Genomic DNA, 72,089 nt, shown 5'->3' on the forward strand with positions numbered 1-72,089 from the left:
ACACACTGTAATGCATACTCAGAGCATGAACTTGCCTGTATGTGAATAAAGCCTAGTCTCAAATTATTTCTGAAACCTTTGGTGCCTGTTAAAATATTCTTCCTCAAGCAGTTCTTTTGTCTCAATTTTTAGAACTCTGCAATTTCAGGGAAATCCAAAATACATGCTTCTGATTCATTTACACATAAAATATTCAAATATTTAAATAAAGGCTTCTTTAATAAGCCTTTTAAATCATCTTTTGCTGTTCTTAAAACTAGGCTGATCTGTGTGTGAGTGAGAGTGGGGGACTGCCATTCATTTTCAATGTGCCAGAGTTCTGTGCCTTGGGTCCAAGTAAGCTACACTGTTAGAATTAGGTTCTAAATCTCTGACCAATGAGTGAAAAGCCAGATTCTAAATTTAGTCATGTAACCTCATTCAGGTTTCAGCCTTCCCATTCAGATCACCTTCAGAGTTTGAACTTAGATTCTAAACATACACCTGAGACTTAGGGCTTAAAATGGATCTCCAAGTTCATACATTACACTTCATATATTTATACATATATCACAAAAAGCAAGAATTGCTCTTCCTTGGTGTCCACAGAAAGAGATATTGGGCTTCTATGAAGCAGATAGTATTTAGTCTAGATAAAAATAAATTCTATCTTGGCCTTAGACCAAAGATTCTCTTGTTAGAATGATTTAAGTGTGGTCCTAAAATTGCAAGACTGTAACTGTGTGGATGCTAAAATAACTAGAGCTTTAGAGATAGCTAGTTAACTGGTAAGGCTAAAGTAGTTGAGAAACAGAAGAGAATATCAGAAAGTTTCTGAAAATTGTAATAATGAAAGCTAACACTTTTATAGTGTACCAGGTATTGTTCTAAGGGCTTTACATATATTTACTCTTAATTGTGCAGCAACCCCATAAGGTTTTTACTCTTACCTCCAATTTGCAGATGAGAAAAAAGGAGGCACTGAGAGGTTAAGTAACTTTTCCAAAGTTACACAATTGCAATTGATATATTTAAACACAGGCAACAAGGATCTAGATCATTAATATTAAGTACAATGTTATATGGCCTTGCTCAGAGACTGGTTACTCCTCTCCCCTCCCAAATACCAGCTCTCAGATGCCTGGAACTGTACAATTAGAAAATAGCCCTTTGGTCTTTATCTTTTATGTGTACAGTCTGTTTTCAGAACAAATGAGTTTTGTTTCCAAAGTTTGCTATTAATTTCTTGAGAACTCAGAATGAATTTTCCCATAGAAAGAATGTTATACAACATAGGTTCTCAGGTAAGCCTGTAGAAATCTATTTAACCTTTGTAAAACTGAACCATAGGAGTAAGAAGTAATAAGAGTGATCTGACCCTGTGTCCTAGAAGAAGATTGTCCTGTTTTGCAAGGAGTGGGGTCATAGGGAGAGGAAAGGAATAGAGTTATCACCTCCTTTTTGAATGATGGAGAGTCAGCCCATCAGGAAATATTCATATAGTCTAAGTTTGCTTTTTGTAGGCTCTTTCTTATAGAGCCCCTCTTCCAAGACCCTTGAGTGACAGTGCTCTCAGGCTCATCCTAGGGGATCATATTTATAGTAATTTTTATTTCTGCATAAAAATATCACAAATATATACTTATTATACACCCATTCATTAGCTCAGAGTTTTCATGGGTCAGACTCCGGCACAGCATAGCTGGATCCTATGATTAGGGCTAACAATGCTGAATCAAGATGCCAGCTGGAGCTGTGGGTATCACCTGGGGCTCTGGTTCTCATCTGGGCCTCCAATCTCATTCAGGTTTTTGGAAAAATTCAGGGCCTTCCAAATGTAGAACTAAAGTCCACATTTTCTTGCAAAATGTTAACCAGGGGTCACTCTTGACTCCAAGAGGTTACCCATATTCCTTTCAACTTGGAATACCCCATCTTGATGCCATCAATGGATAACTTCTCATGCACAGAATCTCCCTAGTAATTCAAATCCTGACTTCCTCTTCTATGGCTAGTCAGTTCAACAAAACTCTGCTTTTAAAGGATTTGTGTGATTTGGACAGTCCTATCCAGATAATTTCTCCATCTTAAGGTCAAGTGATTTAGGACCTTTATTTACATCTGCAAAATCCCTTTACAGCACTACTTAAATTAGTGTTTGATTGAATAACTGCAGGAAGGTGTGTACAACAGATACCCAGGAATCTTTGGGAACTATCTTAGAATTCTGCCTACCACACCACTGAAGTCTGCTAAGTCCCACAGAGTAGGCAATGAAATGAATTACCCTCTCTGCCAGAGCCCAACTTCTCAGTCTCAGTGATCCTAGTATACAAGACAACATGGAGGAAAGTAAGAATATTAACCTGCAGGTGGTGGGCCCTCATTTGGTAGAGCAACATTAATAAGTAAAGGTCCAATAATTTCCTTAATACTTATATAGGTGTTTGCATGCACACAAAGCAGGTACTTATTAATTTAAATGCATTTCCACACAGTATATTTACTCTTTATTTGTTCTTTAAATGCTAATGCCACAACACTGATTTCAGCAAACAATGCCACTTCTAAATTAGTAGTGGAAAAAGAATGAAGAGGGGAGAAGATGGGTGGAAAGGGAACTGAATTAGGAACATATATTTATATTTCTTCCTATACTGATCTTTTTCTGAAGAATAGTCAGCTCCTACAGAGGGCCAGAGATGTTGGGATGTACAATGGGAGGAAGTGAGAGAGAAGGAGAGATAAACAGAAGAGAAAAAAGGATTGAGTAAAGATGGTGAGGAATTGGTGAATGTAGTGTTTGGAGGAGGAAAATAAGTAGTAGGCATGGGGTAGGGAATGAGCAGGGGCCAGGTGGCAGAGTGGAATAACAGGAGATAGTCAAGGAGTTGGAGAGGAAATGGACAGCAAGGAGAGAGAAGTGTTAAGGGAGAAGCTATCAGGGTTTTACTCCCACAGAAAGGACTGGGAATTTGAGCCACTGCAGCTCAGAAGTGTGTTCTGTGGTTTGTGTGTGTGTGTATGTGTTTGTGTGCATGTGTGTATGGTTGGGGCAGCAGTTTAATGGCTGTGTTACCATAAGAAAACATGGTCCTAAATAGTCAGGCCTTCCTGATCCTGAATCAAACAGAGAAATAAGTCTCTCTCTTTGGTGAAAGGTGAGTTTGTTGAAGATGCATCAACAAGAAACTGAAGGAAAAAAACTTTCCAAGACAAGTTCAGAGTGAGAAGTGTGGTTGGGCTTTTATAATCCCAACAGACAAAAGAATGGCTAGGATCCAGAAGAAAGCAGATGGGCAAAAATAGAAGAGAAAAATATCTGCTTGGTGATAATCTCCTGTTATCTTGAAGTCCTCCCCTCATTCAGGCTTGTTTTTTAAGAAGAAGACACTGGTTATCAGACTATGTGGTGGTATCCCTTGCATTCTCATGCAGGCAATGCTGGGAAAGTTCCTGGGAACAGAGAGTAATTTTTTGTGTGTGATTAAAGCAACAGCTAGTTATTTTAACAAGTGTTTTTTATGCTTAGAATAACTCAAGGCTGCTTGAGTGGAGGGATCTTAATAAATGGTTGTGTGTTTTTTTTCACTACTGAGGACTATACTAAGCATTTTCCAGCTAAATAATTTTATTGGGTATTTTTATACTTACCCAGCTATCAAATTCCATCTTTTTATGTGATATTATCTTATTCTTAAGAAGTGGTATCTTGTGAGCATTTCTTATAAAGGGAAAGTGGGTAAAGGTCTACCTTGTGTAACATCTTCCTGCTGATCAAGGGTGAAGAGGTTCTTATATTAATTTGGATGATGCTCTGGACATAAACCCACAGATACAATCCTGGCAATAAAAAGACAAATATAAGGCAATCAAAATAAAGCCATGCTAATGAGGGCTACTTTCCATTTCATATGTAAGTTCATTAACCACTTAGAAAATGAGTCCGGTTTGCTATCATCTTTAATTTGATCAATATCATTCTGCATATGATTTAATATTGAAGAGATATTGTTATATTCTTCTGGTATATATGTGCAGCACTTAATGCTAATGAATGCACAAGTTTTTTTCCTGAGCTGCATTGGGTGTTAAACTTACAATACTATACATGGTGTCACCCCATAGGAGCAGGCCTTAGTGGCAAGTATGTTTTTAAATTTTTTAACCACTGGCAATTATAGCCCTGGGAGGTATGTTCTTTGTACAGTTGTTGTAGTGCAGCAGTGTTGGTCCTCTGGAAAACAGGACAGTCAGCTCCAGGGTTCTATTGGACTGATTCACAGTGTCCTCTGGCACCATGCAACAGAGCCAATCTGGAGGCAGTGTCCACTGAAGAGCTAAAGTGACTGAGTCTTTTCTGGCAGGCAGAGCCAAAGATGTCCATAGTAAAAGGTGTTTTCAGTAATAGCATACTCCCATCTTCTTCTGGAGCATGTCCATGTGATATGATTGATACCTTTATAATTTTAGGGACCACAGAAATGGGCCTAGCCAATAACTCAGATGGGGAGACACCATGCACAGTATTAGGAACTTCATTTAAATATGTAAGCACTTCAATTAAAACAGAGGTCTAATTATTTCTTCACATTTTTACTAGGATTATGTTAGTTAATGTGTAGAACTTAGTTTATATACTTTCCTTGCTTCTTTTTAAAAAGCCTTTTTTTGTTGAAGATGAATCTCTAACTTGTAGCTAACTGCAAGCACTTTCAGAGAAGCATGAGAGTGAAACAATGTAACTGACAAGGAAACTTATAATGTTTCCATGAAGTATTACATTTTTAAATTGCCAAAACCATAACTAGCAGCACTGTATTGTTTATATTGCGCAATCAGTAACCAACAGGTTAGAATTTTTTTAATTTTATAACATTGTCTAAATGTTTTTTATGCAACTTACAGCAAATGAACTTAACCCTTTTTGTCACTTCATTTTTTCAAGGTGAAAGAAGAAATTCTTTCTAACTGTTGGGAATAAAATGATATTCTTTAAGGCTTGACCTTGAGAGAGCAAAATGTTAAAAGTTGTCTGGTTTGATGCTTATAATTGTGCCTAAGAGTCTCCCCCTGTGTGCCTCTTTGTTGCTTAGATGTGGCCCTCTCTGTCTAACTAAGCCACCTTTGTGGGTGATCTTGCTGCCTCCCCTCTATGTGGGACCTGACTCCCAGGGGTGTAAATCTCCCTGGCAATGCAGGATATGACTCTAAGGGATGAATCTGGGCCTGGCATCATGGGAATGAGAACATCTTCTTGACCAAAGGGGGGATGTGAAATGATATGAAATAAAGCTTCAGTGGCTGAGAGATTTCAAATGGAGTCATGAGGTCGCTCTGTTGGACATTCTTATGCACTATATAGATAACACTTCTTAGGTTTTAATATATTGGAATAGCTAGAAGTAAATACCCGAAACCATCAAACTCCAATCCAGTAGCCTTGACTCTTGAAGACAATTGTATAACAATGTAGCTTACAAGAGGTGACAATTGTGACTGTGAAAACCTTGTGGATTGCACTGCCTTTATCCAGTGTATCAATGGATGAGTAGAAAAATGGGGACAAAACCTAAATGAAAAATAGGGTGTGATGGGGGGTGATTTGGATGTTCATTTTTTTATTTTTATTTTTCATTCTTATTCTGATTCTTTCTGATGTAAGGAAAATGTTCAAAAAGAGTTTGGGGTGATAAATGCACAACTATAAGATGGTACTGTGAATAGTTGATTGTACACCATGGGTGATTGTATGGTATGTGAATACATCTCAATAAAACTGAATTTAAAAAAAGTTGTCAGGTTTGAAACATTTGGTTTTTTATTTAACTAAAGTTAAGGAAAAGACTTAGATCTTTTAAAAGTGAGGAGATAATATACTTTAACAACCAAGAATATGATGAAGTTAACAAAGTATAAGAAGTTATTTTTATAAAACACAGATTTTCTGCATTTTACACTGATTATTCAGAAAAAAGTTATAACTTCTTACTAAAAGCAATTAATAAGCAATTAATAATCCAAGGAAACTTTTTCACCTTTAAAGAGAGAAAACTAAATTTTTGTTCAACAAAGGCTTAAAAATTTTTTAAGATAGATCAATCATATCTTTCCTGGTAAAAATTACTTTCTTTTTTTCCTTTTAATAAAAACACATTTTTAATATTTTATATTAAAAGTTACCCAAATGATTTTGGAAATTTTTTCAAGCAAACATTTTACAACATACAATTACCATTAAAATCAAATTTGTCAGAATAATGCTAAATATTTAAAACACTTCAGCCAATGCATTTTGAAACTGTAATAAACAATCTTTTGACAAGGATTTATGGAACATACAGGTATTACATTGTTTCTCCCTCTAAAAACACAATGATTTAATTTTGTATGAATTTTGAAATTCATGAAAGTATTCTTTCTTCACAGTTTTGTCAAATTCTTTAGAGGCATACTGGCTTCATGTATATGTCCACTACCATAGGGTACTGAACAAGGGTGAAGCCAGGCATAAGCTTCACAATCTTGTATAACAGTTATTAAATTAGAGTATTTGGGGGGTATTCCTAATGTTCTTGCCATTTGCCATCCCATAGCTGCTCCTTGATGCCCACCTTTTTATGTATCATAAAGCAGCCTCCTCAGCAGGTGTGGGACATATTAGGAGGATATGAGCTAAAGTATTTGCTTCTTGGTTAGTAGGAGGAGAAGTTTTCTCAATTTAATTAATTACCTGGCAGAGTATTCTCTTATATTATAATCTTACTTTTATTTACTGGCTAAATAGGGCTGTTAATGGGACTTTGTGCCTGTGTCATGGATTAATCTGTTTACACCTCAAAACTATGATCTCCATTAGAAAAGTCCTGAGTCTTATGAGGTCATAGTTCAGCCAGTTAGGGCTTCCTCAAGTAACCTCACACTCAAATAAGAGTATAGGGACAGAAAACAGTTTAAAACAAGAATTCAAATTTAACGCATATTCCTGAAGGAGCACTTAAGGTAAAAGGAACAAGTTTAAAATGCAAAAATAAATTGATACATTACTAAGCCTGGGGACTTCTGCCTCTTCCAGAGGTAGTTGGATATGAGATCAGGAGACCCCTACTGTTTAAGTTATAGAGTATTTATAAAGCCTTGATTTACAGTACATTCAATTAAATAATATTCTATTTTTTATATTTGAATCATGGATGATGAACTACAGGTGGTGAACCATGGGTGCACAAAAAATAAAGGAGGGTCTTCACAGTGTTATCAGAGATTCAAATTTAACCTTGAATGTCTGCAAAACTTTACTGAAAATATTTCTACTGATTAAGCTATGACTTCTGTAAAAGCAAAGTGACTCACCTTTTGCATCTAGTGGACATCATTAGAGAGTACCCTTCATGCTCCCTGCATCAACCACAGGGATGCTATCACATCAGATGGGGCACATCAGCTGAATACAAATCCCAGTGACCCAGTGGCATTTGGACTACATCAGTCCCCTTCTTTTCTCATAGGTGGCAAAGTATGCTTTTACTGCCTTGGACATGGCTACAGGAATTTTGTTAGCTTTCCTGGTGGGGAAGGAAAACCAGCAGGCCACCATACACTGTCTAGAAAGAATGAGCACTCTGGTGTACCTAAACAGATAGGTAGTGAACTGGGGACTCCTTTTACTGGGTGTGCTTATTTGAATCAATTATGTCCCCCACAAAAGCCATGCTCTTTAATGCAATCTTGTGGGGGCAGACTATTAGTATTTTGATTAGGGTGGGGCATTTGATTAGGTGGTTTCCATGAAGATGTGACCCACCCAACTGTAGGTGAGATCTTTTGATTAGATCATTTCCATGGAGGTGTGAACCTGGCCATTCTGGGTGGGTCTTGATTAGATCACTGGAGTCCTTTAAGAAAGATGATGGTGAGAAGGAGCTCAGAGAAGCTGAAAGAGACATTTTGGAGACAAGCTAACATATGTAATCCAGATTTGGCCCCTGAGAGAAGCTAAGAGCTGATACGGACACAGAAGCTTGGAAATGCAGGTAGAAAGACATTTGGAGATGCTAAGCTAAGGGAAGAAACCCAGAGTTTGTCACACAGAAGCTGAGAGAAACCCCAGATACTTAGAGAGAAACTCCCCAGTAGAACAAGCAAGGATGCACAGGAGCTGAGAGAGAGAAGCTAAGAGAGACAGAAGCTCAGAGACATTTTGTAGAAAGTCATTTTGAAACAAGAACCCAGGAGAAAAGGACTAGCAGACACCAGCCATATGTCTTCCCAGCTGACAGGGGTATTCTGGATGCCATCAGCCTTTCTCCAGTGAAGGTATCCTTTTGATGCTGTAGTTTGGACATTTTTATGGCCTTAGAACTGTAAACTTGTAAACTAATAAATCCCCTTTACAAAAGCCAACCCATTTCTTGTATTTTGCATAATAGCTGCTTTAGTAAACCAGAACACTGGGTAAATGGCCCAATCCTGGGCCATGGATCAGGACAACATGTGGATGTACAATCTGCACTACAATCTAACAGCTATGGGCCTTCTTGAAAGAATGAATGATTTGTTAAAGGAACAGCTAAAGGATGATAAGAGGTCCTTGCAGCAGTGGACTAAAAGGCTTTATAAGACCCGAACATGCCTAAAGGCTACATCAGGAGCTGCAGCCCCAGCTGCTATTAAAATGCTAACAGTAGGACCCATGCAAGCACTGAGAATACAAATTAAGGGGCTAGCCAGTTTATAGTCTAAAAGAGTGAATGATAATTATTTGTTGTTGCTGTGCCTCAGAACATACGAAATGGGGAAAACAAGGTCAATTAGCCTTCTTGCTGATGTATACAGTCACAATGGTTAGGTCCCTGGGAAATAGGAGTTACTCAAATATTGTAATATATTCAGAGAATACCTGCTAAAACTTTCTTCAACAATCTGGGGACTCCTATTCCCATGGGAACCTTATATATGACTTTGTGGACCCTTCTTATGCCCTGATTAACAATTGATGTAATGGTAGAAGACTCCCAAGATTTGCAGGGGAAGAATATCTGGTATTTAAAACCTCCCCATTATGTTCTTCTCTCTGGTACTTTGTTATCAACCAATGGAAATCTAACATACATAATGTTAGATCAGCAGGAATTACCTCATTGTTTCCCATAAACATCTTTCTTTTCACCCCAGTACCCTAGGGCTACAGCAGTAACTTATGCCCATAATTGAACCCAATATTTTGTTTGCACAGACTTGCCATCTTCAGGTGCTACCAGACTTCCTTGTCCTGTGACCCCTGTGAATTGGACTTTGTGAAATGCCCCACTGGCCTGGCAGAATTCAACACATGATAAAATCTTGAAAAGAGTCTTCTGATTTAGAGTGAAATCCAACTACCATCTTATAATGTGACTGGGGATTACATCTCCTCCCTTGTATGGAAACAGGTGAACTTGTATTGTGGTATGGTGTATATGAAAGTTTAGGGTGGCTGACAGCAGAAGCTGTAACAGTAAACCATATTGCCCTATTTGTATGGAACAACTTGTTAGAATTCATGATGTGGGTTGGCTACACACTGAATTGTGTAATTTTACCATTGAACTACAAAACAATAGTCTTTTCCACTGGCAAAATATCTCCAAACTACATGGGGCATATCCTTCCCCTAAGAGATGGCTATGAACTTGGGGCAATATGATTGGTCCTATTTACCCTACAACTGGACAGGAGATTGTACATAGAGAGAGCCATATGTCCCCACTACCTTATATGACTCTCTGCACCATACCCCTAATAATTGGGAAATGGCTAAAGCTAGATATAGAATAAAACACACTCCTTGGTGGTATTATCCTTTAGCCATTCTTGCACCACTTGGGGCTGCAATAGTTACTGAAAAACATGTGACAATTTTAGCCAATCACACTGCCCATACACTTAATGATTCCAAAAGAGCTATATCCTTCCTAATGAAGAAACCACAAAGCTTAGAAAAGTAGTTTTACAAAATAGAATGGCCTTAGATATCCTCACTGCAGCACAGGGCAGCACCTGTGCCTTAATGTACAGTGCTGTGTATATATTCCTGATTATTTGCACAATATTTCACAAGTTCTAAATCATATGCAAGAGCACATACATGGTATTGAACAACTGCCAGTAGACCCCTTGTGTAAATGGTTTAATTCCCATTCTTGGCCATGGCAGTATCTCTTTGTAGGATTACCTCTGGTGGGTCATCTAGTACTCTATTGTCTCTTATACTGTTGTGGAATACAGATGCAATGCCTGTCCTATCGTCAACATACTGCAGCAAGGTAGTGGATTGTGGGGTCTCAGGGCACAGGCTCTCTATCCACTTTAGGGAAAGTGAGTTATTTCATGTAGCCACCTACTTGACCAGGACATATATTAAAGATCATGTGACCTCCCCAGGGGATGGGGGCAAGAATGTACAAAAGTATTGTAAATGAAGCATTAAAATTCCCCTCCCCAGAGCACTGTTTATAACGAATATCCACACCCCTGTGTCACAAAACCCTGCTGAAACTGTTCTCACTCCCTGTGGGATGTCTTTTCCTAACCACTATAAACTACCCCTGACATTCCCCACTCTTTGTGGAGCACTGACTGACATCTTTCCCAGCTAGCTACCATAGTGGAACCATTTCTCTTGTCCATAAGTCCTATTAAACTCATGTCTAACTCCATGACTGGTATGATCTTTGGTCTTGGGGCTGAGCTTCTTTGAATTTAAGGTATGTCTCCATTAAGCAGCATAAAATTGTGTCATGCATTTATTTTTTGGTTGCTGTTGATTTTTTTATTCAATTTTATTGAGATGTATTCACATACCATGCAGTCATGCAAAGCATACATTCAATTGTTCACAGTATAAGTATCTAGTTGTGCATTCATCATCAAAATCAATTTCTGAACACTTTCATTACCACACACAGAAAAATAACAAAAATAAAAATTAAAGTGAAAAAGAGCGATTAAATTAAAAAAGAACACTGGGTAACTTTTATTTTTCCTTTCTTTTTTTGCCCCCATTTTTCTACTCATCCATCCATACACTGGACAAAGGGGAGTGTGGTCCATATGGCTTTCCCATTCAAATTGTCACCCCTCTTAAGCTACATCTTTGTACAATCATCTTCAAGATTTAAGGGTTCTGGGCTGTAGTTTGATAGTTTCAGGTATTTACTGCTAGCTATTCCAACTCATCAGAACCTAAAAAGGGTTGTCTATATTGTACATAAGAATGTCCACCAGAGTAACCTCTCAGCTCCTTTTGGAATCTCCCTGTCACTGAAGCTTATTTCATTTCCTTTCACATCCCCCTTTTGATCAAGAAGATGTTCTCCATACCACAATGCTGCATTTAGATTCCCCCCCGGGAGTCATATTCTATGTTACCAGGGAGATTTACTACCCTCGGTGTCAGATCCCACATAGAAGGGAGAGCGGTGATTTCACCTGAGAAAGAGGCTCAGCTAGAGAGAGAGGGGCACATCTGAGGAAAATAGGCATTTGGGAGGAGACTCTTAGGCACAATTATAGGCAGGATTAGCCTTTCATTTGCAGCAACAGTCTTCTCAAGGGGAAGTCCCATGGTAGAGGGTTCAGCCCATTGAACCACCAGTCCCCTGTCTGTGAACACATCAGCAGCCATTGAGGTGGGGAGGCCCAACACCCCTGCATTCTCCACCAGCTCCTCAGGGGGTCTCTGCATATTTTTTCATTGGTTTATTTTTTAAATTAGCTCTTTTTTTAAAATTTACTATTAACTATGTCAAAATTTTTAAAAAATACAATAAAAATTATTTCAAACAAACCGTAACAAGGGAGTAAGAAAAAGACAACTAACCTAAAATAACTACTTTACTTCAACATGTTCCTACTCTACCCCAAGAAAATAACTTAATATAGCAACATTTCTGTGAACTTGTTCCTACCATACCCACTAGAAATTAACTAACCATAGTTGTTCTTTGGCATTACCAGAGCATTAAATTTACCCAGGATAGCTTATCTGTTCTTATTGGGTTATCATTCCCCCTTCATTAATTGCTCTCTATTGCTAGTTCCCCTACATTCTACATTATAAACAATTTATTTTACATTTTTCAATGTTCACATTAGTGGTAGCATATAATATTTCTCTTTTCGTACCTGGCTTATTTAACTCAGCATTATGTCTTCAAGATTCATCCATGTTGTCATATATTTAACATCATTCTTTCTTACTGCCATGTAGTATTCCATTGTGTGTATATACATTTTATTTATCCACTCATCTCTTGAAGGACATTCGGGTTGTTTCCATCTCTTGGAAATTGGGAATAATGCTGTCATGAACATTGGCATGCAGATATCTGTTCATATCACTGCTTTCAGATCTTCTGGGTATATACCGAGAAGTGCAGTTGCTGGATCGATGGTTAACACTATATCTAGTTTTCTAGGAACTGCCAGACTGACTTCCAGAGTGGCTGTACATTTACACAGTCCCACCCACCAACAATGAATAAGAGTTCCAATTTCTCCACATCCTCTCCAGGATTTGTAGTTTCCTCTTTGTTTAATGGAAGACAATCTAATTGGTGTGAGATGTTATTTCATTGTGGTCTTAATTTGCATCTCTCCAATAGCTAGTGAAGCTGAACATTTTTTCATGTGTTTCTTTGCCATTTGTAATTCATCTTCAGAGAACTGTTTTTTCATATGTTTTGCCATTTTATAATTGGGCTGTATGTAGTATTGTCCTTGAGTTGAAGGGTTTCTTTATAAATGCAATATATCAGTCTTTTTTTCAGAAACATGGTTTCCAAAATTTTTCTCATTGAGTTGGCTGCCTCTTCACCTTTCTGACAAATTCCTTTGAGGTACAGAAACTTCTAAGCTTGAGGAGTTCCCATTTATCTATTTTATCTCTTGTTGCTTGTGCTTTGGGTGTAAGGCCTAGGAAGTGGCCACTAGTACAAGGTCTTGAAGATGTTTCCCTACATTATCTTCTAGGAGTTTTATGGTACCATCTTTTATATTGAGGTCTTTAATCCACTTTGAGTTAATTTTTCTGTAGGGTGTGAGTTAGGGGTCCTCTTTTATTCTTTTGGATATGGATATCCAACTCTCCCAGCCCCATTTGTTGAAAAGACTGTAATGTCCCAGTTCAGCGGCTTTGGGGGCCTTATCAAATATCAGTTGGCTGTAGATCTGGGGGTCTATCTCTGAATTCTCCATTTGATTGCTTGATCAACATGTCTATCTTTGTGCCAGTACCATGCTGTTTTGACTACTGTGGCTTTATAGTAAGCTTCAAAGTCAGGGAGTGTAAGTCTTCCCACTTTGTTTTTCTTTTTTAGAGTGTTTTTAGCAATTCAAGGCATCTTCTTTTTTCAAATAAATTTGATAACTAGCTTTTCCAAGTCTGCAAAGTAGGTTGTTGAAATTTTGATTGGGATTGCATTGAATCTATAGATGAGTTTTGGTTGAATTGACATCTTAATGACATTTAGCCTTCCAATCCATGAACATGGAATACTTTTCCATCTTTTAAGGTCCCTTTTTATTTCTTTTAGTAGACTTTATGTAGTTTTCTTTGTATAGGTCTTTTACATCTTTGGTTAAATGTATTCCTATGTACTTGAATTTTCTGGTTACTGTTGAAAATGGTATCTTTTTCTTGAGTGTCTCTTCAATTTGTTCATTTCTAGCATATAGAAATATTACTGATTTAGGTGTATTAATCTTGTATCCCACTAATTTGCTAAATTTATTAGCTTTAGTAGCTTTGTCATCAATTTCTCAGGGTTTTCCAGATATAAGATCATATCATCTGCAAACAATGACAGTTTTACTTCTTCTTTTCCAATTTGGATGCCTTTTATTTCTTTGTCTTGCCGGATTGCCCTGGCTAGCACTTCCAGCACAATGTTGAATAACAGTGGTGACAGCGGGCATCCTTGTCTTGTTCCTGATCTTAGAGGGAAGGCTTTCAGTCTCCCACCATTGACTATTATGCTGGCTGTGGGATTTTCAGATATGCCCTTTATCATATTGAGGAAATTTCCTTCAATTCCTAACTTTTGAAGCCTTTTTTTTTCAAAAAGTGTTGTTGGATTTTGTTGAATGCTTTTTCAGCATCTATTGAGATGCTCACTTGATTTTTCTCTTTTGATTTGCTAATGTGCTGTAATACATTGGTTGATTTTCTTATGTTGAACCATCATCGCCTGCCTTGAATGAACCCCACTTGGTCATGGTGTATGAGTTTTTTAATGTGTCTTTGGATTTGATTTGCAAGTATTTTGTTGAGAATGTTTGCATCTATATTCAATAGGGAAATTGGCCTGTTTTCATTTTTTGTAGCATCTTTGCCTGATTTTGGTATTCGATTGATGTTAGCTTCATAAAATGTGTTATGTAGTGTTCCATTTTCTTTGATGTTTTGAAACAGTTTAAGTAAGGATTGGTGTCAATTCCTTTTGATGGATGCCATCTGGCCATGGGCATTTATTTGTGGGAAGTTTTTTGAAGACTGTTTGGATCTCTTTGCTTGTGATTGGTTGGTTGAGGTCTTCTATTTCTTCTCTGGTCAGTCTAGATTGTTCATAAGTTTCCAGGAAATTGTCTATTTCCTCTGTATTATCCAGTTTGTTGGCATACATTTGTTCAAGGTATCCGCTTATAATTTTTTCAATTTCTTCAGGATCCACATGAATTTCACTTTTCTCATTCATTAGTTTATAGGGTCTTCTCTCTTTTTGATTTTGTCAGTCTAGCTAGGGGCTTGTCAATCTTGTTGATCTTCTGAAAGAACCAACTTTTGGTGTTATTTATCCTCTCTGTTGTTTTTATGTTCTCTATGTCATTTATTTCTGCTTTAATCCTTGTTATTTCTTTTCTTCTACTTGGTGTAAGATTGGTTTGCTGTTCATTTCCTAGCTTCTTCAGTTACTCCATTATTTCTTTGATTTTAGCTCTTTCTTTCTTTTTGAGGTATGCATTTAGTGTTATAAATTCCCCCCTTTGTGTTGCTTTTGCTGCATCCCATAGATATTGATATGTTGTGTTCTCAATTTCATTTGTCTCTCTATATTTAGCAATTTCTCTTTGTATTTCTTATTTAACCCACTGATTGTTTAGGAGTGTGTTGTTTAACCTCCATGCATTTGTGAATTTTCTAGATCTCTGATGGTTATTGAGTTCTAATTGTATTCCATTGTGGTCAGAGAATGTGCTTTGAATAATTTCAATTTTTTAAAAATTTATTGAGGCTTGTTTTATGTCCCAGCATATGATCTATTCTGGAGAAACTTCTGTGAGCACTAGAGAAGAATGTGCATCCTGGTGATTTGGGATGTAATGTTTTAATATATGTCTCATAAATCCATTCATTTATCAGTTTGTTTAGATTTTCAATTTCCTTTTTGGTCTTCTGTTTGGTTGATCTATCTACAGGAGAGAGTGATGTGTTGAAGACTCCCACAATTATTGTGGAAACATCAATTAATTCCTTCAATTTTGCCAGTTTGTCTCATGTATTTTGTGGCACCTTGATTGGGTACATAAATATTTATGATTGTTATTTCTTCTTGTTGAATTGCCCCTTTTATTAGTATGTAGTGCCCTTCTTTGGTTCTCATAACATCCTTGCATTTAAAGTCTATTTTATCTGAGATTAATATTGCTACTCCTGCTTTCTTTTGGCTGTAGCTTGCATGAAATATTTTTTCCATCCTTTTACTTTCAATTTCTTTGTGTCCTGGTGTCTAAGAAGAGTCTCTTGTATGCAACATATTGATGGTTCATTTTTTTGACCCATTCTGCCTATCTATATCTATTAATTGGGGAATTTAATGTATTTAAATTATATGTTATTACTGTGAAAGCATTTCTTGAATCAGGCATCCTATCCTTTGGTTTATGTTTGTCAGATATATTTTTTCCCTTGCTCTCTTAATGTCTTTAATGTACCCATACTGAATTTCTTTAGTACTGAACTTTTCTCCATATCTCTCTCTCCTTTCTTTGTTTCTCTGTCTGTAGAGCTCCCTGTAGTATCTCAAGTAGGGCAGGTCTCAGCAAATTCTCTCAACATTTGTTTGTCTGTGAAAAATTTAAGCTCTCCCTCAACTTTAAAGGAGAGTTTTGCTGGATGAATGATTCTTGGTTGCAATTTTTCTCTTTCAGAGTTTTAAATATTTCATGCCACTACCTTCTTGCATCCGTGGTGGCTGCTGTGTAGTCACTACTTAGTCTTATGGTGTTTCCTTTGTGAGTGGTGAATTGCTATACTCTTGCTGCTTTCAGAACTTGCTCCTTCTCTTCAGTGTTTGACAATCTGTTCAGGGTACATCTCAGAGTGTGTTTATTTGGATTTATTCTATTTGGAGTTCACTGAGCATTTATGATTTGTGTATTTATGTTGTTTAGAAGATTTGGGAAGTTTTCCCCAACAATTTCTTTGAATATTGTTCTTAGATCTTTACCTTCTTCTTCCCCTTCTGGATCACCAATGCATCTTATATTTTGATGTTTTATATTATCTATCATATCCCTGAGGTCCATTTTGATTTTTTCAATTTTTTCCCCATTCTTTCTTTTGTTCTTTCATTTTCTGTTCTGTTGTCCTTGAGGTCACTGATTTACTGTTCAGCTTCCTCTAGTCTTGTACTGTGAGTATCCAGAATCTTTTTAATTTGGTTGACAGTTTCTTTTATTTCCATAAGATCATCTTTTTTTCTTTTTTTTTTTTTTTAATCTTGCAATTTCTTCTTTATGCTCTTCTAGGGTCTTCTTCTTATCCTTTGTATCCTGTGCCATACTCTTGCTGTCTGTCTTTAGTCCTTTGATTAATTGCTCCAAGTACTGTGTCTCCTCTCATATTTTCTTTTGAGAGTTTGGGTTGGGTTATCCATATCATCTGGTTTTTACATATGAATTAAAATTTTCTGTTGTTTTTGGCCTCTTGGCATTTGCTTAACTTGATAGGGTTCTTTTAGGATATGTGGACTGATTCACACACTTATCTCTTTGTCAGATCTACAGCTGGGTGGAGTACACTTCCTCTAAACAGCAGGTGGTATCCATGAGCCACCGATTCCCCTCAAGCCAATTCTCCACAACTTTGTCTTTGTAGTGAGTGGGAGTTTGAGTCTTATTGGGTCCAATTGGTGCACCAAATTTGCATGTGTAGTTGGTGCTGTCCACCCTGAATGTGGGACATGTGTCTGAGCAGTTAGGGAGGGAAGGCAGCTTTAATAATCAAATCTCCCAGGTGTTCCTGGAGATTTAAACCTGTTGCAAAACTCTAATCCTTCATTTCAGTCTCACCACAGTTTGTCTTTGCTGCTGACCCACAGGGCCTTGGTATTGGCATGTGGTGTCTGGGACTTGTAAGTGGGTCCCTTTTCCAAGCTGTGCCCTCCTAGGTCCTCTGCTGTGGGAAGACTGTGCTCCATCACAGGTGAGTGCAGTCTCCCAAGGGAAGTTCTGGACTACAGGGTTGTGCAGGGGCATTCCCAGTCTGCTGAAAGTACGGCTGAATGGGGCATGTTAATTTCCTCCTTTCCACACAGCTCTGCCTTCCCACCTCCAGGACAATTATCCATGGATGCACAAAAGGCTATTGTCCATGCTGGATATTGTGATGTGTGCACATATTGTTGGAAATACTTCCCATCTCACTCGGTTGTTTGGGTCAGCTCTGGGCTGTGGTGTTGGTGTGGGGCAGGAGTGTTCCAAGCCCTCTGGGAAGATGGCTGTAAGGTGACACCCCCCTTTTCTTGGGAAGTTGTGGCACTTAGCAAATTTTCTCAGCCACTAGACTTATTGCTTTGCCTCCCAGAGCTATCTTAGCTCTGCTGTTGCCTGGGCCCAAATTGCAATTTATGAGCCTGTCTGTAATGGGCTTCTTAGAGTAATTGTTTTAGAAAAAGGTAAAAAGTTAAAAAAATTTTAGAAAATAAAAAGAGCAAAAGGGCCCTCCTTGCAGATCTAATGGGCTATTGAAATGCTAAGAGACAAGGAGATTAAGGCCACAAAGAAACAATCAAGAAAGCAGAGAGACTGGCTCTTCAGACAAGGGACATTGCCCTCTGGATTTACACATGAGCCTGATTCTGTTTGAGCCCTACCCTTCTCTGTTTTATGTTCACCAGAACTCCAAAAAGTCTCTGTTTTTATTTTTTGGGTTTTTTACATTTTGCTGTTTTTGTAGCACTATCTGCTCTGCACCAGGCTGACTGCTCCTGGATTCTCCAGTCTTGTCTCTATCTATCTAAATTTGGAGTTTTGATCAGCAGTCTGAGCTTTGAATCAGAGCCATAACTGTAGTTATCCCTCCTCATTCCCAGCACCAGTGGCCCCTCCTCCCATGGGATTGAGCCTAGAAGGGAGGGGCACATGTCCCCTGGCTGCAAGAACTCACAGATTTCACTGATCTCATCTGTTCTATGTGTCCATGAGTGTTGTATGAAGTATGCCCCAAGTCAGATTGCTCTGCAGTGTCTGGTCCATGCAGTTCTTGGCTTTCTACCTACTGTCCTGGAAGAGTAACTACAACCTACACCTCATCACTCTGCCATCTTGCCCTGCCTCCCTAATACAAGATCTTGAAGATGTTTCCCTACATTATCTTCTAGGAGTTTTATGGTACTGTCTATTACATTGAGGTCTTTGATCCACTTTGAGTTAATTTTTCTGTAAGGTGTGAGGTAGGGGTCCTCTTATATTCATTTGAATATGGATATCCAAGTCTCCCACCCCATTTGTTGAAAAGACAGTTATGTCCCATTTCAGTGGCTTTGGGGGCCTTATCAAATATCAGTTGGCTGTAGATCTGGGGGTCTATCTCTAAATTCTCTGTTCAATTCCTTGATCAATATGTCTATCTTTGTGCCGGTACCATGCTGTTTTGACTACTGTGGCTTTATAATATGCTTCAAAGTCAGGGAATGTAAGTCCTCCCTCTTCATTTTTCTTTTTTAGAGTGTTTTAACAATTTGAGGCATCTTCTCTTTCCAAATAAATTTGATAACTAGCTTTTCCAAGTCTGCAAAGTAGATTGTTGATATTTTGATTGTGATTGCATTGAATCTATAGATGAGTTTGCATAGAATTGACATCTTAATGACATTTAGCCTTCCTATGCGTGAACATGGAATATTTTTTCCATCTTTTAAGGTTCTTTCTATGTCTTTTAGTAGAGTTATGTAGTTTTATTTGCATAGGTCTTTTACCTCTTTGGATAAATATATTCCTAGGTACTAGAATTTTTTGGTTGCCATTGAAAATGGTATCTTTTCCTTGAGTGTCTCTTCACTTTGTTCATTTCTAGCATACAGAAAGTTTACTGATTTACATGCATTCATCTTTTATTCTGCTACTTTTCTAAATTTGTTTATTAGCTCTATATCTGTTTCATCAATTTCTCAGGGTTTTCCAGATACAGGATCGTATCATCTGCAAATAATGACAGTTGTACTTCTTCCTTTCCAATTTGGATGCCTTCTATTTCTTTGTCTTGCTGGATTACCCTGGCTAGCACTTCTAGCACAATGGTGAATAACAGTGGTGACAGCGGGCATCCTTCTCTCATTCCTGATCTTAGAGGGAAGGCTTTCAGTCTCTCACCATTGACTACTATGCTGGCTGTGGGATTTTCATATATGCTCTTTATCATATTGAGGAAATTTCCTTCAATTCTCAACTTCTGAAGCATTTTTTATCAAAAAAGGATGTTCAATTTTGTTGAATGCTTTTTCAGCATCTATTGAGATGATAATTTGATTCTTTTCTTTTGATTTGTTAATATGTTGTAATATATTGATTGATTTTCTTATGTTGAACCATCCTTGCATGCCTGGAATGAACTCCACTTGGTCATGGTGTATGAGTTTTTTAATGTGTTTTTGGATTTGATTTGCAAGTATTTTGTTGAGAATTTTTGCATCTATATTTATTAGGGAGATTGGCCTGTAGTTTTCCTTTTCTGTAACATCTTTGCCTGATTTTGGTATTAGATTGATGTTAGCTTCATAAAATGTGTTAGGTAGTGTTCCATTTTCTTTGATGTTTTGAAAGAGTTTAAGTAAGATTGGTGGCAGTTCTTTTTGGAAAGTTTGGTAGAATTCCCCTGTGAAGCCATCTGGTCTTGGGCATTTATTTGTGGGAAGTTTTTTGAAGACTGACTGGATCTCTTTGCTTGTGATTTGTTGGTTAAGGTCTTCTATTTCTTCTCTGGTCAGTCTAGATAGATTGTTCATATGTTTCCAGGACATTGTCCATTTACTCTATACTATACAGTTTGTTGGCATACATTTGCTCATAGTATCCACTTATAAATTTTTTAATTTCTTCAGGATCCACAGTAATGTCACCTTTCTCATTCATTATTTTCTTTATATGGGTGTTCTCTCTTTTTGATTTTGTCTGTCTAGCTAGGGGCTTGTCAATCATGTTGATCTTCTCAAAGAACCAACTTTTGGTGTTATTTATTCTCTCTATTGTTTTTATGTTCTCTATGTCATTTATTTCTGCTTTTATCCTTGTTATTTCTTTTCTTCTACTGGGTTTAGCATTGGCTTGCTGTTCATTTTCTAGCTTCTTCAGTTGCTCTATTAGCTCTTTGATTTTAGCTCACTCTTTCTTTTTGATGTATGCATTTAGTGCTATGAATTTCCCCCTCAGTACCACTTTTGCTGTATCCCATAGGTTTTGGTATGTTATGCTCTCATTTTCATTCTTCTCTATATATTTAGAAATTTCTCTTGCTATTTCTTCTTTAACTCACTGATTGTTTAGAAGTTTGTTGTTTAACCTTCAGGTATTTTTGTGTCATGCATTTTAAATCCCATCTGCTAGCCTCTATCTTTTGAACGGAGGGTTTATTCTATTTACATTTAAATTAGTTATTGATAATGTGGTACATTCTCTTACCATTTTACTACATGGTCTTGTTAAGTCTTTTTTCCCAAAAGTTAGTTCTTTATTTGCCATAAGAAAAAATTTATGGACCACTCATAAAGCATTTGGGGAATTTAACTACCAGTGAAAAGAATAGCACTATGAACTTTTCCTTTTCAATATAGAGAGGATCTGCACATACAAATTTTTTCCAGCCTGGTTATTATATTGAGTAACATAAGCTAAGGTGGAGGTACCTAAAAGGATTTCTATCAGGTCTGCCTTACAAATTTATTCTCTTTTTAGGGCACATGTTTTTTAACTTAAAGTTTATACAAATAGAGCAAAATAATTCTTGTATACTCCCATCCGGATTCCCTAATTAACAGCTCACAATTCCTTCTATAGCTAGATTTCTAAAAACTGTTTGAGAGTAAGTGGTGGACATGAGGAACTTTTACCCTTAAACACTTCAAAAACCAAACAAAAAACAAAAAACAAAAATTCAAAAGGACATTTTCTTATATGTCCACAGTATTGTTATCAAAATCTGGAAGATAATATTAATATAACATTATTGTATAATCTATACAGTTAGATTTCAGCAGTTGTTGCATTAATGTACTTTTTTTGGGGGGGGCACTACATCTTTTTTTTTCTCTTGTTTTTCTTTTTTTTTTTAACTTTCCCTTCTGTTTTAAATCAACTGTATGAAAAAAAACTTAAAAAGAAAACAAACATACATAAAAGAACATTTCAAAGAGACCATAACAAGGGAGTAAGAAAAAGACAACTAACCTAAGATAACTGCTTAACTTCCAACATGTTCCTACTTTACCCCAAGAAAGTTACCTAATATAGCAACATTTCTGTGAACTTGCTCCTACTATATCCATCAGAAATTAACAGACCATAGTCATTCCTGGGCATCCCCAGAACATTAAATAGCTTATCTGTTCTTCTTGGATTATTGTTCCCCTTTCCTTAACTGCTCTCTATTGCTAGTTCCCCTACATTCTACATTATAAGCCATTTGTTTTACATTTTTCAAAGTTCACATTAGTGGTAGCATATAATATTTCTCTTTTTGTGCCTGGCTTATTTCGCTCAGCATTATGTCTTCAAGGTTCATCCATGTTGTCATATGTTTCACGAGATCGTTCCTTCTTACTGCCGCGTAGTATTCCATCGTGTGTATATACCACATTTTCTTTATCCACTCATCTGTTGAAGGACATTTGGGTTGTTTCCATCTCTTGGCAATTGTGAATAATGCTGCTATGAACATTGACGTGCAGATATCTGTTCGTGTCACTGCTTTCCGATCTTCCGGGTATATACCGAGAAGTGCAATCGCTGGATCGAATGGTAACTCTATATCTAGTTTTCTAAGGAACTGCCAGACTGACTTCCAGAGTGGCTGAACCATTATACAGTCCCACCAACAATGAATAAGTGTTCCAGTTTCTCCACATCCCCTCCAGCATTTGTAGTTTCCTGTTTGTTTAATGGCAGTCATTCTAACCGGTGTTAGATGGTATCTCATTGGGGTCTTAATTTGAATCTCTCTAATAGCTAGTGAAGCTGAACATTTTTTCATGTGTTTCTTGGCCATTTGTATTTCCTCTTCAGAGAACTGTCTTTTCATATCTTTTTCCCATTTTATAATTGCGCTGTCTGTACTATTGTCATTGAGTTGTAGGATTTCTTTGTATATGCAAGATATCAGTCTTTTGTCAGATACATGGTTTCCAAAAATTTTTCCCATTGAGTTGGCTGCCTCTTTACCTTTTTGAGAAATTCCTTTGAGGTGCAGAAACTTCTAAGCTTGAGGAGTTCCCATTTATCTTTTTCTCTTTTGCTGCTTGTGCTTTGGGTGTAAAGTCAAGGAAGTGGCCTCCTAATACAAGGTCTTGAAGATGTTTTCCTACATTACCTTCTAGGAGTTTTATGGTACTTTCTTTTATATTGAGATCTTTGGTCCATTTTGAGTTAATTTTTGTGTAGGGGGTGAGGTAGGGGTCCTCTTTCATTCTTTTGGATATGGATATCCAACTCTCCCAGCCCCATTTGTTGAAAAGATCATTATGGCTCAGTTCGGTGACTTTGGGGGCCTTATCAAAGATCAGTCGGCCATAGATCTGAGGGTCTATCTCTCAATTCTCAATTCGATTCCGTTGATCTATATGTCTATCTTTGTGCCACTACCATGCTGTTTTGGCAACTGTGGCTTTATAATAACCTTCAAAGTCAGGGAGTGTAAGTCCTCCCACTTCGTTTTTCTTTTTTAGAGTGTCTTTAGCAATTCGAGGCATCTTCCCTTTCCAAATAAATTTGATAACTAGCTTTTCCAAGTCTGCAAAGTAGGTTGTTGGAATTTTGATTGGGATTGCATTGAAACTGTAGATGAGTTTGGGTAGAATTGACATCTTAATGACATTTAGCTTTCCTATCCATGAACATGGAATATTTTCCATCTTTTAAGGTCCCCTTCTATTTCTTTTAGTAGAGTTATGTAGTTTTCTTTGTATAGGTCTTTTACATCTTTGGTTAAGTTTATTCCTAGGTACTTGATTTTTTTAGTTGCTATTGAAAATGGTATCTTTTTCTTGAGTGTCACTTCCGTTTGTTCATTTCTAGCATATAGAAACATTACTGACTTATGTGCATTAATCTTGTATCCCGCTAGTTTGCTAAATTTATTAGCTCTAGTAGGTGTATAGTTGATTTCTCAGGGTTTTCTAGATATAAGATCATATCATCTGCAAACAATGACAGTTTTACTTCTTCTTTTCCAATTTGGATGCCTTTTATTTCTTTGTCTTGCCGGATTGCCCTGGCTAGCACTTCCAGCACAATGTTGAATAACAGTGATGACAGCGGGCATCCTTGTATTGTTCCTGATTTTAAGGGAGGGCTTTCAGTCTCTCACCATTGAGTACTATACTGGCTGTGGGTTTTTCATATATGCTCTTTATCATGTTGAGGAAGTTTCCTTCAATTCCTACCTTTTGAAGTGTTTTTATCAAAAAGGGATGTTGGATTTTGTTAAATGCTTTTTCAGCATCTATTGAGATGATCAATTGATTTTTCCCTTTCAAGTTTTTAATGTGTTGTAATACATTGATTGTTTTTCTTATGTTGAACCATCCTTGCATGCCTGGAATGAACCCCACTTGGTCATGGTGTATGATTTTTTTAATGTGTCTTTGGATTCGATTTGCAAGTATTTTGTTGAGGATTTTTGCATCTATATTCATTAGGGAGATTGGCCGGTAGTTTTCCTTTTTTGTAGCATCTTTGCCTGGTTTTGGTATTAGATTGATGTTAGCTTCATAAAATGAGTTAGGTAGTGTTCCATTTTTTTCAATGTTTTGAAAGAGTTTGAGTAAGATTGGTGTCAGTTCTTTCTGGAAAGTTTGGTAGAATTCCCCTGTGAAGCCATCTGGCCCTGGGCATTTATTTGTGGGAAGATTTTTGATGACTGACTGGATCTCTTTGCTTGTGATGGGTTGGTTGAGGTCTTCCATTTCTTCTCTGGTCAGTCTAGGTTGTTCATATGTTTCCAGGAAATTGTCCATATCTTCTACATTATCCAGTTTGTTGCCATACAGTTGTTCATAATATCCTCTTATAATTTTTTTAATTTCTTCAGGATCTGCAGTTATGTCACCTTTTTCATTCATTATTTTGTTTATATGGGTCTTCTCTCATTTTGATTTTGTCAGTCTAGCTAGGGGCTTGTCAATCTTGTTGATCTTCTCAAAGAACCATCTTTTGGTGATATTTATCTTCTCTATTGTTTTTTTGTTCTCTATGTCCTTTATTTCTGCTATAATCCTTTTTATTTCTTTTCTTGTACTTGGTTTAGGATTGGTTTGCTGTTCATTTTCTAGCTTCTTCAGTTGATCCATTAGTTCTTTGATTTTGGCTCTTTCTTCCTTTTTAATATATGCATTTAGTGCTATAAATTTCCCCCTTAGCAGTGCTTTTGCTGCATCCCATAGGTTTTGGTATGTTGTGTTCTCATTTTCTTCATCTGTATATATTTAGCAATTTCTGTTGCTATTTCTTCTTTAACCCACTGATTGTTTAGGAGTGTGTTGTTTTACTTCCATGTATTTGTGAATTTTCTAAGTCTCTGATGGTTATTGACTTCTAATAGTATTCCATTGTGGTCAGAGAATGTGCTTTGAATAACTTCAATCTTTTTAAATTTATTGAGGCTTGTTTTATGTCCCAGCATATGATCTAATCTGGAGAAAGTTCCGTGAGCACTAGAAAAGTATGTGTATCCTGGTGATTTGGGATGTATTGTCCTGTAGATGTCTGTTAAATCTAATTCATTTATCAGATTGTTTAGGTTTTCAATTTCCTTATTGGTCTTCTGTCTGGTTGATCTATATATAGGAGAGAGTGATGTGTTGAAGTCTCCCACAATTATTGTGGAAACATCAATTGCTTCCTTTAGTTTTGCCAGTGTTTCTCTCATGTATTTTGTGGCACCTTGATTGGGTGCATAGACATTTACGATTGTTATTTCTTCTTGCTGAATTGCCCCTTTTATTAGTGTGTAGTGGCCTTCTTTGTCTCTCAAAACATCCCTGCATTTGAAGTCTATTTTATCTGAGATTAACATTGCTACACCTGCTTTCTTTTGGCTGTAGCTTGCATGAAATATTTTTTCCATCCTTTCACTTTCAGTTTCTTTGTGTCCCTGTGTCTAAGATGAGTCTCTTGTATGCAACATATTGATGGTTCATTTTTTTGGATCTATTCTGCGAATCTATATCTTTTAATTGGGGAGTTTAATCCATTTACATTCAACGTTAAAACCGTGAAGGCATTTCTTGAATCGGCCATCTTATCCTTTGGTTTATGTTTGCCATATTTTTCCCTCTCTCTATTAATATCCTTTATTGTACTCATACCGAATCTCTTTAGTACTGAACCTTTCTCCAAGTCTCTCTGTCCTGTCTTTGTTTCTCTGTCTGTAGGGCTCCCTTTAGTATCTCCAGTAGGGCAGGTCTCTTGTTAGCAAATTCTCTCAGCATTTGTTTGTCTGTGAAAAATTTAAGCTCTCCCTCAAATTTGAAGGAGAGCTTTGCTGGATAAAGTATTCTTGCTTGGAAATTTTTCTCACTCAGATTTTTAAATATATCGTGCCTCTGCCATCTCGCCTCCATGGTGGCTGCTGAGTAGTCACTACTTAGTCTTATGCTTTTTCCTTTCTATGTGGTGAATTGCTTTTCTCTTGCTGCTTTCAGAACTTGCTCCTTCTCTTCTGTGTTTGACAGTGTGATCAGTATATGTCTCGGAGTGGATTTATTTGGATTTATTCTATTTGGAGTTTGCTGAGCATTTATGATTTGTGTATTTATGTTGTTTTGAAGATTTTGGATGTTTTCCCCAACAATTTCTTTGAATACTCTTCCTAGACCGTTACCCTTTTCTTCCCCTTCTGGGACACCAATGAGTCTTATATTTGGACGTTTCATATTATCTATCATATCCCTGTGGTCCATTTCGATTTTTTCAATTTTTGTCCCCATTCTTTCTTTTATGCTTTCATTTTCCATTCTGTCATCGTCCAGGTCACTGATTCGTTGTTCAACTTCCTCTAGTCTTGTACTATGAGTGTCCAGAATCTTTTTAATTTGGTCAACAGTTTCTTTAATTTCCATAAGATCATCCATTTTTTTATTTAGTCTTGCAATGTCTTCTTTATGCTCTTCTAGAGTCTTCTTGATTTCCTTCATATCCCGTACTATGATCTCATTGTTCATCTTTAGTTCTTTGAGTAGCTGCTCTAGGTACTGTGTCTCTTCTGGTCTTTTGATTTGGGTGCTTGGGCTTGGGTTATCCATATCGTCTGGTTTTTTCATATGCTTTATAATTTTCTGTTGTTTTTGGCCTCGTGGCATTTGCTGAACTTGATAGGGTTCTTTTAGGATTTGTAGACCAATTGAAGTCCTTATCTCTAATTTATCAGATCTACAGCTTCGTGGAGTACACTTTCTCTAACTAACCAGCAGGTGGCGTCCACGAGCCACCTGTTCTCCGCAAGCCAGTTCTCCCCTGCTTAGCCTTTTTTGGTGAGTGGGGAAGTGAGTCTTGTGGGGCCCAATTGGTGTACCAAGCTTGCGTGTGTAGTTGGTGTTGCCTGCCCTGTATGTGGGGTGTGTTTCTGGGCAGTCGGGGAGGGGGGGTGGCCCTAACAATCAAATCTCCCTGATGATCCTATTGTTTTAAAGCTGCTGCAATAGTCTAATCCTTCAGTTCAGTCCTGCCACAGTTTGTCTCTGCCACTGACCCACAAGTCTTTGGTATTGGCGTATGGCTCCTGAGACTTGCAAGTGGGCCCCTCTTCCAGGCTGTGCACCCAGGTCCTCTGTTGAGGGATGACTGTGCTATGTCACAGGTGAGTGCCGTCCCCCCAGGGCAGTTCTGAGCTGCTGGGCTGTGTAGGGAGGCTCCCAGTCTGCTCAAATGATGGCTGAATGGGGCTTTGTTAATTCACACTGCTCCACCTTCCCAGTTCTGGGACATTCAGCTGAGGTTGCAGGGAAGGCTAATGTCCACGCCCAGTTTTGTGGTGTGTGCCTGTTATTTGAAGCACTTCCGTCACACTGGGTTGTCTGGGGCAGCTCTGGGCTATGGGGCTGTCGATGGGCAGGAGTGTTGCCTGTCCACCAGGATGGTGGCTGTGAGCGGACACCCCCCTTTTCTTGGGAAGTTGTGGTGTTTCGTGAATTTTCTCAGCCACTGGATTATTGCCTTTTGTCTCAGAGCTCTCTTAGTTCTGTTCTTGACTTGACGTGCCCAAATTGCAATTCTTTGAAGCTTTCTGTATTGGGCTTCTTAGAGTAATTGTTTTAGAAAAAGAAAAAAGGATTTAAAAAAAAAAAAAAAAAGGGCCCTCCTCAGAGATCTAATGGGTTATTGAAATGCTAATAGACAAAGCAACCAGGGCCATTAAGGAAAGGTCCACAGGGCAGAGAGATCAGCTTTTCTTCGGGATTTGCATATGTGCCTCAAGGCCTGAGCTCCGCCCTTCCCCTTTCTGTGTTCACCAGAACTCCAAAAATCCTCTGCTTTTATTTTGGAGTTTTTCGTGTTGTTTTTTTCCTATGCCTGTCTCCTCTCTGCTGGGCTGGCTGCTCTCAGAGTCTCTGGTGTCTGGTCTCAGTCTATCTATGGTTGGATTTTGAATCAGTAGAATGAGTTTCCGATAAGAGCAGCCACTGCAGTTCTCCCTTCTCCTTCCCAGAGCTGACAGCCCCTCCTCCCCCGGGGCTGAGCCTGGCAGGGAGGGGCGCGGGTCCCCTGGCCGCAAAAACTTACAGATTTCGCTGATCTCAGCAGTTCCACGTTTTCATGAGTGTTGTATGAAGTATGCCCAAAGACAGATTGCTCTGTGGTGTCCAGTCCACGCAGTTCCTGGCTTTTTACCTACTTTCCTGGAGGAGTAACTAAAACTTACAGCTCACCAGTCTGCCATCTTGCCCCGCCTCCTTCCATATAAATTTGATTATTTTCTTTTCCTTTTCTGCAAAGAAGGCAGTTGGAATTTTATTTATCTATTAGAAAAGATGTGGGTTCACAGAACAATCATGTATAAAATACAGATTCCAATCTATCAACTTACTATTAACACCTTATATTGTGGAAATTTTCTAACAACTGAAGATACCACATATTTATCCTTGTACTATTAACTATAGTCCATGGTTTAACTTAGTGTTCACTGCTTGTGTAGTTCCATGGAGTTTTCAAAATTTTCATTCTGTTACCATATATACAATCTAACATTTCCATTTTTAATCATATTGAGAGATATATTTCAGTGCCATTAATTATGTTCACAATGTAGTGCTACCCTCACCACCATCCAATACAAGAACATTTCCATTCTTCCTAACCAGAAGCCTGTACATTTTAAGCCTTAACTTCCTATTCCTTACCCTCATCCCAGTCCCTGATAACCTGTATTCTAGATTCTGACTCTATGAGTTTGCTTATTCTAATTATTTCCAATAAGTGAGATCATACAATATTTTTCTTTTTAGGTCTGGCTTATTTCAATAAACATGATGTCTTCAACATTCATGCATGTTGTCACGATTATCAGGACTATGTTCCTTTTTAGGGCTGAATAATATCCCATTGTATGTATATACCACCTTTTATTTAACCATTCATTTGTTGATTGGATTGTGTTACTTCCATCTTTTGGGAATTGTGAACAATGGTGCTATGAACATTGGTGTTCACACATCTCTTTGAGTCTGCTTTCAAATCTTTTGGTTAAATAACTAGTGAAATTGCTGGAACATAAGGTAGTTCTATCCTGAGCACTCTGAGGAACTCCCAAACTGTCTTCTGTAGTGATTGGACCTTTTACATTGTCACCAGCAATCAATGAGTGTTCCGATTTCTCTGCATACCCTCCAACATTTGTTATATTGTTATTTTAATAGTAGCTATGATAATGGGTATTAAATGGTATCTCATTGTGGTTTTGATTCCATTTCCCTGATAGCTAATGATGTGGAGCATCTTTCATGGTTTTTGGGGAATTTGTATATCTTCTTTGGAGAAATGTCTGTTCAAGTCTTCTATGATTTTTTAACTGTGTTGAAAGTTTCTTTGTTGTTAAATTGAATGACTTTTATATATTCTGAATATTAAAATTTATTGGATCTGTGGTTTACAAATACATTCTCTCATTGTGTAGGTTGTCATTTTATTTTCTTGATAAATTCCTTTAAGGCATGAAAGTTTTTAATTTTGATGAGGCTCAATTTACCTATTTTTTCTTTTGTTGTCTGTGCTTTGGGTATGAATTCTAAGAAACCACTGTCTAATGTAAGGTCCTGAGGCTGCTTCCCTATATTTCCTTCTAAGAGTTGGAGAGTTGTGGCTCTTATATTTAGGCCTTTGATCCATTTTGAGTTGATTTTTATATAAAGTGTGAGGTAGGGGACCTCTTTTTAGGCAAACTGAAATCCAGTTTTCCCAGCAACACTTGTAGAAGAGACTACTCATTCCTCACTGAGTGGTCTTTGCTCCCTTGTCAAACAGTTGGCCAAAAATACGAAGGTTAATTTCTGAGCTCTCAATTTGACTCCCTTAGTCTATATGTCTCTCTTTGTGCCAGTTCCACACAGTTTCCATTATTTATTTGTAGAAAGTTTTAAGTCAAGGAAGTGTGAGTATTCCAACTACATTGTTCTTTTTCCAGATGGCTGTGGCTAATCAGAGCCCCTTACCTTACATATAAATTTGATGATTGACTTTTCCATTTCTGCAGAAGAGGTTGTTGGAATTTTGATTGGGATTGCATTGAATATAGAAATTAGGATTGACATCTTAATGATATTTAATCTTCAAATCCATGAACAAAGAATATCATTCCATTTATTTAAATCTTCTTTGATATCTTTTAGCAATGTTTTGTGTTTTTCTATGTATAAGACCTTTACATCCTTGGTTGGACTTATTCCTAGATATTTGATCATTTTAGTTGTTATTGTGAATGGATTTTTTCTTGATTTCTTCTTCTAAATGCTCATTCCTTGTGTATAGAAAGACTACTGATTTGTCGGTGTTGATCTTGTACCCTGTCACTTTGCTGAATTTATATATTTGTTTTAGGAGCTTTTTTGTGTGTGGATTCTTCCAGACTTTCTATATATAGGCTCATGCCATCTGCAAATAGGCAAAGTTTCACTTCTTCCTCTCCAAAATGGATGACTTTATTTTTTTTCTTGCCTAATTGCTCAGGAAAGAACTTCTAATACAATGCTGAATAAGAGTGGTGACGGTGGGCACCCTTGTTTTATTCCAGATCTTAAAGAGAAAGCTTTCAGTCTTTCACTATTAAGTAGGAAGTTAGCTGTGGCATTTTATGTATGCCCTTTACCATTTTGAAGAAGTTTCCTTGTATTCTTACTGTTTCCTTGTATTCTTACTGAAGGGGTGCTGGATTTTGCCAAATGCCTTTTCTGCATCAATTGAGTTGTACTTTTGTTCTTCATTTTGTTAACTGTGGTTTATTCCACTATTTGGTTTTCTTATGTTGAACCCCCCTTTAACATAAGAATAATCCCACTTGATGATGGTGTATAATTCTTTTAATATGCTGTTGGAGTCCACATGCTTGTATTTTGTTGAGGATTTTTACATCTATATTCACAAGTAATATTGGTCTGTCATTTTCTTTTTCATATTATCTTTATCTGGATTTGTTATGAGGGTGATATTAATCTCATAGAATGACTTATGGGGTGTTCCCTCCTCTTCAATATTTTGGAAGAATTTGTGCACAACTGGAGTTAAGACTTCTTGGAAGACCTCAAGCCATCTGATGGTAGGCTTTTCTTTGTTGGGAGATTTTTCAATTCACTTTTCCTAAAATGTATTTTTTTTCTTTAAATGTATTTTTTTTCTTTATTAGAGAAGTTTGGTTTATTTTTGGAAGTTTAAATTAGTGAGTCAATCTCTTTAATGGTAATTGGTTTGTTGAGATCTTTAATTTCTTCTTGAGTCTATGTAGGATGTTGGTGCATTTCTAAAATTTTTCCCAGTTCACGTAGGTTGTCTAATTTATTGTCATACAGTTGTTCATAGTATCCTTTTATACTCCTTTGATTTCAGTGTGGTTAGTAGTAATGATCCCCTTTCCATTTCTGATTTTCATTATTTGTATCTTCTCTCTCTTTTTCTTTGTGAGTCTAGGTGAAGGTTTGTCAATTATATTGATATTTTCAAAGAAGCATCTCTTAGTTTTGTTCATGCTCTCTATTGACCTTCTGTTCTCTATTTTATTTCTATGTGCTCTTATCTTTATTGTTTCCTTCCTTCTCTTCACTTTGGGTATAGTGTGCTCTATTTTATCTAGTTCTTCCAGTTTTGGGGTTAGGTGTCTGATTTGAAGTCTTTCTTCTTTTTTTATTGAGAGGGTTCACATACCATACAATTTTCCAGAGATCCAAAGAGTACATTCAATTAGCCATGGTACCATCATACAGCTGTGCATCCATCACAATTAATTTTTTTTCAATTCTTAGAACATTTTCATTGCTCCAGAAAAGAAATAAAGACAAAAAAAAGGAAACTCAAATCCTCCCATACACCTAACCACCCCCCTCCATTATTGATTCATAGTTTTGGTATAATACATTGTTACCCTTGATGAAAGAATTTTAAAATACTGCTAACTGTAGTATGTAGTTTGCAATAGGTATATATTTTTCCTATATGCCCCTCTATTATTAATTTCTAGTTATAATGTCATACATTTGTTCTAGTTCATGAGAGAGATTTCTAATATTTATGCAGTTAATCATGGATATTGCCCAGCACAATGTAGTGTTAAACTAAAGTAGAATAAAGAGTCAGACAACATTACCAATTCCAGGACTCCCATACCCTTCCCCTATGTCCCCCACTATATGCATTTAGAATTGGTATATTGCCTTTGTTATATTAAAGGAAGCATAATACAAGGTTTCTGTTAATTTTAGTCTCTAGTTTGCATTGATTGTATTCTCCCCCCCAATCTCACCCTATTTTTAACACCTTGCAATGTTGACATTCATTTGTTCTACCTCATGTAAAAACATATTTGTACCTTTCATTACAATAGTTGAGCACCCTAGGTTTCACCGAGTTATACAGTCCCAGTCTTTATTTTTTGCCTTTTGTTCTGGTGTCCCACATGGCCCTAACCTTCCTCTTTCAACCATATTCACAGTCATCTTTGTTCAGTGTATTTACATTGCTGGGCTACTATCTCCCCCAATTTTTTTCCATACCTCTCATTCCTGTCTTTCCCTTTCTGTCTGCAGTGTTTCCTTTAGTATTTCCTGTAGAGCAGATATCTTGTTCACAAACTCTGTAATTGTCTGTTTGTCAGAGAATATTTTAAGCTCTCCCTCATATTTGAATGACAGTTTTGCCAGATATAGGATTCTTGGTTGGTGGTTTTCTCTTTCAGTATCTTAAATATATCACCTCACTTCCTTCTTGCCTCCATGGTTTCTTCTGAGATATCCATGCATAGTCTTATCAACCTACCTTTGTATGTGATAGATCACTATTCTCTTGCTGCATTCAGGATTCTCTCTGTATCTTCGACATTTGATAATATGATTATTAAGTGTCTTGGCATAGGCCTATTAAGATCTATTCTCTTTGGGGTATGCTGTGCTTCCTGGATCCATAATTTTTTGTCTTTCATAAGAGATTGGAAATTTTCATTGATTATTTCCTCTATTATTGTTTCTGCCCCTTTTCCTTCCTCTTCTCCTTCTGGGACACAAATGGCATGTGCATTCTTACATTTCCTTTTGTCCTTAAGTTCCCAGACATGTTGCCCATATTTTTCCATTCTTTCCTCTGTCTGTTCTTTCATGTATAGTCTTTTAGATGCCTTGTTCTCCAGTTCCTGAGTGTTTTCTTCTGCCTCTTGAGATCTGCTATTGTATGTTTCCATTGTGTCTTTCATCTCCTGTGTTGTGCCTTTCATTTCTATAGATTCTGCCAGTTGTTTTTTGAACTTTTGATATCTACCTTATGTTCACCCAGTGTTTTCATTATACCCTTCATCTCTTTTGCTATATCTTCCCTAAACTTTTTAAATTGATTTCATATTAGTTGTTTAAATTCCTGTATCTCAGTTGAAGTGTAAGTTTGTTCCTTTGACTGGGCCATAACTTTATTTTTCTTAGTGTAGTTTGCAGTTTTCTGTTGTCTCAGCATCTGGTTTCCTAGGTTACCCCTATCAGGTTTTCCCAGACCAGGATGAGCTCATCTCTTGGAAGGAGGCAATAATATCACATCTCCCTGAGGGTGTGTCTTGGAAGATTGGTACACCTTGTGAGGCCTCAAATCACTGTGCTTCTCCATGCAGCGTTTGGCACCTGTCAACCAGTAGCTCTAGACTATTGTAAGGAGATGTGGCCTGTGGCAGTTTTCCCCCAGACCCTGGGGTCTGGTTCTGAATGGAAGGTGGATAGTAGAACCTGGCAGCACCTTCTTCTTCTTAGGAAAGATACACCCCCTAGGGAGAGGTCATTTATATTTGAATAATCTCTCTGCCTGTGCTATCTCCACCCTTTTTTTGGGTCAGAGGACTGGGAACTGAAAATGGCTGAAGCTTTCTCCACTGAGCCAAAATAAGGACAGAAAACTCCCTTCAGGGCCAGTCCATGGTCACCCTCCAGCTCTCCAAGGTCAGTTGTCACCAAAAGCCTCTGTCTGCTTGTTGGGGATTCATATCTTGTTTGGACAGTCCATGTTTGTTAATTAAAAGTCCAGTTGGAGCTCAGCTGAGCTATATCCACTTGCTGGGAGAGTGCTGCTCTCTAGCACCAGAAGGCATTGCAGTTCAGGCTGTGGGGGGAGGGGGCTCCCAGCTTGGATCTGCAGTTTTTACTTACAGATTTTATGCTGTGATCTCAGGGATTTCTCCCAATTCATGTTCTTGTATGATGAGTGGACTGTCATGTTTGTCCCCCTGCAGTTATTCCAGATTATTTACTAGTTGTTCCTGTTTATTAGTTGTTCCAGAGAGATAAACTAGCTTCCACTCCTCTCTATGCTGCCATCTTCTTCCATCTCCCTTTCTTCTTTTTTAATGTAACCATTTAGGGCTATAAACTTTCATGTCAGCACTGCCTTCACTGTATCCCATATGTTTTGTTATGTTGTATTTTCATTTTCATTTGCCTCAAGATATTTCCTAATTTCCCTTCTGATTTCCTCTTTTACCAGTTGGCTGTTTAAGAATACGTTGTGTAGTTTCCACCTATTTGTGAATTTTCCATTTCTCTTTCTATTATTGATTTTTAGCTTCATTCCATTGTGTTTGGAGATGATACATTGTATGACTTTAATATTTTTGAATTGATTAAGACTTGCTTTGTGACCTAAGATATGGTCTATCAGGAAGCATGATCCCAGTTCACCTGAGAAGAATGTACATTCTGTTGTTTGGTGAAGTGTTCTATATATTTCTGTTAGCTGCAGTTGGTTTAGAGTAACTTTCAGGTCTTGTATTTCCTTATTGATCTTCTGTCTAGATTTGCTATCCATTATTCAAAGTAGTATATTAAAGTCTCCTAGTTAATATAGAACCATCAATTCCTTCCTTCAAGTCTGTCAGTATTTGCATCATACATTTTTGGACTCTGCTGTTTGATACACATATGTTTATAATTGTTACATCTTCTTTTTGAATTCTCCCCTTCATCCATATATTATGTTCACTTTGTCCCTCATATGTATTTTTGAGTTAAAGTCTATTTTATCTGATACTAGTATATATACCCCAACTCTCTTTTGGTTACTATTGGTATAGTATATGTTTTCCATTCTTTCCTTTTCAACCTGCTTCTTTCATTGAATTTAATGTGAGTCTCTTGCACAGAGTGTATAGCTGGGCGATTCTTTTTATCCATTCTGCCAATCTCTGACTTTTGAATTAAGAGTTTAATCCATTTACATTTAAAGACATTATTGATTTTGCAGGACTTTCTTTTGCCATTTTTCTATTTAGTCTTTGTATGTCTTACACCTTTTCCCCCTCAATTCCTCTTTTAATGCCTAATTTTATTTTTATTTGATTTTTTTGTGTGCTGTACTATATTGAATGACTTCTATTTTCTATATGGATATATTTTTTCCTCTATTTTTCTTGTGGTTACATGGAGTTAAACTTAATATCCTAAATATATAGCAACCATATTTGGTTACATAATAACCTATCCTCAGTAGTATACATGTATACTTTTCCCATACCTGTCTCTTCCCCTACTTTTTTCTCTATTTGTTAGCATTTATGTCTTTGTACATCATATGTCCAAAACCATAGATTTATCATTACTTTTTATGCATTTGCATTTAAGCACCTGTAGGAAGTATGGAGTGGAGTTACATACCCAAAAATACACTACAGATAATACTTTCATTTATAATTAAACAAATTGTTACCTTTACCACAAGTCATTATTTCTCTATTCCACTTTGAATCACTGGCTAGTGTCCTCTCCTTTCAGTCTAAAAACTCCCTTTTGCACTGTTTGTCAGGCAGGTCTAGTGGTGATGAACACCCTCAGCCTTTCTTTGGGAATGTCTGAATCTCTCCCTCATTTTTGAAATAATGTCTCAACAGATATAAAATTTTTGGTTGACAGTTGTTTCCTTTCATCACTTTAAGTATTTCAATCCTTTGCCTTCCTGCCTTCATGGTTTCTGGTGAGAAACTGGCACTTGATGTAATTGGGACTCTTGTACATAGCACATTACTTTTCAACTGCAGCTTTCAGAACTCTCTTCTACTTTGCATTGAAAAGTTTGATCAATTTTCTGTTCTCATTGTATCCTTATCTGGCTTCTGTAATTAGGGTGATGTTGGCCTCATAGAATGAGTTAGGTAGGGTTGCCTCCTCTTCAATTTTTGGGAAGAGTTTGATCAGGATTGGTGCTAATTCTTCTTGCAGTATTTGGTAGAATTCACCTACGAAGCCATCTGGTCTTGGGCTTTTATTTGTTGGGAGTTTGACTACTGACTTAATTTTTTACATATTATTCATCTCTTGAGATCTTCTCTTTCTTCTTTTATTTAGTTGCTCTTTAAATGGCTGGCAGAATTCACCAGTGAAGTCATCTCTCATCTTGTCCTGGAACTTTCTTTGGTGGAATGTTTTTGATTATTGATTCTATCTCTTTACTTGTTAAAGTTTTCTTGATATTTTCTCTTTTTTCTTTTTTTTTTCCTTTCAGTGCTTTAAGTACATTGTCCCACTATCTTCTGTGCATCTGTGGTTTCTAATGAGAATTTATCCGTTAGTCTTATTAGGAATCAGTTGCCTGTGATGTGTTGCTTCTCTCTTGCTGTTTCCAAGATTCTGTCTTTGTCCCTGGCATGTAACAGTTTGATTTTAATGTGTCTTATTGTGGTCTCCTTAGTTTCATCCTACTTGACATTCATGGAGCTTATAGGAGTTATATATTCATATCTTTAATCAAATTTGTGGAGTCTTCAGCCATTATTTCTTTGAATCCTCTCTTTGCCCTTCTATCTCTCTTTTCTTCTTTATAGAATTCTATGATGCATATATTGGTATGCTTGACGGTGTCCCACAGGTTCCACAGGCTCTGTACTTTTTTCATTCTTTTTTCTTTCTAATCCACGGACAGGGCAATATCAATGGTTATTTCTTCAGTTTCACAGATCCTTTCTTCTGCCTCCTCTAATCTGTTGTTTAACCTCTCTATTGAATTTTTCCCTTCAGTTATTCTCATTTTCTGCTTCAGAATTTCCATTTGGTTCTTCTTTATAATTTCTATCTCTTTATTGAAATTCTCATTTTATATATTTATTGATTTGCTTTAGTTCTTTGTAGTTGTATTCCTTTAGTTCATAAATGTGATTTAAGAAAGTTAATCTAAGATATTCAATTAGCAATTTCAGAAACTGAGCTTCCTCCCAAATAGTTTCCATGAATTCTTTTCATCCTGTTACTGGGACATACGTTCCCTTCTTGCATGTTTGGTAATTTATTTTTTAGAACTTGACACTCTGAGTATTATGTTGTGGTAAATCTGGAAAACTATTTCTCCCACTCCTCAGTCTGCAAGACCGAGAATGATAAGAAAATAAAGAAAACCAAAAAAACAGAGAAAGAAAGAAATATAGACAAAAAGAAAAATACTAGCAAAGAGACAAATGCTCTAAATAATTAAAAAAAGTGTGCTGAGTCTCCAAGTCTCTCAGAAAATGCTGGTGGGAAGACAGAAGTTGCTCATATTGAGTCCAAAACTGAGGCCAGTGTTAACAATGGTTCTACAGGGATCTGCAAGACCAAACACACACACACACACACACACACACACACACACACACACACACACACACAAAGAAAAGAAAGAAAACAAACCAAAATAAAAATAGAGCTTTCTGGCTCTATGTCCTAGTGTGAAGTCTGAAGCCAGTGCTTCAGTAGTGTCAGCATTTGTCCCTCATGGATACTTCAGACCAAAGAACACAAACAAAAGAAATAAACCAATAAAAATATGTGCTGGCTCTTTAAGTCCTACAGATGATGCTATGAGGCCAGAGTTGCTACTGTGCAGATCACTGAAGTTTAGGCTTCTAGCCAAGCTGGTCCTTCAGGGATTGGCCAGAATAAGAATTACTCACCCACAAAAAAGAAGAAAACCAATGAGGAATAGTTCACTGGTTCTTACATTCTGTGGGTGGGGGATGCAGATATGAAGCCAAAAGTCACTAGTGTCAGAGGACCAAAACCAAGACTAGCATTACACTGGAGCTTCAGGGATTGACAAGACCAAGAAACACCCATGCAAAAAAGATAGCAAATCAACAACAAAAGGAGCACTGGCTTTTTATATCCTGGTGAATGCTGGGAGAGGCAAGAAGCCAGTGCAGCTCAGAAGGCTGAAACCAGAGCCAGTGTCTACCTGGTACATCAGGGATCCTACCAAACAACATTGACCTTCAACCCCACCCTTTAGAGGACAAGTTTTCCCAGTCAGTTTCTCCTGGAAACCAGACAGCTTTTCCTCAGCCATGGCATTTTCCATAGTCACAGCCACAGGGCTGAGGAATGAGGGCTACTCAATGATTCATGCTTTCACTTACAGAAGCCTAACTCCTGGTAGTCTCTCACTTTTTCCAGTACCCCCAAAGTTCTTCTGATTCCACTGTGTTCTTCTGTGCACTCTGGTTCTAAGGTTAACATCTAGTCCATTCCACTTCCCTTTTCTACTCATTAATTTATCTGGTGTAATGAGAGATCTGTTAAACTTCCTACTCTGCCAATTTGCATGTGTATAATCATTTTTTAAACTTTTTACTGTAGTAATATATTTATGACACAAAATATATCATTATAACCACTGTCTTAAAAATTAGAAAGAATTTCTGTCACATATACCACACCACTTATATTACAATATAGTTATTCATATTATTTACAGCTTCCCTAAACATTAAGTTCATTTAGGGCATGGACAAGGTATATTAATCTCTCTAATGTCAGCTATTAAGGACACAGACAGGAACAAATGAGGAGAATAGATTTTTCATGATTTATTGCATGTCTTTAGGTAGGTGTGTGAAAAAGGCATTTCTGCTGAGAAAGAATGGTTATATGAGATCAATCATTGGCAAGTTTGAGGTGGAAATACAACTACACCAGGGTTCTGACACTGGAGACTGATGGTGTGTTTATTACTGTGCTAACCCTTGCAAGAATGGATTGGTAATTCTTTACAGACAAGAACATGAAGTCTCTTGGGAGAGTGGCTTTGTGACATTTCAGACTCACATGAGCTCTGGGATGGGTGCCCTAAAGAAATCATTGTTTTTGTTGTCATTAAACTTTGGTCTTATTTGCTGGTTCCATAGAAATTAAACATAGAGAAAAGGATTGTAGGGAGGTGACAGAATAAGAAGTTTCATAAATCAGTCCCTCCACTGGAACAAATATTAACTTGCAGGATAATTTGTAACAAGTACACCAAAAAGGAGGGGGACAGAGGCATATGGGAACAGGTAGGTATATACTTTTAAAGCTAAATCAGTATCAAAGGAAACATGATTGCTGTACATTTAGTATGTTAAATTTTAGCCCCATAGCAACCACAAAGAAAACATACGGAGTAGCAGAAAATATGGATCCAGGTTGGGCACTACTAGCATTGGGTTGGGGCTTGAGAAATGGTATCCTGGAAGCAATGAGGCCTACTAAGTTGTTCCTGAGATGGTGTGCCTGGGGCAAGATTTGGGCTCCTCACTGCATTGCCTTGGGTTAGGAGCTATGTCCAACATCAGGAAGCAAGTATTTGTTGAAAAAGTGCTGAAGACATTTTTCCTAATATTCCAAATGGCCAAGGAAAGAATACACCAATTATCCTCACTTCAGAAAAACCATGTGAGAAAGTGATGCCTAAGAAAGTGAAATCCAAGAGCATTCAAACTTCCACAGGTGGTGACACTGAGATCCACTCTGAACGATGATTGTACACAGTAAGTCTGCCTTCTGAGGGATACATTCCACATTTGCCAAAGTTGAATAGTTGCACAGAATCTGAGAATCCCTCCAGCAGTGATGACACAGAAGGCTTCATTCATATTTGGCATTTTCCTTGAAATCAAAAAATTCCCCAATGGGATGATATCTGTCTTTCTACCTATTGTGGGTGGGGACCTTTTGATTAGGCTGTTTCCATGGAGCTGTGACCCAGCCCATTCAAGGTGAGGCTTAATACCCTTGCTGGAGTCCTATTTGAGAGATAAAATGCAGAGACATTTTGATGAGAGCTCAGTGATGCTTAGAAAGAAAATGCCCCAGGAGAAACAAGAAGGGCCAAAAAGAGAAACTCAGAGAGAATCCCAGAGACATTTTGGAGAAAACCACTGAAACCACAAACTTAACTTGAGAGAGAGGGATCAGCAGGGCCAGGCTTGTGCCTTCCCATATGAAAGAGGAACCCTGTATACCATCAGCCTTTCCACTGAGAAGATCAGGAACTTCATGATCAACCAAAAAAGGAAAAGAACTAGAAAGCATAAATCAAAGAAGTATTTTGAAAATCCCAATAATGTCCATGTAGAACAAGCAGAGTTTGAGAAAAAGAAGGGCATTTTACAAGAAAAATAACAACCACAGCACACAGATGGCACCACAATAAGGAAAAATTTTAAAAGGAAACTGAAAAAGAAACAGCAACTTAAAAAGAAGAAAGCAGCTGGCTTACTAACAAAAGCATTAATTTCATGCACTAGCCTGAGGAAAACAACAGTGAACAGTAAGGTGTAAGGGACATTGATGGAGAAAATAAACTCACCAAGAAGGAAGATGTTAAATGCACCAAGGTGGGAGGTTGGGCAAGATGGCAGCATAGGGAGGTGTGGAATTTAGTTAGCTCTTTAGAGCAACTAGTAAATAGTATGGAACAACCATTTGGGGGCTATCCATGACCAGATTCACATCATACACCAGTCTGAAATAGGTGGAATGGATGAGCTCTCAGCATAAGACTTATAAATTAAGCTGCACAAATGGCAGAGGCTGGCACCCATCACCCGTGGCATAGTAAGCTGAGTTGGAACACTTCAATTTAGAAAAAGGTGTGGTCTATGCTGGGAGCAAATGAAGGTAGTACAACCAGGTTCCAACTGTGGATTTAATTAACAAATTTGTACTACTGAATACAAGTGATGTGCACAGATAAACCTGTAACAACCAGGAAAGGAACATGGGGTTCTCTCCACACAGAGAAGAGGAGGGACTGATGGAAAGATAATAATAATAAACAAGTAAATACAGAGGCTTTAGGAGTTGGCTGAGCTCAGAATACAGGAAAATGGCTGTGTGCATAGAAAAGGGACACATAGAACTGGGTATCAATTCGGGCTCTTGACTGGTGAAACTGGGGGCTGGGGAATGGCTCAAAAAGGGAATTCTTTTCATTCTTCTGTTCCTTTTCTCTCATTCTAAGTAGCTTAGTAGAGAAAACCTCGGGTATTTTCAATTGTCAGTACTCACCCAGGCAAGGGAGGAGTTATAATAAATGGCAAGGGAGGAGTTATAATAAACAACAAGGGAAATTAGGAATCAAGTGAAGGAGATAATTCACTGAAGAGCATATCTTTCCTAAGAAAAGGGGGGTGCAGGGCCCTTCCTCAAAGAACTCAGACCCCAGGGACTGGGGGGAAAAACAGAAACAGCTTAAACTTGGCTTCTACTTACTGCTGGTACCTGGCAGGGATAGGGTCTCCTGAAAATTTAAGGCACCACACCTCTTTACACTGGAGGGGAGCTACAGGCTGATAATCACCACCTGCTGGTCAGGATAGTAAAAGCACAGAGTATAGAGGCCACACAGGAAAGTCTGAAAATCTACAGGGGCTCATCCTCAGGGAAACTTGAAACTGATTACACCTAGGCCCATCGGGTCTGGAAAAATCTGATTGGGGTAATCAGGGAAACCAGAAGCCAAGACAACAAATAATTATGACTCACACCAGGAAAAACAAAGATATGGCCCAAAGGAAAAAACTTACATTTCAAATGAGATACAGGAGTTTAAATAACTTATTGAAGATGTTCAGATATGCTATATCAATTCAAAAATCAAATAACAAGTTGAAGGAAGATATGGCAAAAGAGATGAAGGATATAAAGAAGATATTGGCTGAGCATAAGGAAGAACTTGAAAGTTTGAAAAAACAATGGACATAACATATGGGAATGAAAGGCACAACAGAAAAGATGAAAAATGCAATGGAGAAATACACTGGCAGATTTGGGAGGCAGAAGAAAGTATTCATGAACTAGAGGGCAGGACAACTGAAATCCTACATGCAAAAGAACAGATAGGGAAAATAATTTAAAAATATGAGCAGGGTCTCAGAAAATTGAATAACAACATGAAGCACATGAATATATGTGTCATGTGTGTCCCAGAAAGAGAAGACAAGGGAAAAGGAGCAGAAAGAATAATGGAGGAAATAATCACTGAAAATGTCTCACCCCTATGAAAGACATAAAATTACAGATCCAAATGCAGCATACCAGAAACAGAACAGATCCAAATAGACATCTTCCAAGAAATTTAATAATCAGATTATCAGATATCAAAGCAAAGAATTCTGAAAGCAGCAGGAGGAAAGCAATTCATCACATACAAGGGAAGCTTGACAAGATTAAGTGCAGACTTCTCAGTAGAAACCATGGAGGCAAGAAAGAAGAGGTAAGGTATACTTAAGATATTGAAAGAGAAAAAAAATTGCCAACCAAGAATTCTATGTCTGGCAAAACCGTCCTTCAGAGATGAGGGAGAGTATAAATCACTTTTGGGCACATAGGCAGTGAGCGAGTTTGTGAACAAGAGACCTGTTTGACAAGCAGTATTAAAGGGAGCACTACAGGAAGATAGGAAAAGGCAGGAGGGAGAGGTTTGGAGAAGAATATAGAAATGAAGATTATCAGTAAGGGTAAAAGAAGAGGGACAGAAAAAAATAAAAATTAAATAAGATGTGACATATAAAATCCAAATGACAAAATGGTAGACAGTAGAAATTATGTTGAGTGAAATTAGCCAGAAGAAAGAATAATACTGTATGGTCTCACTGATATTAGCTAGCAATAATGAGTGAATGTTGAGAGTTAAAGTTGAGAGCATGAGTCATCAGGAGATGGAGGGAGGGTAGGAATCAGGTGCTTGATGCTGGAGGAGTACAGAAGGTACAACAGGATTGATTCTATAGATTCAGAAATGGGTAGAAAATACTGTGATGGTAGCACAATATTGTAAGTACTCTGAACAAAGATGAATGTGAGTATGATTGAAAGAGGAAGGCTAGGGGCAAGTATGATACCAGAAGGAAAGATAGAAGATAAAGACTGGAATTGTGTATCTTGTTGAAACCTGGAGTGGCCAATGATGGTGATAAATGAACAAATATAAGTGTTTTTACAAGAGGAAGAACAAATAATTGTCAACACTGCAGGGTATTGAAAATTGGATGGTATGGGGTAAAATACAACCAATGCAAACAAGAGCATATAGTTAACAGTAGTATTGTAAGATGCTTCCATTAATTGTAACAAAGGACTTTGTCAGAAAAGGAAAAAGACAGCCTACACAGTGGGAGATGATATTTAGAAACCACATATCTGATCAGGGTACAATATCCAGACTACATAAAGAGATCCTACAATTCAACAAAAAAAAAGACAACCCAATTAAAACATTGGGCAAAAGACATGGACAGACACTTGTCTGAAGAGGAAATACAAATTGCTAAAAAAAAAACAAATGAAAAAAGAGGCAGGGCAACATGGTGGCATAGAGAGGGGGTGTTATTTAGTTAGTCCTCTGGAGCAACTAGTAAATAGCCAGGAAAAACTAGTATACAGCATGGAACAATGGTTTGGGGCCATCCATGACTGGACATGCATCATACACCAGCCTGTAATAGGTGAAATTGCTGAGATTTCATCATAAACTGTAAGCAAATCTTCCAAAGTATGGAGCTGACGGCCCTCCCCACCAGCATAGCAGACTGAGCTGAAATAATTTCCTCTGGAAAAAAGAAACTGGTTACCTGGAGCAACAGCAAGTAACAACCAAGAAACAATTGTGGTTTTAATTAAAAAATTTGGACTACTGGATACAAGCTACAAGCACTGATAGCCAGAGAAACAGGAAAGGAATTTGAGGTTCTTCCTGGCAAAGAGGAAGCAAAGATGATGGAAAAAATACATAAAGAAATAAAAATAGAGGATTTTGGAGATAGCTGAGCTCAGAATATTGGAAGACAGCTCTGTCCCAAGAAATGGGGCATGGAAAACCAGGTACCAATACCAGTTGACTGGCAAAATTGGGGGCTGGGAACTGGCTGTGAAAAAGGGCTTTTGCTCTTTTTCCATTTTTCTCTCATTCTAAGCACCTCATTAGAAGTCTCAGGCAATTTCAACTGTCAACACTGACCCAGGCAAGGGTGGAGTTAACAGAGTCAGAGAGACAAAGGGGGAATTCAAATGTAGAAGATAACCCCCTAAAGGGTGAATCTTCCCTAAGATAAGAGCGGTAGGGCCCACCTCAAGTGGTTTCCCTCTCTCAGAGAATTCCAAACCCAGGGCCTTGGGTTAAAAACAAAGTAAAAAAAAAAAAAGAAAAACTTAAGCATGGCTTCTGACTCCCCTGGTACTACCCTGGACAGGATCAACTGAGAATTGAATGGACCACACCTTTTTACACCAGTAGGGAGCTATGTGCTGACAAGTGCCACCTGCTGGACAGGATAGAAAAAGCACTGAGTCTAGAGGCCTCACAGGAAAGTCTGACAACCTGCTCTTCAGGGAAACTTGATACTGATTAAACCTACTTTCTGAGACCTGGGCCCATCTGGTCTGGGAAAATTTGATTGGGGTAATCAAGGAAACCAGATGCCTAGACAACAAAAAAGTATACATAACATTAGGAATAATGAAGATATGGCCCAGTCAATGGAACAAATCTACATTTCAACTGAGATACAGGAGTTGAAATAACTAATTAAAGATCTTCAAGAAAATATGCTAAATCAATTCAAAAATGAAATCATATCTTTGAATACTTTTCCTAGACTTTTACCCTTCTCTTCCCCTTCTGTTCACCAATGATTCTCATATTTGTGCACTTTATGTTGTCCATGATATCCCTGAGATCCATTTCAAATTTTCCAATTTTTTCTCCATTCGTTCTTTTGTACTTTCACTCTCCAGAACATTTTCTTCAAGTTTGCTTACTCATTCTTTGAGTTCATCAAATCTACTGCTATGTGTTTCCATGATCTTTTTAATTTGATCAGCAATTTCTTTTATTTCCATAAGCTTATCTATTTTTTTATTACTCTTGCAAATTATTCTTTATGCTCTTCTAGGATCTTCTTGATGTCCTTTGTATCCTGAGCCATGATCTTGTTGTTTGTGGTTACTTCTTTGATAAATTATTCCAAGTTCTGCGTCTCCTCTGATTTTTTGATTTTGGCATTTGATTATCCGTATCTTCTGGTTTCTTTGTATGCTTTAAAATCTTCGGTTGTTTTTGGACTCTTGACATTTGCTTTTCTTGATAGGGTTCTTTTAGTATGTTCAGACTTATTTGAACTATTATCTATAATTTGGCAGAGCTACAATTTGGTGGAGTGCACTTTCCCTGAGCTACCAGCAGATACACCCCTGAGCCACCAATATTCTCTAGTCATTTCTCCCCAAATTCATCTATGCAGTGAGTGGATGTCCAAATCTTGTGAAGGTCCAATCAGTTCACCAATTTTTTGCATGTAATCAGGACCACCAGCTCTGAAGCTGGGGTGTGTGGCTTGTACAGTTAGGTAGGGAAGATGGCTTTAAGACCCAGAACTCCCAGCCATTCCCAGGACTGCATCTGGAATGCCCTGGGCCTGTTGCACAAGACACACACTTTGACTCACATTCCCCAGTCTTTCCCGGACATGGAACCACAAGGGTGTAGGGCTCTTGGCACTTCCCTGTGGGACCATGCCTCTAAGCTTTGCACTCCAGAGACCTCTGTGGAGGAAGACTGTGCAACATTACAGGTGAGTGAAATCCCCAAGGGAAGCTTTTGGCCCCGGCACTGCAAAGGGCCATCTCCCAGCCCTCTGAAAAGATGGCTGTATGGAGCATGGTAATTTCCCACTTCCACGGTCCTCCACCTGCTGCAGCAGCCCATTCCTCTCTCTGTGACAATTAGCTGCAGGTGTGTGAAAGACTATCATCCATGCCAGATACTGAGGTGGTTGCCTGGGACATGGAAGGCACTCCCCACCATGCTCAACTGCATGGCTCTTGCTGCTGGATCCACAGCCACTTTATGGGTTTTTTTTTTGTGTGTGTGTGTTTTGTTTTTTTTAAATTTGAAAGCTATTTTATACGTTTTCTTTACTAAATAAAACTTATTACAATGAGAACCTCAATTTTTTTTTACAAATTGTTTACATAAATTCTTTTATGTAATTTTTTTTTAATCTTCATTTTATTGAGATATATTCACATACCACGCAGTCATACAAAACAAATCGTACTTTTGATTGTTCACAGTACCATTACATAGTGGTACATTCATCACCCAAATCAATCCCTGACACCTTCATTAGCACACACACAAGAATAACAAGAATAATAATTAGAGTGAAAAAGAGCAATTGAAGTAAAAAAGAACACTGGGTACCTTTGTCTGTTTGTTTCCTTCCCCTATTTTTATTTTTTTATTTTTTTTTAAATTCAGTTTTATTGAAATATATTCACAAACCATACAGTCATCCATGGTATACAATCAACTGTTCACACTATGATCATATAGTTATGTGTTCATCACCACAATCTATTTCTGAACATTTTCCTTACATCAGAAAGAATCAGAATAAGAATGAAAAATAAAAGTGAAAAGAGAATACCCAAACCATCCCCCCATCCCACCCTATTTGTCATTTAGTTTTTACTCCCATTTTTCTACTGATTTTTTTTCAATTTTTTAACTTTGTTTATCAAAAAATTAAAAACAAACAGGCAAACAACAACCAAAAAAAACCCCACAACATTTCAAACAAAGCAATGGATTAAGGAAAACAAATAACCTAAAATAACTACTTTGCTTCCAATATGTTCCTACCATACCCCAAGAAAATTAATAAACCATGTCCAAACAGAGGAGTAAGAAAAACAAATAATCTAAAATAGCTACATTGCTTCCAACATGTTCCTACCATACCCCAAGAAAATTAACAACCCCTAAGAAAACAAAGGAATAAGAGAAAAAAAAAAACTAAAATAACTCTATTGCTTCCAACATCATCTTACTATATCCAAGGAAGTTTACAAGCCATAATCATTCCTGAGCATTCCCATAACATTGAGATTACACTCCATAGTTTATCTGTTCTTATTAGATTATCATTCCCCCTCCACTAATTGGTATCTCTAGGTCCCCTACATTCTACAGTATAAAACATTGTACATTATTCACAGAATTCACATTAGTGGTAACATACAATATCTCTCTTTTTGTGCCTGGCTTATTTTGCTCAGCATTATGTCTTTTTTTTTTTTTTTAATCTTCATTTTATTGAGATATATTCATATACCACGCAGTCATACAAAACAAATCGTACTTTCAATTGTCCACAGTACCATTACACAGTTGTACATTCATCACCCAAATCAATCCCTGACACCTTCATTAGCACACACACAAGAATAACAAGATTAATAATTAGAGTGAAAAAGAGCAATTGAAGTAAAAAAGAACACTGGGTACCTTTGTCTGTTTGTTTCCTTCCCCTATTTTTCTACTCATCCATCCATAAACTAGACAAGGTGGAGTGTGGTCCTTATGGCTTTCCCAATCCCCTTGTCACCCCTCATAAGCTACATTTTTATACAACTGTCTTTGAGATTCATGGGTTCTGGGTTGTAGTTTGATAGTTTCAGGTATCCACCACCAGCTACCCCAATTCTTTAGAACCTAAAAAGGGTTGTCTAAAGTGTGCGTAAGAGTGCCCACCAGAGTGACCTCTCGGCTCCTTTTGGATTCTCTCTGCCATTGAAGCTTATTTCATTTCCTTTCACATCCCCCTTTTGGTCAAGAAGATGTTCTCCGTCCCACGATGCCAGGTCTACATTCCTCCCCGGGAGTCATATTCCACGTTGCCAGGAATTCACTCCCCTGGGTGTCTGATCCCACATAGGGGGGAGGGCAGTGATTTCACCTTTCAAGTTGGCTTAGCGAGAGAGACAGGGCCACATCTGAGCAACAAAGAGGCATTCGGGAGGAGGCTCTTAGGCACAACCATAGGGAGGCCTGGCCTCTCCTTTGCAGCAACCAACTTCCCAAGGGTAAAACCTGTGGTAGAGGGCTCAACCCATCAAACTACCAGTCCTCTATGTCTGTGGTCATGTTAACAACCATGGAGGTGGGGTAGGTGAATACCCCTGCATTCTCCACAGGCTCCTCAAGGGGGCACTGCATCGTTTTTTTTTTTCCTTTTTTTTTTTTTTTTAACTTTCCCTTCTTTTTTAAATCAACTGTATGAAAAAAAAGTTATAAAGACAACAAACATACAATAAAAGAACATTTCAAAGAGACCATAACAACGGAGTAAGAAAAAGACAACTAACCTAAGATAACTGCTTAACTTCCAACATGTTCCTACTTTACCCCAAGAAAGTTACCTAATATAGCAACATTTCTGTGAACTTGCTCCTACTATATCCATCAGAAATTAACAGACCATAGTCATTCCTGGGCGTCCCCAGAACGTTTAATAACTTATCTGTTTTTCTTGGATTATTGTTCCCCCTTCCTTAATTGCTCTCTATTGCTAGTTCCCCTACATTCTACATTATAAGCCATTTGTTTTACATTTTTCAAAGTTCACATTAGTGGTAGCATATATTATTTCTCTTTTTGTGCCTGGCTTATTTCGCTTAGCATTATGTCTTCAAGGTTCATCCATGTTGTCATATGTTTCACGAGATCGTTCCTTCTTACTGCCGCGTAGTATTCCATCGTGTGTATATACCACATTTTATTTATCCACTCATCTGTTGAAGGACATTTGGGTTGTTTCCATCTCTTGGCAATTGTGAATAATGCTGCTATGAACATTGGCGTGCAGATATCTGTTCGTGTCACTGCTTTCCGATCTTCCGGGTATATACAGAGAAGTGCAACCACTGGATCGAATGGTAACTCTATATCTAGTTTTCTAAGGAACTGCCAGACTGACTTCCAGAGTGGCTGAACCATTATACAGTCCCACCAACAGTGAATAAGAGTTCCAAATTCTCCACATCCTCTCCACCATTTGTAATTTCCTGTTTGTTTAATGGCAGCCATTCTAACCGGTGTTAGATGGTATCTCATTGTGGTCTTAATATGCATCTCTCTAATAGCTAGTGAAGCTGAACTTTTTTTCATGTGCTTCTTGGCCATTTGTATTTCCTCTTCAGAGAACTGTCTTTTCATATCTTTTGCCCATTTTATAATTGGGCCGACTGTACTATTGTCATTGAGTTGTAGGATTTCTTTATATATGCAAGATATCAGTCTTTTGTCAGATACATGGTTTCCAAAAATTTTTTCCCATGGAGTTGGCTGCCTCTTTACCTTTTTGAGAAATTCCTTTGAGGTGCAGAAATTTCTAAGCTTGAGGAGTTCCCATTTATCTATTTTCTCTTTTGTTGCCTGTGCTTTGGTGTAAAGTCTAGGAAGTGGCTGCCTAATACAAGGTCTTGAAGATGTTTTCCTACATTATCTTCTAGGAGTTTTATGGTACTTTCTTTTATATTGAGATCTTTGGTCCATTTTGAGTTAATTTTTGTGTAGGGGGTGAAGTAGGGGTCCTCTTTCATTCTTTTGGATATGGATATCCAACTCTCCCAGCCCCATTTGTTGAAAAGACCATTATGACTCAGTTCACTGACTTTGGGGGCCTTATCAAAGATCAGTCGGCCATAGATCTGAGGGTCTCCCTCCGAATTCTCAATTCGATTCCGTTGATCTATATGTCTATCTTTGTGCCAGTACCATGCTGTTTTGGCAACTGTGGCTTTATAATAAGCTTCAAAGTCAGGGAGTGTAAGTCCTCCCACTTCGTTTTTCTTTTTTAGAGTGTCTTTAGCAATTCGAGGCATCTTCCCTTTCCAAATAAATTTGATAACTAGCTTTTCCAAGTCTGCAAAGTAGGTTGTTGGAATTTTGATTGGGATTGCATTGAATCTGTAGATGAGTTTGGGTAGAATTGACATCTTAATGACATTTAGTCTTCCTATCCATGAACATGGAATATTTTTCCATCTTTTAAGGTCCCATTCTATTTCTTTTACTAGAGTTATGTAGTTTTCTTTGTATAGGTCTTTTACATCTTTGGTTAAGTTGATTCCTAGGTACTTGATTTTCTTAGTTGCTATTACAAATGGTATCTTTTTCTTGAGTGTCTCTTCAGTTTGTTCATTTCTAGCATATAGAAACTTTACTGACTTATGTGCATTAACCTTGTATCCCGTGACTTTGCTAAATTTGTTTATTAGCTCTAGTAGCTGTATCATCGATTTTTTTTTCATTTACAATTGTTATTTCTTCCTGCTGAATTGCCCCTTTTATTAGTATGTAGTGGCCTTCTTTGTCTCTCAAAACATCCCTGCATTTGAAGTCTATTTTATCTGAGATTAATATTGCTACAACTGCTTTCTTTTGGCTGTAGCTTGCATGAAATATTTTTTTCCATCGTTTCACTTTCAGTTTCTTTGTGTCCCTGTGTCTAAGATGAGTCTCTTGTATGCAACATATTGATGGTTCATTTTTTTTGATCCATTCTGAGAATCTATGTCTTTTAATTGGAGAGTTCAATCTATTTACATTCAACGTTATACCCGTGAAGGCATTTCTTGAATCAGCCATCTTATCCTTGGGTTTATGTTTGTCATATTTTTCCCCTCTGTCTATTAATATCCTTTATTGTACCCATACCGAATCTCTTTAGTACTGAACCTTTCTTCAAGTCTCTCTGTCCTTTCTTTGTTTCTCTGTCTGTAGGGTTCCCTTTAGTATCTCCATTAGGGCAAGTGTCTTGTTCGCATATTCTCTCAGCATTTGTTTGTCTATGAAAAATTTAAGCTCTCCCTCAAATTTGAAGGAGATCTTTGCTGAATAAAGTATTCTTGACTGGAAATTTTTCTCACTCAGAATTTTAAATATACCGTGCCACTGCCTTCTCGCCTCCCTGACTGCCCAGAAACACGCCCCACATACAGGGCAGGCAACAGCAACTACACATGCAAGCTTGGTACACCAATTGGACCCCACAAGACTCACTCCCCCACTCACCAAAAACGCTAAGCAGGGGGGAACTGGCTCATGGAAAACAGGTGGCTTGTGGATGCCACCTGCTGCTTAGTTAGAGAAAGGGAACTCCACGAAGCTGTAGATCTGATAAATTAGAGATAAGGACTTCAATTGGTCTACAAATCCTAAAAGAATCCTATCAAGTTCAGCAAATGTCACGAGGCCAAAAACAACAGAAAATTATAAAGCATATGAAAAAACCAGACGATATGGATAACCCAAGCCCAAGCACCCAAATCAAAAGGCCAGAAGAGACACAGCACCTAGAGCAGCTACTCAAAGAACTAAAGATGAACAATGAGACCATAGTACGGGATATGAAGGAAATCAAGAAGACCCTAGAAGAGCATAAAGAAGACATTGCAAGACTAAATAAAAAAATGGATGATCTTATGGAAATTAAAGAAACTGTTGATCAAATTAAAAAGTTTCTGGACACTCATAGTACAAGACTAGAGGAAGTTGAACAACGAATCAGTGACCTCAAAGATGACAGAATGGAAAATGAAAGCATAAAAGAAAGAATGGGGAAAAAAATTGAAAAAATCGAAATGGACCTCAGGGATATGATAGATAATATGGAACGTCGAAATAAAAGACTCATTGGTGTCCCAGAAGGGGAAGAAAAGGGTAAAGGTCTAGGAAGAGTATTCAAAGAAATTGTTGGGGAAAACTTCCCAAATCTTCCAAACAACATAAATACACAAATCATAAATGCTCAGCAAACTCCAAATAGAATAAATCCAAATAAACCCACTCCGAGACATATACTGATCACACTATCAAACACAGAAGAGAAGGAGCAAGTTCTGAAAGCAGCAAGAGAAAAGCAATTCAGCACAAACAAAGGAAACAGCATAAGACTAAGTAGTGACTACTCAGCAGCCACCATGGAGGCAAGAAAGCAGTGGCACGATATATTTAAAATTCTGAGTGAGAAAAATTTCCAGCCAAGAATACTTTATCCAGCAAAGCTCTCCTTCAAATTTGAGGGAGAGCTTACATTTTTCACAGACAAACAAATGCTGAGAGAATTTGCTAACAAGAGACCTGCCCTACTGGAGATACTAAAGGAAGCCCTACAGACAGAGAAACAAAGAAAGGGCAGAGAGATTTGGAGAAAGGTTCAATACTAAAGAGATTCGGTATGGGTACAATAATGGATATTAATAGACAGAGGGGAAAACTATGATAAACAGAAACCAAAGGATAAGATGGCTGATCCAAGAAATGACTTCACGGTTATAATGTTGAATGTAAATGGATTAAACTCCCCAATTAAAAGATATAGATTCGCAGAATGGATCAAAAAAAAAATGAACCATCTATATGTTGCATACAAGAGACTCATCTTAGACACAGGTACACAAAGAAACTGAAAGTGAAAGGATGGATTGATTTAGGTGATGAATGTAGAACTATGTAATGGTACTGTAAACAATCGAAAGTACAATTTGTTTTGTATGACTGCTTGGTATGTGAATATATCTCAATAAAATGATGATTAAAAAAAAAAGCATCCAAATTTGAAAAGAAGAAGTAAAACTGTCATTGTTTGCAGATGATATGATCTTATATCTAGAAAACCCTGAGAAATCGACGCTACAGCTACTAGAGCTAATAAACAAATTTAGCAAAGTCGCGGGATACAAGGTTAATGCACATAAGTCAGTAATGTTTCTATATGCTAGAAATCAACAAACTGAGGAGACACTCAAGAAAAAGATACCATTTGTAATAGCAACTAAGAAAATCAAGTACCTAGGAATCAACTTAACCAAAGATGTAAAAGACCTATACAAAGAAAACTACATAACTCTAGTAAAAGAAATAGAAGGGGACCTTAAAAGATGGAAAAATATTCCATGTTCATGGATTGGAAGACTAAATGTCATTAAGATGTCAGTTCTACCCAAACTCATCTACAGATTCAATGCAATCCCAATCAAAATTCCAACAACCTACTTTGCAGACTTGGAAAAGCTAGTTATCAAATTTATTTGGAAAGGGAAGATGCCTCGAATTGCTAAAGACACTCTAAAAAAGAAAAACGAAGTGGGAGGACTTACACTCCCTGACTTTGAAGCTTATTATAAAGCCACAGTTGCCAAAACAGCATGGTACTGGCACAAAGATAGACATATAGATCAACGGAATCGAATTGAGAATTCGGAGGGAGACCCTCAGATCTATGGCCGACTGATCTTTGATAAGGCCCCCAAAGTCAGTGAACTGAGTCATAATGGTCTTTTCAACAAATGGGGCTGGGAGAGTTGGATATCCATATCCAAAAGAATGAAAGAGGACCCCTACTTCACCCCCTACACAAAAATTAACTCAAAATGGACCAAAGATCTCAATATAAAAGAAAGTACCATAAAACTCCTAGAAGATAATGTAGGAAAACATCTTCAAGACCTTGTATTAGGCGGCCACTTCCTAGACTTTACACCAAAGCACAGGCAACAAAAGAGAAAATAGATAAATGGGAACTCCTCAAGCTTAGAAGTTTCTGCACCTCAAAGGAATTTCTCAAAAAGGTAAAGAGGCAGCCAACTCAATGGGAAAAAATTTTTGGAAACCATGTATCTGACAAAAGACTGATATCTTGCATATATAAAGAAATCCTACAACTCAATGACAATAGTACAGTCGGCCCAATTATAAAATGGGCAAAAGATATGAAAAGACAGTTCTCTGAAGAGGAAATACAAATGGCCAAGAAGCACATGAAAAAAAGTTCAGCTTCACTAGCTATTAGAGAGATGCATATTAAGACCACAATGAGATACCATCTAACACCGGTTAGAATGGCTGCCATTAAACAAACAGGAAATTACAAATGGTGGAGAGGATGTGGAGAAATTGGAACTCTTATTCACTGTTGGTGGGACTGTATAATGGTTCAGCCACTCTGGAAGTCAGTCTGGCAGTTCCTTAGAAAACTAGATATAGAGTTACCATTCGATCCAGTGGTTGCACTTCTCTGTATATACCCGGAAGATCGGAAAGCAGTGACACGAACAGATATCTGCACGCCAATGTTCATAGCAGCATTATTCACAATTGCCAAGAGATGGAAACAACCCAAATGTCCTTCAACAGATGAGTGGATAAATAAAATGTGGTATATACACACGATGGAATACTACGCGGCAGTAAGAAGGAACGATCTCGTGAAACATATGACAACATGGATGAACCTTGAAGACATAATGCTAAGCGAAATAAGCCAGGCACAAAAAGAGAAATAATATATGCTACCACTAATGTGAACTTTGAAAAATGTAAAACAAATGGCTTATAATGTAGAATGTAGGGGAACTAGCAATAGAGAGCAATTAAGGAAGGGGGAACAATAATCCAAGAAAAACAGATAAGTTATTAAACGTTCTGGGGACGCCCAGGAATGACTATGGTCTGTTAATTTCTGATGGATATAGTAGGAGCAAGTTCACAGAAATGTTGCTATATTAGGTAACTTTCTTGGGGTAAAGTAGGAACATGTTGGAAGTTAAGCAGTTATCTTAGGTTAGTTGTCTTTTTCTTACTCCGTTGTTATGGTCTCTTTGAAATGTTCTTTTATTGTATGTTTGTTGTCTTTATAACTTTTTTTTCATACAGTTGATTTAAAAAAGAAGGGAAAGTTAAAAAAAAAAAAAAAAGGAAAAAAAAAAACGATGCAGTGCCCCCTTGAGGAGCCTGTGGAGAATGCAGGGGTATTCACCTACCCCACCTCCATGGTTGTTAACATGACCACAGACATAGAGGACTGGTAGTTTGATGGGTTGAGCCCTCTACCACAGGTTTTACCCTTGGGAAGTTGGTTGCTGCAAAGGAGAGGCCAGGCCTCCCTATGGTTGTGCCTAAGAGCCTCCTCCCGAATGCCTCTTTGTTGCTCAGATGTGGCCCTGTCTCTCTCGCTAAGCCAACTTGAAAGGTGAAATCACTGCCCTCCCCCCTATGTGGGATCAGACACCCAGGGGAGTGAATTCCTGGCAACGTGGAATATGACTCCCGGGGAGGAATGTAGACCTGGCATCGTGGGACGGAGAACATCTTCTTGACCAAAAGGGGGATGTGAAAGGAAATGAAATAAGCTTCAATGGCAGAGAGAATCCAAAAGGAGCCGAGAGGTCACTCTGGTGGGCACTCTTACGCACACTTTAGACAACCCTTTTTAGGTTCTAAAGAATTGGGGTAGCTGGTGGTGGATACCTGAAACTATCAAACTACAACCCAGAACCCATGAATCTCAAAGACAGTTGTATAAAAATGTAGCTTATGAGGGGTGACAAGGGGATTGGGAAAGCCATAAGGACCACACTCCACCTTGTCTAGTTTATGGATGGATGAGTAGAAAAATAGGGGAAGGAAACAAACAGACAAAGGTACCCAGTGTTCTTTTTTACTTCAATTGCTCTTTTTCACTCTAATTATTAATCTTGTTATTCTTGTGTGTGTGCTAATGAAGGTGTCAGGGATTGATTTGGGTGATGAATGTACAACTGTGTAATGGTACTGTGGACAATTGAAAGTACGATTTGTTTTGTATGACTGCGTGGTATATGAATATATCTCAATAAAATGAAGATTAAAAAAAAAAAAAAGACATAATGCTGAGCAAAATAAGCCAGGCACAAAAAGAGAGATATTGTATGTTACCACTAATGTGAATTCTGTGAATAATGTACAATGTTTTATACTGTAGAATGTAGGGGACCTAGAGATACCAATTAGTGGAGGGGGAATGATAATCTAATAAGAACAGATAAACTATGGAGTGTAATCTCAATGTTATGGGAATGCTCAGGAATGATTATGGCTTGTAAACTTCCTTGGATATAGTAAGATGATGTTGGAAGCAATAGAGTTATTTTAGTTTTTTTTTTTTCTCTTATTCCTTTGTTTTCTTAGGGGTTGTTAATTTTCTTGGGGTATGGTAGGAACATGTTGGAAGCAATGTAGCTATTTTAGATTATTTGTTTTTCTTACTCCTCTGTTTGGACATGGTTTATTAATTTTCTTGGGGTATGGTAGGAACATATTGGAAGCAAAGTAGTTATTTTAGGTTATTTGTTTTCCTTAATCCATTGCTTTGTTTGAAATGTTGTGGGGTTTTTTTTGGTTGTTGTTTGCCTGTTTGTTTTTAATTTTTTGATAAACAAAGTTAAAAAATTGAAAAAAAATCAGTAGAAAAATGGGAGTAAAAACTAAATGACAAATAGGGTGGGATGGGGGGATGGTTTGGGTATTCTCTTTTCACTTTTATTTTTCATTCTTATTCTGATTCTTTCTGATGTAAGGAAAATGTTCAGAAATAGATTGTGGTGATGAACACATAACTATATGATCATAGTGTGAACAGTTGATTGTATACCATGGATGACTGTATGGTTTGTGAATATATTTCAATAAAACTGAATTTAAAAAAAAATAAAAAAATAAAAATAGGGGAAGGAAACAAACAGACAAAGGTACCCAGTGTTCTTTTTTACTTCAATTGCTCTTTTTCACTCTAATTATTATTCTTGTTATTCTTGTGTGTGTGCTAATGAAGGTGTCAGGGATTGATTTGGGTGATGAATGTACCACTATGTAATGGTACTGTGAACAATCAAAAGTACGATTTGTTTTGTATGACTGCGTGGTATGTGAATATATCTCAATAAAATGAAGATTAAAAAAAAATTACATAAAAGAATTTATGTAAACAATTTGTAAAAAAAAATTGAGGTTCTCATTGTAATAAGTTTTATTTAGTAAAGAAAACGTATAAAATAGCTTTCAAATTTAAAAAAAACAAAACACACACACACAAAAAAAAAACCCATAAAGTGGCTGTGGATCCAGCAGCAAGAGCCATGTAGTTGAGTATGGTGGGGAGTGCCTTCCATGTCCCAGGCAACCACCTCAGTATCTGGCATGGATGATAGTCTTTCACACACCTGCAGCTAATTGTCACAGAGAGAGGAATGGGCTGCTGCAGCAGGTGGAGGACCGTGGAAGTGGGAAATTACCATGCTCCATACAGCCATCTTTTCAGAGGGCTGGGAGATGGCCCTTTGCAGTGCCGGGGCCAAAAGCTTCCCTTGGGGATTTCACTCACCTGTAATGTTGCACAGTCTTCCTCCACAGAGGTCTCTGGAGTGCAAAGCTTAGAGGCATGGTCCCACAGGGAAGTGCCAAGAGCCCTACACCCTTGTGGTTCCATGTCCGGGAAAGACTGGGGAATGTGAGTCAAAGTGTGTGTCTTGTGCAACAGGCCCAGGGCATTCCAGATGCAGTCCTGGGAATGGCTGGGAGTTCTGGGTCTTAAAGCCATCTTCCCTACCTAACTGCACAAGCCACACCCCCCAGCTTCAGAGCTGGTGGTCCTGATTGCATGCAAAAAATTGGTGCACTGATTGGACCTTCACAAGTTTTGGACATCCACTCACTGCATAGATGAATTTGGGGAAAACTGACTTGAGGATAATAGGTGGCTCAGGGGTGTATCTGCTGGTAGCTCAGGGAAAGTGCACTCCACCAACTTGTAGCTCTGTCAAATTATAGATAATAGTTCAAATAAGTCTGAACATACTAAAAGAACCCTATCAAGAAAAGCAAATGTCAAGAGTCCAAAAACAACCGAAGATTTTAAAGCATACAAAGAAACCAGAAGATACGGATAATCAAATGCCAAAATCAAAAAATCAGAGGAGACGCAGAACTTGGAATAATTTATCAAAGAAGTAACCACAAACAACAAGATCATGGCTCAGGATACAAAGGACATCAAGAAGATCCTAGAAGAGCATAAAGAATAATTTGCAAGAGTAATAAAAAAATAGATAAGCTTATGGAAATAAAAGAAATTGTTGATCAAATTAAAAAGATCATGGAAACACATAGCAGTATATTTGATGAACTCAAAGAATGAGTAAGCAAACTTGAAGAAAATGTTCTGGAGAGTGAAATTACAAAAGAACAAATGGAGAAAAAAATTGGAAAATTTGAAATGGATCTCAGGGATATCATGGACAACATGAAGTGCACAAATATGAGAATCATTGGTGAACAAAAGGGGAAGAGAAGGGTAAAAGTCTAGGAAAAGTATTCAAAGATATGATTTCATTTTTGAATTGATTTAGCATATTTTCTTGAAGATCTTTAATTAGTTATTTCAACTCCTGTATCTCAGTTGAAATGTAGATTTGTTCCATTGACTGGGCCATATCTTCATTTTTCCTAATGTTATGTATACTTTTTTGTTGTCTAGGCATCTGGTTTCCTTGATTACCCCAATCAGAATTTCCCAGACCAGATGGGCCCAGGTCTCAGAAAGTAGGTTTAATCAGTATCAAGTTTCCCTGAAGAGCAGGTTGTCAGACTTTCCTGTGAGGCCTCTAGACTCAGTGCTTTTTCTATCCTGTCCAGCAGGTGGCACTTGTCAGCACATAGCTCCCCACTGGTGTAAAAAGGTGTGGTCCATTCAATTCTCAGTTGATCCTGTCCAGGGTAGTACCAGGGGAGTCAGAAGCCATGCTTAAGTTTTTCTTTTTTTTTTTTTTTTTTTTTTTACCTTGTTTTTAACCCAAGGCCCTGGGTTTGGAATTCTCTGAGAGAGGGAAACCACTTGAGGTGGGCCCTACCGCTCTTATCTTAGGGAAGATTCACCCTTTAGGGGGTTATCTTCTACATTTGAATTCCCCCTTTGTCTCTCTGACTCTGTTAACTCCACCCTTGCCTGGGTCAGTGTTGACAGTTGAAATTGCCTGAGACTTCTAATGAGGTGCTTAGAATGAGAGAAAAATGGAAAAAGAGCAAAAGCCCTTTTTCATAGCCAGTTCCCAGCCCCCAATTTTGCCAGTCAACTGGTATTGCTACCTGGTTTTCCATGCCCCATTTCTTGGGACAGAGCTGTCTTCCAATATTCTGAGCTCAGCTATCTCCAAAATCCTCTGTTTTTATTTATTTATGTATTTTTTCCATCATCTTTGCTTCCTCTTTGCCAGGAAGAACCTCAAATTCCTTTCCTGTTTCTCTGGCTATCAGTGCTTGTAGCTTGTATCCAGTAGTCCAAATTTTTAAATTAAAACCACAATTGTTTCTTGGTTGAGTTACTTGCTGTTGCTCCAGGTAACCAGTTTCTTTTTTCCAGAGGAAATTATTTCAGCTCAGTCTGCCATGCTGGTGGGGAGGGCTGCCAGCTCCACACTTTGGAAGATTTGCTTACAGTTTATGATGAAATGTCAGCAATTTCACCTATTACAGGCTGGTGTATGATGCATGTCCAGTCATGGATGGCCCCAAACCATTGTTCCATGCTGTATACTAGTTTTTCCTGGCTATTTACTAGTTGCTCTAGAGGACTAACTAAATAACACCCCTCTCTATGCCACCATCTTGCCCTGCCTCTTTTTTTCATCTGTTTTTTTAGCAATTTGTATTTCCTCTTCAGAAAAGTGTCTGTCCATGTCTTTTGCCCAATGTTTTAATTGGGTTGTCTTTTTTTGTTGAATTGTAGGATCTCTTTATGTATTCTGGATATTGTACCCTGATCAGATATGTGGTTTCTAAATATCATCTCCCACTGTGTAGGCTGTCTTTTTCCTTTTCTGACAAAGTCATTTGTTACAATTAATGGAAGCATCTTACAATATTACTGTTAACTGTATGCTCTTGTGTGCATTGGTTGTATTTTACCCCATACCATCCAATTTTCAATACCCTGCAGTGTTGACAATTATTTGTTCTCCCTCTTGTAAAAACACTTATATTTGTTCATTTATCACCATCATTGGCCACTCCAGGTTTCAACAAGATACACAATTCCAGTCTTTATCTTCTATCTTTCCTTCTGGTATCATACTTGCCCCTAGCCTTCCTCTTTCAATCATACTCACATTCATCTTTGTTCAGAGTACTTACAATATTGTGCTACCATCACAGTATTTTCTACCCATTTCTGAATCTATAGAATCAATCCTGTTGTACCTTCTGTACTCCTCGAGCATCAAGCACCTGATTCCTACCCTCCCTCCATCTCCTGACAACTCATGCTCTCAACTTTAACTCTCAACATTCACTCATTATTGCTGGCTAATATCAGTGAGACCATACAGTATTCTTCTTTCTTCTGGCTAATTTCACTCAACATAATTTCTACTGTCTACCATTTTGTCATTTGGATTTTATATGTCACATCTTATTTAATTTTTATTTTTTTCTGTCCCTCTCCTTTTACCCTTACTGATAATCTTCATTTCTATATTCTTCTCCAAACCTCTCTCTCCTGCCTTTTCCTATCTTCCTGTAGTGCTCCCTTTAATATTGCTTGTCAAACAGGTCTCTTGTTCACAAACTCTCTCACTGCCTGTGTGCCCAAAAGTGTTTTATACTCTCCCTCATCTCTGAAGGACAGTTTTGCCAGATATAGAATTCTTGGTTGGCAATTTTTTTCTCTTTCAGTATCTTAAGTATACCTTACCTCTTCCTTCTTGCCTCCATGGTTTCTACTGAGAAGTCTGCACTTAATCTTATCAAGCTTCCCTTGTATGTGATGAATTGCTTTCCTCCTGCTGCTTTCAGAATTCTTGCTTTGATATTTGATAATCTGATTATTAAATTTCTTGGAAGATGTCTATTTGGATCTGTTCTGTTTCTGGTATGCTGCACTTGGATCTGTAATTTTATGTCTTTCATAAGGGTGAGACATTTTCAGTGATTATTTCCTCCATTATTCTTTCTGCTCCTTTTCCCTTGTCTTCTCTTTCTGGGACACACATGACACATATATTCATGTGCTTCATGTTGTTATTCAATTTTCTGAGACCCTGCTCATATTTTTAAATTATTTTCCCTATCTGTTCTTTTGCATGTAGGATTTCAGTTGTCCTGCCCTCTAGTTCATGAATACTTTCTTCTGCCTCCCAAATCTGCCAGTGTATTTCTCCATTGCGTTTTCATCTTTTCTATTGTGCCTTTCATTCCCATATGTTATGTCCATTGTTTTTTTCAAACTTTCAAGTTCTTCCTTATGCTCAGCCAATATCTTCTTTATATCCTTCATCTCTTTTGCCATATCTTCCTTCAACTTGTTATTTGATTTTTGAATTGATATAGCATATCTGAACATCTTCAATAAGTTATTTAAACTCCTGTATGTCATTTGGAATGTAAGTTTGTTCCTTTGGGCCATATCTTTGTTTTTCCTGGTGTGAGTCATAATTATTTGTTGTCTTGGCTTCTGGTTTCCCTGATTACCCCAATCAGATTTTTCCAGACCCGATGGGCCTAGGTGTAATCAGTTTCAAGTTTCCCTGAGGATGAGCCCCAGTAGATTTTCAGACTTTCCTGTGTGGCCTCTATACTCTGTGCTTTTACTATCCTGACCAGCAGGTGGTGATTATCAGCCTGTAGCTCCCCTCCAGTGTAAAGAGGTGTGGTGCCTTAAATTCTCAGCAGACCCTATCCCTGCCAGGTACCAGCAGTAATTAGAAGCCAAGTTTAAGCTGTTTCTGTTTTTCCCCCCAGTCCCTGGGGTCTGAATTCTTTGAGGAAGGGCCCTGCACCCCCCTTTTCTTAGGAAAGATATGCTCTTTAGTGAATTATCTCCTTCACTTGACTCCTAATTTCCCTTGTTGTTTATTATAACTCCTCCCTTGCCGTTTATTATAACTCCTCCCTTGCCTGGGTGAGTACTGACAATTGAAAATACCTGAGGCTTTCTCTACTAAGCTACTTAGAATGAGAGAAAAGAAACAGAAAAATGAAAAGAATTCCCTTTTTGAGCCATTCCCCAGCCCCCAGTTTCACCAGTCAAGAGCCCGAATTGATACCCAGTTCTATGTGTCCCTTTTCTATGCACACAGCCATTTTCCTGTATTCTGAGCTCAGCCAACTCCTAAAGCCTCTGTATTTACTTGTTTATTATTATTATCTTTCCATCAGCCCCTCCTCTTCTCTGTGTGGAGGGAACCCCATGTTCCTTTCCTGGTTGTTACAGGTTTATCTGTGCACATCGCTTGTATTCAGTAGTATAAATTTGTTAATTAAATCCACAGTTGGAACCTGGTTGTGCTACCTTCATTTGCTCCCAGCATAGACCACACCTTTTTCTAAATTGAAGTGTTCCAACTCAGCTTGCTATGCCAGTGGGTGAGGGGTGCCAGCCTCTGCCATTTGTGTAGCTTAATTTATAAGTCTTATGCTGAGATCTCATCCATTCCACCTATTCCAGACTGGTGTATGATGTGTGTCTGGTCATGTATAGCCCCCAAATGGTTGTTCCATACTATTTACTAGTTGCTCTAAAGGACTAACTAAATTCCACACCTCCCTATGCTGCCATCTTGCCCAACCTCCCACCTTGGTGCATTTAACATCTTCCTTCTTGGTGAGTTTATTTTCTCCATCAATGTCCCTTACACCTTCCTGTTCACTGTTGTTTTCCTCAGGCTAGTGCATGAAATTAATGCTTTTGTTAGTAAGACAGCTGCTTTCTTCTTTTTAAGTTGCTGTTTCTTTTTCAGTTTCCTTTAAAAATTTTTCCTTATTGTGGTGCCATCTGTGTGCTGTGGTTGTAATTTTTCTTGTAAAATGCCCTTCTTTTTCTCAAACTCTGCTTGTTCTACATGGACATTATTGGGATTTTCAAAATACTTCTTTGATTTATGCTTTCTAGTTCTTTTCCTTTTTTGGTTGATCATGAAGGTCCTGATCTTCTCAGTGGAAAGGCTGATGGTATCCAGGGTTCCTCTTTCATATGGGAAGGCACAAGCCTGGCTCTGCTGATCCCTCTCTCTCAAGTGAAGTTTCTGGTTTCAGTGGTTTTCTCCAAAATGTCCCTGGGATTCTCCCTCAGTTTCTCTTGTTGGCCCTTCTTGTTTCTCCTGGGGCATTTTCTTTCTAAGCATCACTGAGCTCTCATCAAAATGTCTCTGCATTTTATCTCTCAAATAGGACTCCAGCAAGGGTATTAAGCCTCACCTTGAATGGGCTGGGTCACATCTCCATGGAAACAACCTAATCAAAAGGTCCCCACCCACAATAGGTAGAAAGACAGATATCATCCTATTGGGGAATTTTTTGATTTCAAGGAAAATGCCAAATATGAATGAAGCCTTCTGTGTCATCACTGCTGGAGGGATTCTCAGATTCTGTGCAACTATTCAACTTTGGCAAATGTGTAATGTATCCCTCAGAAGGCAGACTTACTGTGTACAATCATCGTTCAGAGTGGATCTCAGTGTCACCACCTGTGGAAGTTTGAATGCTCTTGGATTTCACTTTCTTAGGCATCACTTCCTCACATGGTTTTTCTGAAGTGAGAATAATTGGTGTATTCTTTCCTTGGCCATTTGGAACATTAGGAAAAATGTCTTCAGCACTTTTTCAACAAATACTTGCTTCCTGATGTTGGACATAGCTCCTAACCCAAGGCAATGCAGTGAGGAGCCCAAATCTTGCCCCAGGCACACCATCTCAGGAACAACTTAGTAGGCCTCATTGCTTCCAGGATACCATTTCTCAAGCCCCAACCCAATGCTAGTAGTGCCCAACCTGGATCCATATTTTCTGCTACTCTCCGTATGTTTTCTTTGTGGTTGCTATGGGGCTAAAATTTAACATACTAAACCTACAGCAATCATGTTTCCTTTGATACTGATTTAGCTTTAAAAGTATATACCTACCTGTTCCCATATGCCTCTGTCCCCCTCCTTTTTGGTGTACTTGTTACAAATTATCCTGCAAGTTAATATTTGTTCCAGTGGAGGGACTGATTTATGAAACTTCTTATTCTGTCACCTCCCTACAATCCTTTTCTCTATGTTTAATTTCTATGGAACCAGCAAATAAGACCAAAGTTTAATGACAACAAAAACAATGATTTCTTTAGGGCACCCATCCCAGAGCTCATGTGAGTCTGAAATGTCACAAAGCCACTCTCCCAAGAGACTTCATGTTCTTGTCTGTAAAGAATTACCAATCCATTCTTGCAAGGGTTAGCACAGTAATAAACACACCATCAGTCTCCAGTGTCAGAACCCTGGTGTAGTTGTATTTCCACCTCAAACTTGCCAATGATTGATCTCATATAACCATTCTTTCTCAGCAGAAATGCCTTTTTCACACACCTACCTAAAGACATGCAATAAATCATGAAAAATCTATTCTCCTCATTTGTTCCTGTCTGTGTCCTTAATAGCTGACATTAGAGAGATTAATATACCTTGTCCATGCCCTAAATGAACTTAATGTTTAGGGAAGCTGTAAATAATATGAATAACTATATTGTAATATAAGTGGTGTGGTATATGTGACAGAAATTCTTTCTAATTTTTAAGACAGTGGTTATAATGATATATTTGTGTCATAAATATATTACTACAGTAAAAAGTTTAAAAAATGATTATACACATGCAAATTGGCAGAGTAGGAAGTTTAACAGATCTCTCATTACACCAGATAAATTAATGAGTAGAAAAGGGAAGTGGAATGGACTAGATGTTAACCTTAGAACCAGAGTGCACAGAAGAACACAGTGGAATCAGAAGAACTTTGGGGGTACTGGAAAAAGTGAGAGACTACCAGGAGTTAGGCTTCTGTAAGTGAAAGCATGAATCATTGAGTAGCCCTCATTCCTCAGCCCTGTGGCTGTGACTATGGAAAATGCCATGGCTGAGGAAAAGCTGTCTGGTTTCCAGGAGAAACTGACTGGGAAAACTTGTCCTCTAAAGGGTGGGGTTGAAGGTCAATGTTGTTTGGTAGGATCCCTGATGTACCAGGTAGACACTGGCTCTGGTTTCAGCCTTCTGAGCTGCACTGGCTTCTTGCCTCTCCCAGCATTCACCAGGATATAAAAAGCCAGTGCTCCTTTTGTTGTTGATTTGCTATCTTTTTTGCATGGGTGTTTCTTGGTCTTGTCAATCCCTGAAGCTCCAGTGTAATGCTAGTCTTGGTTTTGGTCCTCTGACACTAGTGACTTTTGGCTTCATATCTGTATCCCCCACCCACAGAATGTAAGAACCAGTGAAATATTCCTCATTGGTTTTCTTCTTTTTTTGTGGGTGAGTAATTCTTATTCTGGCCAATCCCTGAAGAACCAGGTTGGCTAGAAGCCTAAACTTCAGTGATCTGCACAGTAACAACTCTGGCCTCATAGCAGCATCTGTAGGACTTAAAGAGCCAGCACATATTTTTATTGGTTTATTTCTTTTGTTTGTGTTCTTTGGTCTGAAGTATCCATGAGGGACAAATGCTGACACTACTGAAGCACTGGCTTCAGACTTCACACTAGGACATAGAGCCAGAAAGCTCTATTTTTATTTTGGTTTGTTTTCTTTCTTTTCTTTGTGTGTGTGTGTGTGTGTGTGTGTGTGTGTGTGTGTGTGTGTGTGTGTGTTTGGTCTTGCAGATCCCTGTAGAACCATTGTTAACACTGGCCTCAGTTTTGGACTCAATATGAGCAACTTCTGTCTTCCCACCAGCATTTTCTGAGAGACTTGGAGACTCAGCACACTTTTTTAATTATTTAGAGCATTTGTCTCTTTGCTAGTATTTTTCTTTTTGTCTATATTTCTTTCTTTCTCTGTTTTTTTGGTTTTCTTTATTTTCTTATCATTCTCGGTCTTGCAGACTGAGGAGTGGGAGAAATAGTTTTCCAGATTTACCACAACATAATACTCAGAGTGTCAAGTTCTAAAAAATAAATTACCAAACATGCAAGAAGGGAACGTATGTCCCAGTAACAGGATGAAAAGAATTCATGGAAACTATTTAGGAGGAAGCTCAGTTTCTGAAATTGTTAATTGAATATCTTAGATTAACTTTCTTAAATCACATTTATAAACTAAAGGAATACAACTACAAAGAACTAAAGCAAATCAATAAATGTATAAAATGAGAATTTCAATAAAGAGATAGAAATTATAAAGAAGAACCAAATGGAAATTCTGAAGCAGAAAATGAGAATAACTGAAGGGAAAAATTCAATAGAGAGGTTAAACAACAGATTAGAGGAGGCAGAAGAAAGGATCTGTGAAACTGAAGAAATAACCATTGATATTGCCCTGTCTGTGGATTAGAAATAAAAAAGAATGAAAAAAGTACAGAGCCTGTGGAACCTGTGGGACACCGTCAAGCATACCAATACATGCATCATAGAATTCTATAAAGAAGAAGAGAGATAGAAGGGCAGAGAGAGAATTCAAAGAAATAATGGCTGAAGACTCCACAAATTTGATTAAAGATATGAATATATAACTCCTATAAGCTCCATGAATGTCAAGTAGGATGAAACTAAGGAGACCACAATAAGACACATTAAAATCAAACTGTTACATGCCAGGGACAAAGACAGAATCTTCAAAACATCAAGAGAGAAGCAACACATCACAGGCAACTGATTCCTAATAAGACTAACAGATAAATTCTCATTAGAAACCATAGAGGCACAGAAAATAGTGGGGCAATATACTTAAAGCACTGAAAGGAAAAAAAAAGAAAAAAGAGAAAATATCAAGAAAACTTTAACAAGTAAAGAGATAGAGCCAATAATCAAAAACATTCCACCAAAGAAAATTCCAGGACCAGATGAGAGATGACTTCACTGGTGAATTCTGCCAGCCATTTAAAGAGCAACTAAATAAAAGAAGAAAAAGAAGATCTCAAGAGTTGAATAATATGTAAAAAATTAAATCAGTAGTCAAACTCCCAACAAATAAAAGCCCAAGACCAGATGGCTTCGTAGGTGAATTCTACCAAATACTGCAAGAAGAATTAGCACCAATCCTGATCAAACTCTTCCCAAAAATTGAAGAGGAGGCAACCCTACCTAACTCATTCTATGAGGCCAACATCACCCTAATTACAGAGGCCAGATAAGGATACAATGAGAACAGAAAATTGATCAAACTTTCCAATGCAAAGTAGAAGAGAGTTCTGAAAGCTGCAATTGAAAAGTAATGTGCTATGTACAAGAGTCCCAATTACATCAAGTGCCAGTTTCTCACCAGAAACCATGAAGGCAGGAAGGCAAAGGATTGAAATACTTAAAGTGCTGAAAGGAAACAACTGTCAACCAAAAATTTTATATCTGTTGAGACATTATTTCAAAAATGAGGAAGAGATTCAGACATTCCCAAAGAAAGGCTGAGGGTGTTCATCATCACTAGACCTGCTTGACAACAGTGCAAAAAGGGAGTTTTAGACTGAAAGGAGAGGACACTAGCCAGTGATTCAAAGTGGAATAGAGAAATAATGACTTGTGGTAAAGGTAACAATTTGTTTAATTATAAATGAAAGTATTATCTGTAGTGTATTTTTGGGTATGTAACTCCACTCCATACTTCCTACAGGTGCTTAAATGCAAATGCATAAAAAGTAATGATAAATCTATGGTTTTGGACATATGATGTACAAAGACATAAATGCTAACAAATAGAGAAAAAAGTAGGGGAAGAGACAGGTATGGGAAAAGTATACATGTATACTACTGAGGATAGGTTATTATGTAACCAAATATGGTTGCTATATATTTAGGATATTAAGTTTAACTCCATGTAACCACAAGAAAAATAGAGGAAAAAATATATCCATATAGAAAATAGAAGTCATTCAATATAGTACAGCACACAAAAAAATCAAATAAAAATAAAATTAGGCATTAAAGAGGAATTGAGGGGGAAAAGGTATAAGACATACAAAGACTATATAGAAAAATGGCAAAAGAAAGTCCTGCAAAATCAATAATGTCTTTAAATGTAAATGGATTAAACTCTTAATTCAAAAGTCAGAGATTGGCAGAATGGATAAAAAGAATCACCCAGCTATATGCTCTCTGCAAGAGACTCACATTAAATTCAATGAAAGAATTTGGTTGAAAAGGAAAGAATGGAAAACATATACTACACCAATAGTAACCAAAAGAGAGTTGGGGTATGTATACTAGTATCAGATAAAATAGACTTTAACTCAAAAATACATATGAGGGACAAAGTGAACATAATATATGGATGAAGGGGAGAATTCAAGAAGAGGATGTAACAATTATAAACATATGTGTATCAAACAGCAGAGTCCAAAAATGTATGACGCAAATACTGACAGATTTGAAGGAAGGAATTGATGGTTCTATATTAATACTAGGAGACTTTAATATACTACTTTGAATAATGGATAGCAAATCTAGACAGAAGATCAATAAGGAAATACAAGACCTGAATGTTACTCTAAACCAACTGCAGCTAACAGAAATATATAAAACACTTCACCCAAAAACAGAATGTACATTCTTCTCAAGTGAACTGGGATCATGCTTCCTGATAGACCATATCTTAGGTCACAAAGCAAGTCTTAATCAATTCAAAAATATTAAGTCATACAATGTATCATCTCCAAACACAATGGAATGAAGCTAAAATCAATAATAGAAAGAGAAATGGAAAATTCACAAATAGGTGGAAACTACACAACGTATTCTTAAACAGCCAATTGGTAAAAGAGGAAATCAGAAGGGAAATTAGGAAACATCTTGAGGCAAATGAAAATGAAAATACAACATAACAAAACATATGGGATACAGTGAAGGCAGTGCTGACATGAAAGTTTATAGCCCTAAATGGTTACATTAAAAAAGAAGAAAGGGAGATGGAAGAAGATGGCAGCATAGAGAGGAGTGGAAGCTAGTTTATCTCTCTGGAACAACTAATAAACAGGAACAACTAGTAAATAATCTGGAATAACTGCAGGGGGACAAACATGACAGTCCACTCATCATACAAGAACATGAATTGGGAGAAATCCCTGAGATCACAGCATAAAATCTGTAAGTAAAAACTGCAGATCCAAGCTGGGAGCCCCTCCCCCCACAGCCTGAACTGCAATGCCTTCTGGTGCTAGAGAGCAGCACTCTCCCAGCAAGTGAATATAGCTCAGCTGAGCTCCAACTGGACTTTTAATTAACAAACATGGACTGTCCAAACAAGATATGAATCCCCAACAAGCAGACAGAGGCTTTTGTTGACAACTGACCTTGGAGAGCTGGAGAGTGACCATGGACTGGCCCTGAAGGGAGTTTTCTGTCCTTATTTTGGCTCAGTGGAGAAAGCTTCAGCCATTTTCAGTTCCCAGTCCTCTGACCCAAAAAAAGGGTGGAGATAGCACAGGCAGAGAGATTATTCAAATGTAAATGACCTCTCCCTAGGGGGTGTATCTTTCCTAAGAGGAAGAAGGTGCTGCCAGGTTTTACTATCCACCTTCCATTCAGAACCAGACCCCAGGGTCTGGGGGAAAACTGCCACAGGCCACATCTCCTTACAACAGTCTGGAGCTACTGGTTGACAGGTGCCAAATGCTGCATGGAGAAGCACAGTGATTTGAGGCCTCACAAGGTGTACCAATCTTCCAAGACACACCCTCAGGGAGATGTGATATTATTGCCTCCTTCCAAGAGATGAGCTCATCCTGGTCTGGGAAAACCTGATAGGGGTAACCTAGGAAACCAAATGCTGAGACAACAGAAAACTGCAAACTACACTAAGAAAAATGAAGTTATGGCCCAGTCAAAGGAACAAACTTACACTTCAACTGAGATACAGGAATTTAAACAACTAATATGAAATCAATTTAAAAAGTTTAGGGAAGATATAGCAAAAGAGATGAAGGGTATAATGAAAAACACTGGGTGAACATAAGGTAGATATCAAAAGTTCAAAAAACAACTGGCAGAATCTATAGAAATGAAAGGCACAACACAGGAGATGAAAGACACAATGGAAACATACAATAGCAGATCTCAAGAGGCAGAGAAAACACTCAGGAACTGGAGAACAAGGCATCTAAAAGACTATACATGAAAGAACAGACAGAGGAAAGAATGGAAAAATATGGGCAACATGTCTGGGAACTTAAGGACAAAAGGAAATGTAGGAATGCACATGTCATTTGTGTCCCAGAAGGAGAAGGGGAAGGAAAAGGGGCAGAAACAATAATAGAGGAAATAATCAATGAAAATTTCCAATCTCTTATGAAAGACAAAAAATTATGGATCCAGGAAGCACAGTATACCCCAAAGAGAATAGATCTTAATAGGCCTATGCCAAGACACTTAATAATCATATTATCAAATGTCAAAGATAAAGAGAGAATCCTGAATGCAGCAAGAAAATAGTGATCTATCACATACAAAGGTAGGTTGATAAGACTATGCATGGATATCTCAGAAGAAACCATGAGGCAAGAAGGAAGTGAGGTGATATATTTAAGATACTGAAAGAGAAAACCACCAACCAAGAATCCTATATCTGGCAAAACTGTCATTCAAATATGAGGGAGAGCTTAAAATATTCTCTGACAAACAGACAATTACAGAGTTTGTGAACAAGATATCTGCTCTACAGGAAATACTAAAGGAAACACTGCAGACAGAAAGGGAAAGACAGGAATGAGAGGTATGGAAAAAAATTTAGGGAGATAGTAGCCCAGCAATGTAAGTACACTGAACAAAGATGACTGTGAATATGGTTGAAAGAGGAAGGTTAGGACCATGTGGGACACCAGAACAAAAGGCAAAAAAATAAAGACTGGGACTGTATAACTCGGTGAAACCTAGGGTGCTCAACTATTGTAATGAAAGGTACAAATATGTTTTTACATGAGGTAGAACAAATGAATGTCAACATTGCAAGGTGTTAAAAATAGGGTGAGATTGGGGGGAGAATACAATCAATGCAAACTAGAGACTAAAATTAACAGAAACCTTGTATTATGCTTCCTTTAATATAACAAAGGCAATATACCAATTCTAAATGCATATAGTGGGGGACATAGGGGAAGGGTATGGGAGTCCTGGAATTGGTAATGTTGTCTGACTCTTTATTCTACTTTAGTTTAACACTACATTGTGCTGGGCAATATCCATGATTAACTGCATAAATATTAGAAATCTCTCTCATGAACTAGAACAAATGTATGACATTATAACTAGAAATTAATAATAGAGGGGCATATAGGAAAAATATATACCTATTGCAAACTACATACTACAGTTAGCAGTATTTTAAAATTCTTTCATCAAGGGTAACAAATGTATTATACCAAAACTATGAATCAATAATGGAGGGGGGTGGTTAGGTGTATGGGAGGATTTGAGTTTCCTTTTTTTGTCTTTATTTCTTTTCTGGAGCAATGAAAATGTTCTAAGAATTGAAAAAAAATTAATTGTGATGGATGCACAGCTGTATGATGGTACCATGGCTAATTGAATGTACTCTTTGGATCTCTGGAAAATTGTATGGTATGTGAACCCTCTCAATAAAAAAAGAAGAAAGACTTCAAATCAGACACCTAACCCCAAAACTGGAAGAACTAGATAAAATAGAGCACACTATACCCAAAGTGAAGAGAAGGAAGGAAACAATAAAGATAAGAGCACATAGAAATAAAATAGAGAACAGAAGGTCAATAGAGAGCATGAACAAAACTAAGAGATGCTTCTTTGAAAATATCAATATAATTGACAAACCTTCACCTAGACTCACAAAGAAAAGAGAGAGAAGATACAAATAATGAAAATCAGAAATGGAAAGGGGATCATTACTACTAACCACACTGAAATCAAAGGAGTATAAAAGGATACTATGAACAACTGTATGACAATAAATTAGACAACCTACGTGAACTGGGAAAAATTTTAGAAATGCACCAACATCCTACATAGACTCAAGAAGAAATTAAAGATCTCAACAAACCAATTACCATTAAAGAGATTG

This window comes from Choloepus didactylus, chromosome Y (assembly GCF_015220235.1).
Source record: "Choloepus didactylus isolate mChoDid1 chromosome Y, mChoDid1.pri, whole genome shotgun sequence".
NCBI classification, from domain to species: domain Eukaryota; kingdom Metazoa; phylum Chordata; class Mammalia; order Pilosa; family Megalonychidae; genus Choloepus; species Choloepus didactylus.